Here is a 53,376-nt window from a genome sequence, read left to right as displayed (position 1 = left end):
AAGCTCTCGGTAAGATTCATTCCTGGTGCTGCTTTTTTATCCAATGAAAATTAAGGTAGACTTGTGGGTTTCGTTGTAACTAGAAAATAAATACGCCGCTTCAGTCGTTTGTTATGTCATGTATATGGAAGGGGGGTGCGGATCACATCGCGTGACAAGAAGAGTCCAAAATTTGACACTAAGCAATTTAATTTTAGAAGCACTATAGATGGAAGGCACTCGTGACACAAATAGGGAAGCAAATATTCTTATTCCTTGCCTTTAGTGTCCTCACAGTTGCCATTTTGGTACGAATGCCATTAAATTAGCAGGATAAAATATGACAAAGCTCGGTAAGATTGCTTTCTACTTGGGTCATGTACGTAGAGTGTGGCCTTTGAGCTAGCTCTGGAGTCGGATAGGGGAACGAGCGAGGGACCCAAGCATACATGGCTATGAGAGTGCTTTGGAAGTATTAATTCTAGCTAGTTTTGCTATGGGACCATGTTCTCAGAACGATAGCTGGGAATTTGGATAAAGGTTAGGAAGCACGGGGATTTGGCAGTCTTCTCCATCATTAATGCCTTTTGTAATGGATACCAAGCTCTTCCTGCCAAGTAAGGAAGCAACGCTCGCTCATATCCTTGCGATTATCTTTAATTAGGGGCATCTGCCTAATAAATTCCCTGCGCTTTAATGCTTACCATAATATTTGAATAGGGCACATCGTTTGTCTTAGCTTGCATTTTGAAGGAAGGAATATATAGAAGCTATATATATACCATTGCATTTCTCATTGTCTGAAATTTTTCATGTTGCATGTCTTTTTTGGTTGGGCATCTGGTGATTAATGTAATTTAGCTCACTGTCAAGCAAGTTGCTTAGTCGCACTCAATGTTTCCTCGCATTGGCACTATTAGGCGCCTAAACAGAACCCTAATTTTCAGGCTGGGTTTTCCTTAAGACTTGCACAATAGTACTTTGAATATGAAGAGTTGATATCATGGAGTTGAATTAATTCATAATCTCGAGTATATTAAAGCTCAGATGTTAGTTTATGAGTTGCACAAGTTAATTTTCTATTAGTCGAATAGTACGTAGTCTGTCCCTGTCCATTTGGTTGCTTCTGACAGCCAATTAAGCATGTGTTACTGGTTGCTTTTTCTAAGGGCTGGATAATTGAGCATGATGTGGAGGTGACTAGTTAAGAGGGGCACGGAGAGGGGAAGAAAAGTTGAGTAATCCTTAAGATAAATCACAAAATTTCAGTAATCATTTGATCCCGTAGTGGGTACAGCAGGTTAATTTCTTTTTTCTTCCCAGGGATTATAAAAATCTATCTGTAGCCTAGGAACCATGCTGTAGTCTTTCATTTGGATTTGGATTTTAGTTGTTTTATCGAACCTCATGATGTGTTTCTAGCTAGATTCATAATCTGTCGTCAACCAAATGTGAAATACTTGAGGCCCATCAGGCAACAGTAAAAGACTACAACACAAACAAAAAGGAGAGAAACAACCTAAGCTGGAGCAGCAATTATTGTCTTGTAGAAATAGATCCAACTTGTCTAAATGCGGTGTACAATTGGAAAGGAAGTCCGTAGCAAATTTGGCCTGATTTATTCTTACAGGCAAATTTTTACTGTGCATGTGAGCTAGGTCACAGAAGCAAGGGCCATTTCGATGAGCTAGCTAGCAACCAACCCCTGCTCCCAAGTGCAGATGGTTCGGCATCTCGACACTCTTTTTAACTTTTGAACATGTCTGTCAGAAATGCTCATCTGGCCGTCATTTATAATCTGACAACAATTTTATCTGGGACGCTGGAGTGAGCCTGCAGGCCTGTAAGAATATATCTTATGCTCGGAGTTAGATTCTCATGCATAGTGTTATTGGATTCTCCTTGCATTGCTGAAATATTCGTCAGTCGAGTTTGTTCTCCAGAAAGGCATGAAGAAGAAGGATCCTCGACGATCTGCACAAATGTGACTGCATAGCCTTGGTGGAGTGAGCGAGCTAAGCACCCGTGCATGCAAATGGTGGGTGGGGAATGCAGCTCATGCACACTTTATGGATTTTCAACAAGTTAATTGTGAGACTGTGGTCGCCCTAGCTCCGGCGGCCCCCACGCCATTGGATGGAGTAATAATTGTGCTGGCTGGCTCTCCTCCTCCACCCGGTCGATGCACACATCCTTACCGAACCATTCCACAGTTGTTCATGACCGTGACCCACCCGATTTGGAATCTTGTGCCGGATTGGTTCGTACTGAAACCGGTTTTTTGGCGCAGGATCCACATCTTTTATCCCGACCGATCGAAACTTCATGCGCATATATTCACATGTTGGTCATTACTGTTGAAGAATTTTTACAATGTATATATATATATATATATATATATAGAAAATTAATTGAATGGGTTTAAATATATGATAAATATCGATTATTTTAAACCTATTTTAAAATTTTATTTATTTAGTCAATAGGAAGATGTGTAAACTTTTACTCTTTTTTTAAAAAATATTTATTTATTTAGTCAATGCATCAGGTACAAGTATCTCAAAATATGAGAAAATCACATCTATAGGAAAAAATAAAAATTAAATTTATGGATATATAGTTTGAGGACAAGATAATTAATCATGATCAGTACTAATAGATAATTATGACACTTTAAGTAAACTAATACGAATGATGAATATAAAATGACCATCAACAGTTTAAATAGAGGCGATATGATTGATCATGTTAGTTAATTAGGAATAATTTTGATTAAAAGAATGAGTGTGATGTGATGTGATTACGACAAACATAACGGAGCCATGCATGACGAAGTACCTACTAATTACACAGGTCTATATATAGTGCTGATCATCTTCTTTTTTACTAATTGCAATTAGTAAAAATTAAACACAAAAAGGGTAAGATTTCTTTTATTAATTACATTTGCCAGTAGGCATACGATGATGCCCAGTTCCACTCCATTTCCAGGCAGTATGGAAGCATGCATGCATGCATGCAGCTGAATAGTGTAGACCCCCATGGCAGTATGATCGATCTCTTTCTAGATTCTTATGCATGGTCCCAGATTAAATGTATCTGCATCACTGTATATATGCCTGCGCTGCGCCTGGCATTAACTAATTACTTACTACGAATGTTAAGCAGTGGCAGTGCACACGGCCCCACAAGCTAGCTAATTAGTGTGTAAATCGATCAAAGGATATATATATATATATATATACAGCGATTATTTATCGATCACAAAAACAAACGAAAGCCTATTTCTGTAAAATTTTCGTATAATGTCAATTAATTAATTATATATGCTCTCTTCCACATTTCTGAAAATACAATTTACACTTTGAAACTTTTTTTTTCAAATATTCATGAACGACTTTATAAATCCTTTAATTTGCATTATTTTTACGAAACGTTATCACAGTAGCAGAAATAAAAATATTTATTTTTAAAACGTAGTTATTTTTTCGAAAATGAATATAAAAATAAAGAAGAAGAAGAAGAAGAAAAGGAAAAAAAAAAGAAAAAGAAACAAAAAGGAAGGTTTGATGGGAAACGGATCCGAGACCGTAGGTGGGTGGACCAGAATCCAAACTTGTTGAGTTCGAATCCAACAACTTCTGACATTTTCTTTCAATGCAGGAGCTCCGCCCACGTGTGTTCTTCTCTATCTCCCTTTTTGTGCCCTTTTTTTTTAATTCCATTGCTTTTTTTGCCCCTTTTTTTTTTTTTTTTACTTTTTTAATTTAGCTGTGACATATTCTTTGAGATTCATTTTTGTTTTATCAGAAAATTAGTGGGCGGGCCAGTGATTTGGCAAAAAATATTCAAATCAGAGAGTTGTAACTTAAGAAAAATAATATTTTAATTTATAAATATATCAATTTCATAAATAAATTTAATATATATAAAAACATTTTATAACACATTACGTAATTTTGTAGAAAATGTTTAAATCATAAAAAAATTTTAACTTCCCGCTAGCCAAAATCCATTAATTTTTGAAAGCATATCCAAATTCTGGAATTATTTTATACTTTTGATCAGTGAACACCTTTAACGTACGTATCTTAACAAATATAACTTGTCAAAATTAAAAAGCATATAAATGGATGATAATTGTCATTTTGATCATTCAAAGTCAAGTAAATGAGCTACTATTGACAAATTATTTAAATATTTTAACTAAAATACTTTAATAATATTTAAATTGACAAAAATTAAAAGTAAAAAAAATTGTAATACTAGTTTTATATTGCCTTTGTAATATTTTTTTATAATAATTGAAAGAACATATGAAACTGTTTTAGGTAAAACAATTTGGTAATTTTATATTAATTTTTTTACTTAAAGACAATCAAAACAAATTAAAAAGTAGAATTATCTCATGTTATAATAAAATATAAATATAAGTATTGTTTTATCTATAACTAAAAGAGGATATAAATTTGCATATACAATCTCAAATAATCTGAGTTATAAATATAATTTGACGAGGACAGCACTAGATCTAAAGAATCTGTAACAAAATTTTGAGCTGTTTTTTTTTTTTTAAATTCCTGACAGACAACGAGTAGTGCTGTATCTATCCAACGATTTTCCAAACCGATTAGATTTCTTTGTTTTTCTTTTTACAGGTACGTGGGGCGGAGCAACGGCTAACGATTTGTGCCGACCAACGGAAGTGCACAGGATCTGACATGATCTTATAATATGATGATTCGACATAAAATGATATGTCAAACAGAATATAATTTAAAAAAACCACCTATTTTCATTTTCTCATGCAAGCTTCGGACAAAATTTAGAAAGGTAAATTATATACATATATCACATGGTTGTAGGACGTACAAGGCCTGGCTTGATGTGCCAGATATCATCCAGCCAATGGAGCTTGGGTCCGTCAGAGTTTGGAAGGAAAGGATCAAACAAAGTAACCCCCTTTTCCCCAGACAAAACAACCCGCTTCCTGCCAGATCTCACCAGCATAATTACACGCATCCTGTAAATTTGGACCACCGAAACGCCACGAAGTGAATGAAACTTACGTTTGTGCATCGATCGCACTCAGGTGCCATTAATTGACGCCATCCACCGTGCCGGTATATACGATGTTGGCATGCATATAAGTGGTCACATGGTGGGTCGGTTACTCAATTTGCCTCATCATTCGCGTACGTTGACACTGCATGCAGCAACTCTCCTCTCATGGGACCTTAACATATATCCCTGCTCCCAGTCTATTAAACATTCCCATGATCCGGTTCCAATTCCTATTATATTCCTCGAGTGTTTCTGGGATCATCTGGTTTGGCATGTCCTTTCCTGACCACCGAGGGATTAAGCATGTCTGTCCTGAATTGAATCCATAGTCTTATCAATCTTAATCCTTCTGTTTTCTCAGAAGGAAAACAGGATCATGAGACAAGCCATGAGATGTGGGAGTCGGGAGGGAAGCAGCTGTTTTATGATGGCGACTAAGAAAGACTTCGTCCTCGACCATCCATGCAGCAGTAGTTGCCTCACTTTGGAGGGGCACCCTGCGGCCAAAGCGCACCCATCTCGAGTGGGATATTGGTAGGTAGCTGAGTGCGTTCTATTTGTCCGCTGGAATCCACCGCGCGCGCGCGCACTCACGGAGGAGGCGATGGTGATGTGATTGTGATGTGGGTTGTGTAAGGCCCATGGACAAAGCCTGCTGGGCCGAATGACTCGATGAGCCTGCTATCCTTCAATTAGAGACTTTTGCATTAGCTAGCTCAGTTATTTTGATTTAAATAGATGAAAAATATCAAAAAGTTCGCTCTGATGAATGAAATAAGTAAGATATAAAAAATAGATTAAAATAAAATATGCAAACATTATAGTTTCTAGATGAAGTCTGTAATTTTAGCGGCTATCAATGTTTTGCTAACATATTTATGGCAGAATAATAATATTGTATCGAATATTTTAGTGGTTGATTCATTTCGGATTCGATTGCCTTGGGAATGGTGATTCTTGGAATGTGTGTATTTTATTTAGTTTATTTAATATGTATTGAAAATCAAACAAAAAAACCAGAAACTAAAGAAAATCAGTTTCTAGTTTTTACAGCTTTAAACGGTGGAGAATAAAATGCTATTTTTTAAAAATATTTAAAAATTATGAGTTAAAAAGAAATTTACAAAAAAACAAAAATTGCTGTCTCTGCTTTCTGCCTTTCTTTTCAGCTATTCACTGAAAAGTCCATGGAATCAAGCCTTGTCCTCTCCCTCTCCTTGGGTTTTGCTCCCCTTGAGCAGATCCTACAAATAGCAAAGGAGCTCAGAAGATTCCTTTCTGATGGGAAAAGCACCATGGCCTTCTGCTAGTAGCAGAAAGCCTATAACAAACAAAATTTTCCAATTTATTTTTCTACACATATCTAAAAGTAAACATTGATCAAGCAATTTCCCAGCTTTACCATTCTCTAGCCAAACGTTTAGTACTTGAAGTTGAATGTTAAGGCATTACAACATTCTACAATATTGCAGTTATCTTGAAGTAAAGGAACAAAAAAAAAAACAGAGTTGGCATTAACGTCGAAACTTCCAGTAAATTAATAGCACATCTGTGAACTTGCGGTGGAACTTTGGGCAGAAGTTTGGTTAAAATTGTCATCATCTTTGGTTTATAACCGACAAGGATCAAAAGAGGACTAGCTACTGATGCTTCAATCGTTCAACAGGGCAAACATTGGAAATTGATTGACCGTTACAACCTCAGTAGGCCTAGCAGTTGCCACTCTCCAATTTGCTGTGTTGCTACCGTCCCCGTACTCAAACTTCATCGCAGAGGGGCAGAAGTATGCCGGAGAGTAATCTCGGTAACCGCCGTGGTAGGATACATTGTGGGTAAAGCTTTCTGCCTTGTCATTTGAAGAATTATGGTTATTTCTCACTGAAGGTGAAACCCCAGGTAGAGCATCTGACAGTGAAGGATCAGGAGCATAGTAGGTCTTTGAATTCCACAGCATTTCATTCGGACCCGAGTTTGTAGGCTCGGCGACGGCCATCTGATCAGACGATGTGGGAGTGGTTTCTTTTGGTGGCCGTTTAGTGAGGTCGCCGCCGATTAGGTGGTAACTCGAGCAAATGCGCTTGACATTGTAGTTGCTGATATCGAAGTTCGTCACTGCATTTGGTCCCCTGAACTTGATGGCGGCAATGTCGTAGGCTTCTGCAGCCTCCTCTTGAGTGCCTGCAGAGTAGAGTTCATATAGAGCAGACAACTAATTGTGTGCATCTCTTCATTAGATAAAACTTGAAGAATGATCAAATAGTCAATAGCTAATTTGGTGAAAATGAAGTACTCCACTTGAGAAATAGATGTTAGAATGATGACAAGAGAGTGATCCAAGAGCGACATTTGATAAAATATGAATTTGGAAACAAATACATCACCCAATTCAAATTCGACTAAGAAGTCCAATCCATCACCAATTATCAATACTCGTAGAAGAAAGAGGAATTTCTCATGCATGCAGAACTTGAACACAATCAATTAAGCAAACTGATGGTTGATTAGTTGCATATATGCATTCTTGCATGAAGAAGTTACTCACTGAAAGTGCCAAGGTACAAGTCCTTGTTGCCTGCGACTCTGCCGATTCTAGCTTGCCATCTCCCATGCTGGTGGTGCCTACGATGATGACGAAAGAAAAGGTAAGTAGGAAAGCACAGGAGTTCATGCTATATTTCAAGACAAAAAAGCTACAAGGCAGTAAATAAAAGAGCTATGCTTAAATGCTAACTAAAGTTGGGATTGCCGGGACCTTGTCACTCCTCTATAAACCGATGCCCCTCTCGAGAAGCCGCTGCTCTTCCTAAATATAAGAAGAAGAAAAACAAAGACAAGAAGTTTGTGTGCTCCATTGCAATATGTTTGTTAGCATAAATTTCAGTATGCTTTTTAAAAGGATAAGTGTAGATTAACCTTCGAAGACTAGCAATGAACTCTTGACGGGTCATGTTCTTCATCTCTCCAAGCTCATTCTCATAGGTGCTCAGCTGCGATAAGTAGCCACAAGAGTTCAAAGAGATTATGCTAATTATGAATATGCAATGGAGCAATGAATTCAATTCCACCTACAGGAAAATTTGTGTGAGTTGTTGGTCCCCAGTACTTGAGTGCAGCCAAATCATATGCTCTTGCTGCCTTTTCTTCCTTGTCATACCCTCCTACAATTCAACATACACAAAATCGATACATAACAAGACTAGATCCGAGCCTTAAACCAACTAACTATGCACTGCTTACCAAGATAAACTGCCACCAAAAGAATGGAGAATCAAGAAATCCATTTAAGGATGCCATGAAAAAAGAAACAACACAAAAGGTTAAAAGTCTCCTCTTAATTAGATAATTCATAAACTCATAGCCAATTCGATGGATAATTTGAAATAAGCACTGCAGTACCTTGCCTTCCTTTTCTTGTTTGACCTTCCCTTCTACATGTGTTGTCCCACAGGTGGGCTTCATATCTTCCAGTCCATCTATGCCTAAAACACACACCAAGCTTATTTAAACATCATTAACAAAAGTAAAGCTTATTATTTTCCAAAGGTGCTCACCTTGTCACTCCCCTATACTGTGAGGTTCTTTGCCCGAAAGTCTCAATAGACTTGCGAGGAATCAGTTCATGGGCTGATGATTTCCCATTCGAGCAATTGAGATCGGTGGTCGCCTCCAGCAAAGATTCCTCCGTCGGAACAATTTCATGAGAACAAGTCTGAAAACCAGGGCCCATAGAGAGGCTTAATGATTGGGACTCACTTGCCTTGGTCAGTTTCCTATTATCTGGCACATGTTGTTGTTGCCGTAGCCATGACTTCATGCTAGAAATGGACGATGAGCTTTCCATTCCTAAATTATAGATGGCATTTGTAGTGGAGCTTTGGTTAGCAGTTGCATTGACGAACACCGGCTTGGGGGTGATTCGATCATCAAGAGATTGGCGAGGGTGGTGCTGGTGTTGGTGCTGGTGGAAGGAGTGAATATAACCTTTTTCCGGCACCACCGGTGTTATCTCGGTGGAGGTGATTGAAGGGGGAATGTTAACATTGATTCCATCTATGCCTGCGCTGTGGTGATAATACACGTCCTGGAATTGTGAGATGGGCTGTTGTTGCAGGGATTGGTGCTCACCATTGGGATTCCCTGAGTAGCTACCCAAGAAATCCTCAAACTTTGGCCCTTGTTCATCATGGATAGGGCTGGCAATTACATCATATTTCCATTCTAAAATAATTTCAAGCATCGATTCATAGTGTCAGTGAATCTTATCCATGTTTTACCACGTTAAGGAATTAAACTTCAACATCTTTCATTAAAGGAGCAATAAATTAATGCCTCAATTCAAATCCTTGTCAAAGCGAGAAACTACCAACACCAAGTAGCCTATCTTTGATCCAAACCCAAGTGACTCACTTTTCAGAAATAAAGGACCAACTTTTGAAGAAGAATATTGATTAAAAAATTGATTTTTTCGACATAATAGAAGTACTTAATTCAATCAAACACTAGATGCATCCAACAACTTAGAAGGAACTGTTATTACAGAAGGGTAAGGCACTATCTGTACAAATTCCTTGATGACAAATTCTCCAGGAATCAATGACTTCATGAAAAAGGGTAGGAAAAGATTAGCACACATACCTAAATCACACATACAAAAATGACAAGTGGCCAAAATGGATGAAAAGGATTGCATGGATTCAACTGGAACCAAGATAAACACCTAAATCCATAGACATAAACTTGGACAACAAATCTATTTCTCACACAATGAAAAAAAATGTATAAATAAGAGATAAGAAGAGATTAACAAAGCCTAACATTCTCATCCTACCTGAAGCAGGGGGATGCCTCAAGGGTGGCTCCATGAGGGAAACGGAGGCACCAGAATTCAGAGGCATTAGAACAAGAGGATTAACAGGAGGGACAGCGCCAGCACTAAACCCCACCTCCTCACCATTTCCTCCCTCTCCACTCCCATGCAACTCATCTTCCTCTACTTCTCCCCTGCTGGAAGACAAGGAGAAGCCAAGCCAGTCGTTCACCTCCATCAAGCCCGAGAAAACTATGCTGCAAGCTACAACCCAGAAACCAAGAAAAGAAATGATGGGAAGCTCTATGGGATTCTCTATATCGACTCCTTACGAACCCAAGAACGAGGTGGTGGCAGATTAAAAGCAGAGCAGCGGCAGCATCAGAGGCGACGCTTGGCCCTGCGCGATTTATTACGGGGAAGACTTATTTTTCAGATTATGCAGGATTGTTAACGTTTTTGTCCGGGAGTTTGGATTATAATAAGTAAATTTGTGGATGCAGAAGGAAAGATAAATGGGATACGTAAGGGAGCGAGTTTGTAGTATGTGTTTGTGTGCGTGCCGAGGCAAGCAGCAGAGTCTGCTCTGCGATGCCCACCTCGGGACTCGTTCCATGACCGTCATCGTAGATAAGCTTGTTTGATGGAGGAGCAGAGGCAGCAGTCGCCGCTCGTTAAAACCGTCCATACCTCTGTTTCTGTATCTCAAGGTTAATCCTTCCGCTCGTTTAAAATAAATTTAAATAGCGAAATAAATCACGGATACTCAATCAACCGGCTATACTAAAATATATTTTTTAAAAATAATATTCTTAAAAAATCTCGTAAATTACAAACAAGTTTCTACTAAAGCTACTTTAATTGTTTCAGTTTTGTTTTTGGTTTCAACATGACATTTACTCCATTCGTCCGCTTCTGTTGGTCACCGATTCAACCTCGAGGTTGGTCAGAGTTGAAGCCGGTATTATAAAAATCTCTATTATGCTTTAACAAAAATTGATTCTGTACAAAGCTATGTATTGTTTGTTGGGATTACAATTCTAATTTTACATTAAAAATTTAGAATTTTATTTTATTTTAACTAAAATAAATTAAAATTTAAGTTTAAATTTTAAATTAGATTAATAGATTAATTTAATTAAATCTTAAATATAATAAATTAATTTAATATGAATTAAAATTTTTAAATAAATTCAAATCAAATAACGACCATGATTTTATATCTATTTTTATTTATATATTAGATATACATGAAAATAAAAAAATCTACTTATTAGATGATATAATAATTTTCGAATACAATTTTATGGGATAAAATCATGTCAATTTTGATAGATTTTTCAATTGGATGATAGTTGTGCTCGTGTGTGGATGTCATACGAGCACGAACATATTGATCATGCTCTGATTGATATCATTTTTCAAATTCACAAAGGTTCATACACCGAGAGATAATTTTTTATACAACAATGAGTAATTAAAATTCGCATCGATCCTTGATGGATTTTTTTTTCCACTGTGTTTTTATGTTTATTTCGCAATAAAACCCAACACTATATTATCTTTTCACTCGTTAATAGCAATGCACCACGTTTGTGCTGTAAAATTTGTATAACTAGTTTGTCGATTTATAGCATTCAACAATCTCAAAAATAAGATTGATAGAAGTGAGAAAGGATAGTATTTTCTATAGGGAAAGAAGAGAGATAATTGCTCATTATTCCACTCTTTTGTTGGGTTAATTATATCTCTTGAAGTGAACTCATTCAAGTTAACCTAAAGTTATTTGATCACTTGGACAGTCCATATTGCATTAATCTGGAACAACTAGTTCTGCGACCATACTCATTGCCTATTAAATATGCTTGATCATTTGAATTACAAAATACACCAACAAAGTTTCACGTTGAGCCTTGTTTGCGAGCATTCTTTGATTCAATACACCAACAAGAATGCCTTGAACTACTTGAACAAACTCCACACAGCCTCCAAACTTAAGAATATTTGATGCTGCTTGATGATGGAGAACAGAGAACCGAAAACATAAAGCAATGCGACTGATCCAGAATTGGATCTGACCTTATCAGCATCGTAAACACAAGTTCTAGATTTGCTCCAACTGATCTAGACCCACCCTCATCCACGAACCCTCAACCTTGAGAGGCTTCTCATCAAGGAACCAGTGGAATTGCCTACCGTTCCTGGTTTTCTCTTCCTCCAAATTAGCAATTTGGAAGTCAGCACCGAACTCAAAGCGTTCCTTCTCTTTCTCTTCCTCTGGTAAACAAATTCCAGAGTGAGCATGAACGATTTGCCTGTGACCATACCTCTGTCTTGCCTCCTCGGCAGAGCTCACTTCAAATGTCTCTACCTGTCCACCACCCTTAAAGTCACTGCACAAACTCAGTAATTAGAAACCACTCTCAATGAACAAATGACATTTGAACTTAATCTAAAAGGTAAAGCTAGTGCATTTTCTTTCTTTCTCTCTCTCTTTCTTCTTATTCATTTTTTTTTGAGAAAATGTGTTTCTTCTATATTGATCTATTGACCTTAATGAAAATCACATCTCCAGAGCATACCTGCATTTATGAAGTGGTGAGGAAGAGCAGGGGAGGAGGAAACTATGGGTGTGAAGCGTAGTTGATGAGGACAGTAATTCCAAAGGCTTTCTCGAACGGTTCTTTCCCCTGTGCATGTGCATGTCGCAGTACCTGGAGTTTGGGTGGACTTCCTTCGAACACCTCCGCTTCTTCCCGTCAGTTCTCCGGCACCTCCCTGGCTCTGCGTCCACTGAGGAGGCATGGGGAAGAAATGGCAAGAGGAAGCTTCTCCTGAGTCCTGAGGCCAAGGGTGAGATCAGGAGGCACAGCCGTGCCGGATGCCAAGCACTTGAAGATGAGGGATTGAAGCTCCAGCTCCTGCAATTGGGTGACTGTGAAGAGACGCCACTGCCTTCTCCCATCGTCGTCGTCGTCGTCAGAAGAAGAAGAAGAAGAAGAATGAAGCTGATCGTGGAGCTAATAGTGCAAAGGTGGAGCATTTTGGTTTTAAAATGGAGGGTTGTAAGTTGAGAGTGCCACCTGGTTTATCTGTGGAAGGGAGCGGCTTCAGTCTTCACCGTCTATATATATATATATATATGCTGCGGCCGGCAGTATCTGCTGTTGCAGTGGTGTTTTTTTGTGGGAGATGGGCTCTGAATCCCTGCCATGGCTTCAGAAACGCAAAGACTGCTTTTGCTTTCTATACTCTTGGAGTAAGAACGCCGCAGGCAAGGACAAACACATAATTTACCACTGAAAGGGTCATTCTGGACTCATCGTTCATGGGCAGATTTTGCTAAGATGAATCGTGCACCTCAGTATCTATTAAAAATAAAAGCGTCACTTATACTGTCCTTTCAGAGTGGCTCCATATTTTTTAGAACGGAGTAAATGAATCATAAGAAGCCAGTCGCCCAGTAATAGTAACGTAGAGACATGCAATTAACGGAGTATTCTCCGATCCACTGAGAATCCATCCAAGTCAACGCTCTTACAAAAATTATTTATGTCAATCCATGAAAACTTATATATATATATAAAGAAAATATTATCTTATTCATCTATTTATGGATAATTCATAGACACCTCTTATTAATTTTTTTTAATTTTCAGAATTAAAAAATAAATTGGAATAAAATCTCATCTTTAAATATTAAAATCTTAAATTTTAAATTCTAAATTCTGATTTTTTTTTAAAAAAAAATACCAGATCAATTTATCACATTTCATGGATTACCATATGGATAAAGTATCATGTCTATATACATGGACAACCGGTCCCATTTTTTAATAACGTCGACATGATCGTAATAGAAGCCAATTATCTGCGGCAGAACCTATCAAATAGAAGGTGACCCACCCTGCCTCGGTAATTACTTTTTTTTTCCATTCAAGTATTTTTTTAAAGTGATTGATCTCGTCTCACTAAAATTTATTATCTGGAATAAATCAGAAAACATGAGTACACATCGCTCCACAACCAACATTCTAAAATTATCCTCCCACTCGATAATTACTTAACATACTATGTATTTCGCATGTAATGATTAATGCATCCAAGATCACTTCCAAAATTCAAGCCAATTTATGGGCACTAAGACTATATACTTCTGTAAGTACGTGCTATTTGTTTTGCCAGTAATGACTTACTGATGCATACAAGATGACTTCAAACATCCAAAACAATAGGTGCTGTATTCATCTTCAAAAAAACATATATTAAAAGAGCCAAGCCAACTCTAACATATCAGATCACCAAATCCCATTACCTAACCACATATAACATTCCCGTGGAACAGCCATCCCATATATATAAGTTATCAATACCTTTTGTGAGATGCAGACAATGCTTGCACCATCTACGATTAATAATTCTCATGCAGAGTACCCGTGAATACAGACACAAGCAGTTCGACATTGCAGAAAGAAGGAATTTGCTTCCAAAATTTCCGCATTTGAAACACTTGGTGAATACATGAAACAACAGATGGTCTGTATGGTACACTGTTTGGAATGATTCTTAATAGTCTCTAATAACTTGATTCACAATACTACTGAAATGGCACTGTATATGTTACTATCACTATATATAATCACTCTGCAGAGTCTCACCAGATGGTTTTTTTGTACAACACCACTAAGGACGCCCATTCAACACATGATGTTCTGACAAGTCATAGCATGATCTTGTTTCTAAGCAGCAAGTTAGCAAATGACTATATATCCATATTCAAGTTGGCACAGCTGTATTCCAATTGGAATTTGCATCATCCTTACCAGGCTAACACTACAAAAAAAAATCTATAAATAATGACGGATTTAGAGACCGATTAAATTTCGATCGCTAATTTAGCAACCGATTTTTAACTTCGGTCGCTATTTAACGATAATTTAAATTTCAATCGCTAATTTAGCAACGAAAATTTAATCGGTCATTAATTTAGCGACGGAAATTTAATCGGTCATAAAGTTGCGATCGAAGTTAAAATTCGATCACTATTTAGCGAACGAAATGAAATGTCGGTCGTTAAAATAGCGACCGAAATGAAATGTCGATCGTTAAAATAATGACCGAAATTTAATTGGGTCGTAATTTTATAATTGGACCACACGATTAGAATTTAACGACCGAATTTTGATTCGGGCATTATTATTTAGCGATCGAAGATCGAATCAGTCGCTAAAATAATGACCGAATAGGAGTTCGGTCGCTAATAACGATCGAATAGGAGTTCGGTCGCTAATAACGACCGAACTCTCGTTCGATCGCTATTAACGACCGAACTCTCGTTCGATCGCTATTTAGCGACCAAACTCCTGTTCGGTCATTATTATTTAGCGATTGAAGATCGAATTAGTCGCTAAAATAGCGATCGAACAGGAGTACTTCGCTATCTCCGCTGCCCTTGGCAGCATCAAGGCTGCCCCCTCCCCCTCCATCTCCGACCTCCGTTCTATCCTATCAGATGAAGAAGAGGAGCCCATCCTGGTTGTCGTCCGAGGTCGTGTGCAGCCAACCTCTGCCATAGAGGCCCACGACATCTGAGGACCTTTCAAGAGAGAGGGTGTCCTCACTCCCCACGGCTCCGACGAGAGTGCTGTTGCAATCCTCAGCACCCAGACGGTAAATTTTTTTCCCTTTATCTTCTCGTGGAGATGCCAATAAAATGATATCTCAATTTTAGTATTTTTTTGTTGCTTGATTGAGAACGATCTCTTTATTCCCTTAAGCATTTATCTTTTTTTTTTATAACTTCGATCGCTATTTAACGACCATTTAAATTTCGATCGCTAATTTAGCGACGAAAATTTAATCGGTCGTTAATTTAGCGACCGATATTTAATCAGTCGTAAAGTTACGATCAAAGTTAAAATTCAATCGCTATTTAGCGATCGAAATGAAATGTCGATCGTTAAAATAATAATCGAAATTTAATTGGGTCGCTAATCTTATAATTGGACCACACGGCCATAATTTAGCGACCGAACTCCTGTTCGATCATTATTATTTAGCAATCGAAGATCGAATTAGTCGCTAAAATAGCGATAGAACAGGAGTACTTCGCTACCTCCGCTGCCCTTGGCAGCATCAAGGCTGCCCCCTCCGCCTCCATCTCTGGCCTCCGTTCTATCCTATCAAATGGAGAAGAGGGGCTCATCCTGGTTGTCGTCCGAGGTCGTGTGCAGCCAACCTCCGCCATAGAGGCCCACGGCATCTGGGACCTTTCAAGAGAGAGGGTGTTCTCACTCCCAACGGCTCCGACGAGAGTACTATTGCGATCCTTAGCACCTAGGCGGTAAATTTTTTTCTCTTTATCTTCTCGTGGAGATGCCAATAGAATGATATATCAATTTTAATATTTTTTGTTGCTCGATTGAGAGCGATCTCTTTATTCCGTTAAGCATTTATCTCTTTTTAACTTCGATCGCTATTTAACGACCGTTTAAATTTCGATCGCTAATTTAGCGACGAAAATTTAATCGGTCATAAAGTTATGATCAAAGTTCAAATTCGATCGCTATTTAGCGAACTAAAATGAAATGTCGGTCGTTAAAATAGCGACCAAAATTTAATTGGGTCGGTAATCTTATAATTGGACCACACAGCCAGAATTTAGCGACCGAACTCCCGTTCGGTCATTATTATTTAGCAACCGAATATCGAATCAGTCGCTAAAATAGCGATCGAACAGGAGTACTTCGCTACCTTCGCTGCCCTTGGCAGCATCAAGGTTGCCCCCTCCGCCTCAATCTCCGGCCTCCGTTTTATCCTATCAGATGGAGAAGAGGAGCCCATCCTGGTTGTCGTCCGAGGTCGTGTGCAGCTTGGAATTATGTGACATGCGAAACCAATTCGCTGATATGAAGGCAAACTTCAATGCAGCCACTGACGAGGCTGATCACTTCAAAAGAGAACTCTGCTCCAAAGCGAAGCAACTTGCTGATATGGAAGCAAAATTCATTGTAGCCACTGACCAGTCTAAATCATTTGAAAGAGAACTCTGCTCCAAAACGAAGCAACTTGCTGATATGGAGGCAAAATTCAGTGCAGCCACTGACCAGGTTAATCTATATATATATATAAACAGAGTTGTCGGTCTAAAAATTTCCCGCTTAAAGCATTTATTCCCTTAAGTCTTTAGTATTTTTTTGTTGCTCGTTTGAGAGTGATCTCTTTATTCCCTTAAGCATCTTTTTAACTTCGATCGCTATTTAACGACCGTTTAAATTTCGATCGCTAATTTAGCGACGGAAATTTAATCGGCCGTTAATTTAGCGACAGAAATTTAATCGGTCGTAAAGTTACGATCAAAGTTAAAATTCAATCGCTATTTAGCGACTGAAATGAAATGTCGGTCGTTAAAATAGTGATCAAAATTTAATTGTGTCGGTAATCTTATAATTGGACCACACAGCCAGAATTTAGCGACCGAACTCCTGTTCGGTCATTATTATTTAACGATCGAAGATCGAATCAGTCGCTAAAATAGCGATCGAACAGGAGTACTTCGCTATCTCCGTTGCCCTTGGCAGCATCAAGGCTGCCCCCTCTGCCTCCATCTCCGGCCTCCGTTCTATCCTATCAGATGGAGAAGAGGAGCCCATCCTGGTTGTCGTTCAAGGTCGTGTGCAACCAACCTCCGCCATAGAGGCCCACGGCATCTGGGGACCTTTCAAGAGAGAGGGTGTCCTCACTCCCCACGGCTCCGACGAGAGTGCTATTGCGATCCTCAGCACCCAGACGATAAATTTTTTTCCCTTTATCTTCTCGTGGAGATGCCAATAGAATGATATCTCAATTTTAGTATTTTTTTATTGCTCGATTGAGAGCGATCTCTTTATTCCCTTAAACATTTATCTCTTTTTAACTTCGATCGCTATTTAACGACCGTTTAAATTTCGATCGCTAATTTAGCGATGGAAATTTAATCAGTTGTTAATTTAGCGACAGAAATTTAATCGGTCGTAAAGTTACGATCAAAGTTAAAATTCGATCGCTATTTAGCGACCGAAATGAAATGTCAGTCGTTAAAATAGCGACCGAAATTTAATTGGGTCGGTAATCTTATAATTGGACTACACAGCCAGAATTTAGCGACCGAACTCCTGTTCAGTCATTATTATTTAGCGATCGAAGATCGAATCAGTCGCTAAAATAGCGATCGAACAAGAGTACTTCGCTACCTCCACTGCCCTTGGCAGCATCAAGGCTGCCCCCTCCGCCTCCATCTCCGGCCTCCATTCTATCCTATCAAATGGAGAAGAGGAGCCCGTCCTGGTTGTCGTCCGAGGTCGTGTGCAGCCAACCTCCGCCATAGAGGCCCACGGCATCTGGGGACCTTTCAAGAGAGAGGGTGTCCTCACTCTCCACGGCTCCGACGAGAGTGCTGTTGCAATCCTCAGCACCCAGACGGTAAATTTTTTCCCTATATCTTCTCGTGGAGATGCCAATAGAATGATATATCAATTTTAATATTTTTTGTTGCTCGATTGAGAGCGATCTCTTTATTCCGTTAAGCATTTATCTCTTTTTAACTTCGATCGCTATTTAACGACCGTTTAAATTTCGATCGCTAATTTAGCGATGGAAATTTAATCGGTCGTTAATTTAGCGACAGAAATTTAATCGGTCATAAAGTTACAATCAAAGTTAAAATTCGATCGCTATTTAGCGACTAAAATGAAATGTCGATCATTAAAATAACGATCGAAATTTAATTGGGTCGGTAATCTTATAATTGGACCACACAGCCAGAATTTAGCGACCGAACTCCTGTTCGGTCATTATTATTTAGCGACCGAATATCGAATCAGTCGCTAAAATAGTGATCGAACAGGAGTACTTCGCTACCTCCGTTGCCCTTGGCAGCATCAAGGCTGCCCCCTCCGCCTCCATCTCCGGCTTTCGTTCTATCCTATCAGATGGAGAAGAGGAGCCCATCCTGGTTGTCATCTGAGGTCGTGTGCATCCAACCTCCGCCATAGAGGGCCACGGCATCTGGGGACCTTTCAAGAGAGAGGGTGTCCTCACTCCCCACGACTCCTATGAGAGTGCTGTTGCGATCCTCAGCACCCAGACGGTAAATTTTTTTCCCTTTATCTTCTCGTGGAGATGCCAATAGAATGATATCTCAATTTTAGTATTTTTTTGTTGCTCGATTGAGAGCGATCTCTTTATTCCCTTAAGCATTTATCTCTTTTTAACTTCGATCGCTATTTAACGACCGTTTAAATTTCGATCGCTAATGTAACGACGAAAATTTAATCGATCATTAATTTAGCGACAGAAATTTAATCGATCGTAAAGTTACGATCAAAGTTAAAATTCAATCGCTATTTAGCGATCGAAATGAAATGTCGGTTGTTAAAATAGCGATCGAAATTTAATTGGGTCGGTAATCTTATAATTGGACAACACAGCCAGAATTTAGCTATCGAACTCCTGTTCGATCATTATTATTTAGCGATCGAAGATCGAATTAGTCGCTAAAATAGTGATCGAACAGGAGTACTTGGCTACCTCCGTTGCCCTTGGCAGCATCAAGGCTGCCCCCTCCGCCTCCATCTCCGGCCTCCGTTCTATCCTATCAGATGGAGAAGAGGAGTCCATCCTGGTTGTCGTCCGAGGTCGTGTGCAGCCAACCTCCGCCTCTATGGCCCACGACATTTGGGGACCTTTCAAGAGAGAGGGTGTCCTCACTCCCCACGGCTCCGACGAGAGTGCTGTTGCGATCCTCAGCACCCAGATGGTAAATTTTTTTCCCTTTATCTTCTCGTGGAGATGCCAATAGAATGATATCTCAATTAGTATTTTTTTGTTGCTCGATTGAGAGCGATCTCTTTATTCCCTTAAGCATTTATCTCTTTTTAACTTCGATCGCTATTTAACGACCGTTTAAATTTCGATCGCTAATTTAGCGATGGAAATTTAATCGGTCGTTAATTTAGCGATAAAAATTTAATCGGTCGTAAAGTCGTTTAAAATTTGATCGCTATTTAGCGATCGAAATGAAATGTCGGTCGTTAAAATAGCGACCGAAATTTAATTGAGTCGGTAATCTTATAATTGGACCACACAGCCAGAATTTAGCGACCGAACTCCTGTTCGGTCATTATTATTTAGCGATCGAAGATCGAATCAGTTGCTAAAATAGCGACCGAACCCTCGTTCGATCGCTAATTTTATTTCCTAATGCGACTTCTCTCCTCTGCTCCCTCCTGAACCCTAAACATGCAACTTCTCTCCTCTTCTTTTTTGCCTGTTGTGCGCCTATAGAGATCTCGTCGATTTTTATCCTCCGGCTCGATTTTCCCGGCGGTATCTCCTTCTCCGAATCTCATGTAAATCCTAAATAATCCTAGATGGTTTTTTTGTACAACACCACTAAGGACGCCCATTCAATGCTTGATGTTCTGACAAGTCATAGCATGATCTTGTTTCTAAGCAGCAAGTTAGCAAATGACTATATATCCACATTCAAGTTGGCACAGCTGTAATCCAATTGGAATTTGCATCATCCCTACCAGGCTAACACTAAAAAAAATTCTATAAATAACGACAGATTTAGCGACCGATTAAATTTTGATCGCTATTTTAGCAACTGATTTTTAACTTCGATCGCTATTTAATGACTGTTTAAATTTTGATTGCTAATTTAGCGATGGAAATTTAATCAATCGTTAATTTAGCGACGGAAATTTAATCGGTCGTAAAGTTGCGACCGAAGTTAAAATTCAGTTGCTATTTAGCGACCGAAATGAAATGTCAGCTGTTAAAATAGCGATCAAAATTTAATTGGATCGGTAATCTTATAATTGGACCACACGGCCAGAATTTAGCGATCGAATTTTGATTCGGTCATTATTATTTAGCGACCGAAGATCGAATCAATCGCTAAAATAACGATCGAACGAGGAGTTCGGTAGCTAAATAGCGACCGAACGAGGGTTCGATCGCTATTTTAGCGACCGAATGAAGGTTCGGTTGCTATTTTAGCAACCGAACTCCTGTTTGGTCATTATTATTTAGCGATCGAAGATCTAATCAGTCGCTAAAATAATGACCGAACAGTAAGTTCGGTCGCTAAAATAGCGATCGAACCCTCGTTCGGTCGCTAAATAGCGATCGAACGAGGGTTCGGTCACTAATTTTATTTCCTAACACAACTTCTCTCCTCTGCTCCCTCCCGAACCCTAAACACGCAACTTCTCTTCTCTTCTTTTCCTGTTGTGTGCCGATAGAGATCTCTCTGATTCTTCTCCTCCGGCTCGATTTTCCTGGCGGTATCTCCTTCTCCGGCATCTCAGGTAAATCCTAAATTTTCCCCCTTGATCCCCTTGGGCGCGGCCGCCTGCCGGGTCTGGTGGCAGGGCCGGCCGTCGGGTCTGGTGGCACGGCCGACCGCCCGGTCTGGTGGCATGGCCGGCCGCTAGGCTGATATGCGGAAACCTTGAAGAAGTAGGTCTTCTTCAGGACCTTGGTTTTTTTTTCTTTTCTCACTGCTAGTTGTTTTCTTGCACCGAAGGAATTTTTGTATCATGATGTTACCTTTGCTCCATCCTGTTGGAAAGTTATAGTTGACTTTCTTTGTGTTGTGGTTGAATGAATACTTTGCCAACATGCTGAGAATAGCGTAATTATCAAATGGAATCAAATGACCTGACCTGATGGCCAAGATACCTCATGCACATCAATGGTATTATTTTAATTTCAATGAACATGTGCAAGTAGAGATTGATTGATATCTTGCAATGAGGCATCCTAATCAGTGGGAGAGACATAGATGCATGTGAACAGATTTAAAGAAGAAGTTGACCTTAAAAAAGTAAGATTAGTTAGAAAAAAGTAATGCTGCATCTCAAGTGTTCTTTACTACAAACCCCTTTTTGTGCTTGAAGTTATCCAATATGAATCAGTGAAACCAGGAGATAAGTTTGATGCTATGGGTGAACATGATATTGGCATTCAAATACCTTATTTTGTTGAGAATTGTATGGTCATCATCTGAATAATATCATGAGATGCACAAATATGAAAAGGCAGATTGCATGGAATCCACGGCATTGTCAATGCAAACAACTCTAATGAAAGTATTAAAATAAGAAAACTTCTATTTGCTAATCATTCCTATGTTGTTTTTATCATTGCCCTTTGACCCCACAGATTATTCATGTTTTTTTCCTTTGATTTTTGCTACTTAACATAGCTATCCTACTTCATATTTTAGTGTTAGTTTATTACACTCGGAAAGTTTAACTATTTTGAGTAACACCTTGTGTTTGCAGAAAATGAGTTCTCAGCATTGGTGGGTTTACAGTTCTTGTGGAAACTTGTGCCTCGATCTTCAGATGTTGATACCATTAATCATCTTGTTCATGTCCCTCTGAAGGAAACACCACTAAGCGACTGTGGTGGTTTCTGCGGCGATCTGGATCTGCAAATTGAGCTGGAAGATAGAGTATGTAGATGCTAATGATACATTTAAAATTTCAAACCATTCTGTTCTTTTCCTACAATGCTTTTTATGGTTGATATTTAATTCTAGCATTTGTCTTGTTTTTCTTTTTCTTCCTTTGTGTTTCAGGGTGTAGGCTCCATATATGTGGTCAAGGGTTCTTCAATTGGTCATGAGGTTGTAAGTGCTCAGTTATATGCTCTTGTTGTGAACTGCTCCTATTCTTTAGAGTATTGACATCTCACTTAATTCTATCCTTTTGGCATCATTATCCTCCTTGTTTGAGTTAGGGTGTGGGAATAGCCTTGAAGACTAGAAATGGTTTTCATCTAATGCGGCAGTTGTTTTTGTATTTGCTTTTGGTTCTATTCAAGCAAAAAGGCCTGGTCAAGCCATCATTAGAGTAGTTTCAGTGCTTGATTCTGCAAACTATGATCAGGTGCTTATTTATTTCAGTTAAACTAATCTTCTCCAAAGTCATTGGGTATGTAGATTGTTTAATGTGCTTAAAGCTGATATCATGCTTTGCATTGTTTATAACAGTATTGCATTGAATAACACTTTTGCTTCAATGAATATAACATTGATGCTGTTCAAGTTGATGCTTGCCCAGTAACATCTTCTCCAACTCCAGTAGGTAATGTTTTATAGTTAAATGATTAACAACTAAGACTAGAGAAAGGATTCCATATTTATTTTTGAGAATCAATGGGCTTATCCGAATATAGTGTCTTTATTTCTAAAAGCTTTATACTTCCTATTGAATTCCTTTTATTATGTTTTTCAGGCATGATTTCTGACAGACCACAAAAGGTACGTCTATGTTGTCTTGAATTTTTTAACTCTAAAACGGAATCTGTAAGACAAGTTAATAATTATTTGCTATGGTCTATAATATTGTATATACATGAAGACATGCCTAAGTGAATTAATCTGGTTGAACATTTCATGCACATAGTATTGTTCTTTGCTTATTTCATTGTGCTCAAATTGCTGAATATCACTTTCTTGAGTTGTATACCTTGTCTCTTGTTATTATTATCGCTATTACAGTATTTAACTTTTGAAGATGTAGCACAAGTAATGAAGAACTGAATGTATCTAAAACTGGAAGCAAGGATGTGGTTCAAGTTGTAACTCATGTCCAAGGATGATGCGTTGGCAACTTTTTCTCTGGAATTATGAAGTCTACATGCATGTTGACTTTTCAACTTGTAGTTAAACATGTGCAAAGGTAAGATCTGGAGCGTATCCATGAAGATTATATTTCTTATGGGGAGGAGCTCTTACATTCTAACTTTTGGTTTCTAACGTTGCAAACTGTCTTATACGTAGTATGCTTCATGTACAGTTAGCATTTCCACAATTTTTCGATTCTCACCATCCATTCTGACTAAAATGGTATGTTAATAACTATTGTCATGGTAATTACTTAAGGTAATTTATTAAATTCATCCATTTTTCTGTTTGAGCAGGATGGAAGCCGAGTCAGCGAGCAGGATTTCACAGAGTGGAATTAAGCTTAAACTCTTCTCTATCTTTGCGTCAGCGAGACTATCATAGAGACATACTGCGAGTACGGAATCTGATCAGAGTTGTGTGTGATGCATATCTACCTATAGTTAAAGAAAATAAAATTGTTATTTTTTGTTTGATCTTTCATTTCCAAAATTATTCCTGTACGAACAAGTTTGTCTTTTAATAAAAAATTAATTTTTTATCATTGAAATAAATTTGTGATATGGATTTTAAATGTGGATTGTAAATATAGATTGTATGAGTAAGAATTTTAATAATAATTGTATGTAAATATAATCATGAGATTTTGATAAATTTTTTAAAATATTAATGACGAAATTAACAATCGAATTCAAATTCGATCATTAAATTTAGCGACCGAATTTTTTTACAATTTTTTGAATCGGTCGTTAATTAGATTTAACGATCGATTAACAATCAAAAATTTGATCGCTAATCAATATTATTTTTGTAATGTAAGTCAGCTTTGCATTACCGTAATGACCACCATCCTGCCAAAAACAAATGAAAAAAAATGAAATAATTTCGAAGAGTTGCAACTGATGGGAGGAGAATTATGACTGCGTAATTTATTTGATAAAAATATCTTATCAAGTTTTGTCCGAAACGTTAACAAGCCGAACTCACTTAAACATTCTTGATAATTTAATTTGTTTTAAAAAATGGAACAAATATAAATGAGCCTTTATTGAGCTAAATATCGAACTTCCTTACAAACCAACCTTCAGGTTCCTTTACAGCCATAACAAGGATGATCAATAAATTATATAATTATACAAATAAAATCAATTACAATTGAAGGTATAAGGAGGACAATTACACAAATTCTAGTTAACGCAATTAAAGTTCAAGGTATTTAAATCAAAAGATGTTGGACGTCTGAATTGGCCGCTGTGTGCGCTTTCTGATTTACCTTGATGGCCGGTGGAAAACTTCCGTAGGACCAGGTCGGTCACCCCAGAGATAGTCAATGAGGCTAACTGGGATTATCATTTCATTTTTGAATGAGATCCAATTAATCTAGCTACTTGAACTTTATACCATCTATAATAGAAATGTCTATTTTAACATTATAGCATCTATTTTATGAATGCATTTGCTGTCTGAGACTATAGTTCCACATGTTGCATGTGTCGGGGATAGTGCCCTCAAAACATTGTAATTGGATTATATTTTTTTTTAATAAAAGTGACATTTATCATTGAACATATTTTGTTTTGAATATCATAGCAAAATCCTTAGTTTATTGGAGGTAATTATAATTTAGTATATATAATAGTTATATATACAAGAGGATTAAATTATGGATAATAAACTTAAATTAAGTCTATGGTGAAATTAATTAAAGTATGAGATCTTTAATTAAAACATCACTAATGCGGCCCATGAACATTTTGAATGTGACTGTCTTATCCGGATCGTCGATGTGGAGACATCTAACTGGGGGCATTTATATATAATGAGATTATGTAGGACTTGGACCGATTTAATTAGAAATTTCATAATAAATTCTGTTATACTATGAAATTCAAATTAAATCATAAAGATGATCATATATATGGATAGATCTTAATCCTTAAGTAATTATAAACTCCTATTTATTTCTATGTAATTCTTAATTTGCTTGTTTAAAGTTTGCAATTACGCATTCTCAACACTTGCATTTTAGATTTACATTTGAAATGAATGGCTGGGAATATAAATTTACAGATATGGAATCCATTCCTTCTTGCGGAAAGCAGAAAGATAATTCCCTCATTTGTTAATTCTGGAATTGAGTGTTGGGCCCAATCGATTTATAATGGAATTATAAATTGAACCACTCACTAGTGGATTAATGGTAAATGAGGTTTAAAAATAATTGGAGAGGTAAACGAAAAATTTTCTAGCTCCAATTATGAATTGTCTATGGAGGATTAATCCGTATGTAATGATTATATCAATAAAGAAGAGTGCAATTCCATATTTTTAGTGGAGTAATAATGGAATTAATAAATTGAATAAATTAATTAAAGAGTTTAATTATTTATCCAATTTATTGAAGCTTCTTATTATAGGTCCATGGTCCCCAGTACGCCTTCTTTATCAATGACAAGCTAAAATTGTAATTTAGAAATCAAAGGTGAAGATGGAAATTTATTTCCATAATTCCAAGGGCTTGGAGATAAATTAAATATGAGATTTAATTAAAATTAAAATTATAAGATAATTATAAATTTTGGATTATTATGGTAATATCCAAAAGGATATTAATAATATCTTTAATATATTTGGAATATATTAAATATTATAAAAGGTAAGGGAAGATCTTTTGATTTTAAGAAGAAATTTTTTTGATTTTACCGTGGAAAAAAAAGGAAAAAGATTTTGGAAATCCTTGAAATAAATCGGTAAAACAAAACGAAAAAGGAAGAAGAAAAATCTTTGATTGATCTTTCTTTTAATAAAGGATCTTCCCTTGTTTTCCAATAGTCACTCTCTCCCTATATATGTTTTCGAAACAAGAGGGTGAGAGAAAAATAATTGATTTCTGAGATTTGTATTTTAGAGTGCCCACACACTACCGTCAATAGAAGGATCGCACTGGAAGGCTATGATTTCTACGCATCCAGAATTTATGAAAGAGGAAAATTACAAAGAGATTAGTTTTCTATAAAATATTTTCTTTTTTTAAATTTAAATTCTTCATTGATTTATATTCATGTGTTGATTAATAATTTGTGAAATTATATAATCACTTCCGTTATATTTCAATCGGATCGAGAATTGATAATCTATATCACTGGAATAGTTTCGGAGGCTCACCGCTTTTCCTACAGCATGAGGACCCAATATTGCTATAAATACATAAAAGGGCGAAGCCCAATATATTTTTAGGTAAAAAGAATAAAAGGTCTCAAGAGTTTGTTCACCTCAAGAATCATATATTCTAATGGAGGACCGTACAGTCTGCCGACACACAGGACATTTTGGTGAACGGTCACGGGTTACATGCATTGCACAGTGAGGACAACAAACAAGATGCCCACAAGGAATGAAAGCAGATCTCCTTTGTGTTGTTAAACAAATAACACAAAGTTGCCCATCAGGTACATCCTCCCCTTCAGAGCTGCTTTCCACTATGGGCTCTTCTATGTCTTCAATTTGTCGCCGTAGTCTCCATTCTTTCCACCTCCAGATGTTCCTGCATTATCATTAACAAATTACCAAATTCATTGGGTTATTTATTTCAACAAAGACCTTGAACATATAATCACCAATTGTTAGCAGTGATAGCCACCAAACAAACAAACAACTCCAGATAGCACAGGTAGACCCAAATTGTGTAACTAAATACTGAACTTCACAATATTTGAATCTGAGTTTTTGGGGAAAGCTGGGGCGGTTCATACATTATAGGAACACAGGGACGACTTTAGACATTTGTTTTCTGGAATATTGCATTAACAGTAAACAAAAGTGAATAGAAAACAAGAGTGCCCAATTTGACTGTGTGCATACAATGAGTTGGAGATGCATGCACATTCTGTGGACAATGATCAATTTCTTAGCACAAACTTTAAGAAAATTTTAAATGGATAAAACGCAATTTAATGGATATATAATCAATGGGAAACTGGTTCTTTTGCATTTGCAATGCATCTAAAAAAAAATTCGAAGCTGGTAGAATCTAGTAGAGTGAATCTCAGTCACCTCAGTTGCATTTCTGTAATTAAAGGGAGACACATGAATGACCTTGATTCTTTTACAAGCTTACAAATTTTTCTGAAGTTGCTGATGGTGGCAGAACCATAATGTAAATGCAAGATCTTGTAGCCAACTTATAAAGGTGCTTCTCAAAGCCGTATTAGCAACTGAGCAGATTGACTGACACCTCCAAAAGTTATAGGTCACATGCAAAAAATAGCAAGCTCAGAAGTAGATGTTCTTGCCCATGTGAGGTTTGCATAAAGTGCACTGTGTTAATAGCAACGTGACTGAAAAGAACCTAACTTCTTAGTTTCTCAACAAAGCAATCGTACCATTTCAAATGACTCCTTCAAGTATATACGCTTGACACGTAGCTTAGTTATTAATCAACACAAGGTTTTGGAAAGTCTATATCAAAAATAGCAACTAATACATGTGAAACCAAAATTTTTAACAATGTGATATCTATTATATTTTGTAGGTTAGCCAAGAGTAAATGAGCCACCAATCACCAAGTACTTGGATTAGCATCTATGTTAATATTTTAGATTCATGTTTATGTTCAGGACAAAAAATTGCATACACCCACTAACTAGATGGTGTTTGTCTCCCTCATGAAGAAACATCTCTACATATTTTTCATCTAAATCAGATATAACATGATCCAGAGTAAATGCTAACTTGTATGAATAAAGATGAGCTGGAAAAATTTTGGATATGACTGTTCAAATTAGCTGAATCAGTCTAAGGCCAAAACAGATATTCTGCCACCTGCCAGTACTAAAAGGCTAGCAGCATAAAACAACTCCTACCAGCAAAGTTTGATCAGCGAGCAAAATTAGGAGAGAGAAAAAAGAAAAAGAAAAACACATTGATGATAAATAAAAGTTTTCGAATTGAATGTTAAAAGGGTTTTAATTTGGAGTTATTAATGAAAACTAGCATAAAGGTTCTAGCAGCATTAGCTTGACATGCACCAAGCATTATCCAGTCATAAAATTATGGCTTTGGCTATGAAGAAAAAAGGTTTAACTGGTTGCTATCCATACTCTACCAGTGCCAACAACTGTTGCCCTACCCTTTTCTTGATTAATAGAAGCATAGCTTTTGCTAGAGGATTATAGCCCCTCTTCAAGATGACATGCTTAAACAAAGCTTATATGTACAAATTTATAGGTAAGAGCCTAAGACCTTCAAATAGTTTCAAACAAGATTTTAGAAAAAATATCTAGTCACCATATAGTGCATATGTGGATTCAAATGTGGTCACTATTAAGATATTATGTAACATAAATCGTCTCCATAGGAATATAATGTAGCATGCTTAAGAACTTCATGTCAAGAACAGATGCATAATATGAGTTACTCCTACAAAATAATTAATAGATAAAATTTAAGTTCCATCCAATTCTCTTAACACTGACAATAAACCAAACATTTGGTGCTCATGAAAAAAAATTCATCTGATGCACAAAATTGATAATCTTATCAAGGAGCATATTATTCATCGAGTTACAGACAATGATGACACTCCTGCTCAATCCTGAACTGCATTTGATCCATTAGTTTCTGTTGGTTGAAATAGGTTGGTAGAATTGAAAGTTTTTCCAACTAAATCAACTCTAAATCCAAATAAAATCTCCTTTTGATCAAATGTATCTCTCACATAATAATTCCGTTAGATTCATCATATTTTTCCAATACATGATTTTCTTTCCTCGTCACTTTCTTCATTTTTTATAGTTGGAAGGAAAAAATAAACATAAACATTACTAGTCAGCTCCTTGAAATATATAGTCAGTAGCTTATTCCTAAGGATATTAAGATGGATAAATTAATCAAGCAGATTGGCATAGAAGAGTTGAATTGAGGATTAAAATAGTGTACAAGGAAGCATACATGATGGGATAGAACTTGTTTAAGGAGAGACTAATTAGGTTTCTATCCACTTGAACATATACATCAGATCTTATCCTACACAGAAAAATTAGGTGTATATATAGCATCTGTGTTAAACATGGTGCAACACACCAGAGTTCAAGTGATAATACCTGACAATGGCATAGCATAATATACCAACAGACAGTGTTCCTAGCAGAACACCACCCCAGAATAAGATCCTTGTATTGAAATTAAGTTCAGTTACGATTTCATCCTTTGTCATGTCAGCCCTGCGACCAACACAATGAAAACAAAATATGAGCTAAAAAATTCCATATAATAATAAGTTAGTGTGCATATTATATGGATGGTTTTTCTAGATAAGGTAAGAATTCTAGTAGTTGCACAAGAATTTAAACAAGTCAACAAGTTATCATTGACTGGCTTTGACTGAACAGCTCTTCCAAAACTAGCACAGTAAATAAGGAAACAGTAGCATATCATTAAAAAAACTAAGAAATTACAAGCAACAAGGAAAAAAGAAAAGTTACAGTGATACATACAAGAAACAAGGAAAAGAAATGTAGAAGTTATAGTTATGCATACAAGAAACAAGGAAAAGAAACATAGAAGTTATAGTGATGCATACAAGAAACAAGGAAGATCCTTGCACGACTTTATCTCTATGGCGCCATCTCTAATGCTGCATATGCCAATTGCAGTGACCTCCTTTCCAACTGGAAGGATTTTTTCTTCATTCAACAGTGCCACCTTTTAAGAACATAATCTTGATTACAAATCTAGAAAGATGAATATGACTAGGACTCAAGGGGGGAAAATATTTCCAAGATACAAAAGTAGAGAACAAGAACCTACAGGATATCCAGAGCCAAGCATGACCTGGAAGAATGTTAAAGGAGTAGCTGGAATAGGGTGCAGCTCATGATAAACTGTTGTCAGAGGTAGTGGTTGGGTTGAACCATCCAAATTAACATGAACATAGCCTGAATTAGGCCATGCAGAATCTTCAACAAGAATAAATGGAACCTACAAGTTTCAAAACCACATCAGAACTTTTTGCATTGTGATCAATGACAATGTATTCAATCGGCAATTAAATTCATGAGATTGGCTAGTATTTACCAATTTCAATGAGCTTGACTTTTGCTCCTTGGTTGTTCTGAAAAGAATAGACTGGAGGTCAAGACTCCATGAGAGCATTCCCTTCCATTCATTGTAAAGGCACTTCACCATGAAAACAAGAGTATGTCATAGTAGGTACCCTTTTATTCCATATTATATTACATTCAGCTAATTTGATTTATATCATCAATCTGTTCAACATAGTTCCAATTTGGAAGGAAAATAAAATAATGAAGATATTATTAATAACCCAAGAAATTGATATGCTGAGCTCAACAAGGAGCACTGCACAATGCATTGTGGCATCAAAGTTACCTATATACTACCAGAATTATAGCCTACATGATTTAAGACTTGTATCAGATGCCATTCTGCACCACATTAAACAACTTGACAATATACCAACACATATCACAAAATATCAATGGGCAGTAGACAACCTCATCAAATCCACAAATATCATACACTATTCTAAACTCCTTACAAGATATTCACCGGTTAAAGCACTGACATTGATATTTGATTGAATCAATACACTGGACTGACTAAATGAATATATTTAACCCTAAGCCAATTAATATAATGGGTCAAATGAGGATTGCAACAAAAGAATAATGCATTAAAGAGTTAAGATACAAAATCATCCAAGAGTGATCCCTCTTAAGAAGGATAGTAGGTAGCAAAAACTGTTATCAGATTCTTGTGTTAGAACAAGTGAAGTATGCCCTTTAACAAAAAGTACCAAAGTCAAGATAGGCATTTCATTACCCCAAATTATCATAGGTCAATCAGGAGATTTCCCCCATGTGTATGTGGCAGAAGTATATGCTCACAACATGCTGCTGGGCAAGGTTGAGGAGGTGGAAGACACAGTTGTGAGTCAAACATACTTCAAACTCACAATAAATTCACTATGATTGCACCAAGTTATTGGATCTCTATTGGAAAAAGGTTGGATGACACCTACCACATATGCTACTACCATATATACGAATTTGATAAAGGGTGATGAAATAGTTACAGTGTGTCACTAATGCACAATGCACCCAAGCTTTAACTATGAATTCTAAAACATCATACAATAATTCTACTCCGATGAATGGAGTATGCTGGACTACTTCAAGGCCAGGCAAAAAAGTCAACCAACCTATTTTGTCTCTAGCTTATTGTGGTACCCTGTAAAGGCCAAGTCTATCTGCATACCCTACTGGTGTGTGCATACTTGATTGAAGTACACATCATATGTCCAATATATGATCTTTGTTTTCTTATTTGTCAATTTTGTCATGTACTTATTCATGCCATTCTAGCAAATGACTACTACTGCTTGTGCAGATAGTGGTGACGGTGAAATGGATATTTTGGGGTAGCTGTGGCTATCTAACCCATTTAAATGGGTTTGGATGCCTGTTAAATGGATTTTGGTAAAATAATAAATACCCAAGATGAGTATGGGTAGGGATCAGGTTTAAAGACTCAGGTATTGACTACCTGGATAAACTTAATTATTTTTAGAATAGATATATCTACACATTATTAATATCCCTCAATCAGTCATTTTTTTAATTGCATGGTAGGGTCAGGTTGAATTTTAGCAGTCCCCTGTGGATGCCCTACCCACTAAATCTTTCGTGTGTACCCATATGGACATTACTCCCAAAAAGTATCGGGTATTGAAAAGGCAATAGATAGCCATGATGAATATGGAAGAAGTAAAAGTATTGTGTCTTAGACAAGTATGGATATATGTAGTAAAAATTTGACATGTATCTTACCAGTTATCATCCCTATGTAAGGAAGGTACAGGAAATTCTAAACCATCTCTATAGATATCTATGCCATATGTTATTATTGCTGAAGTCTATTAGAACACCAATTAAACAAAAAGCTTAGTTATTACGAAAGGAATCACTCTATACATTCATATAATTTATTACTCCATCTCATGTGTGGGTAGCCTGACTAGATGGAAATAACCCCACCCTCCAAAATTCACCACATGGAATGGCAACATAACTAGGGATGTATTACTAATATTGAAATATTTAAACCGAGAACCTCCCCTTTTGCTACAATGTTAAAGTTGACTAGTTTACCAAAGATGACCTATTATCAATCTTCATGTTATTCCACAACTTGAACAGTTTCTTGATGTAGATTAAATTATATCACCAACTTGGTCATAACCCTTTCTGCTTTGAAGAATATATATCATCTGAAAACCTGAAGTGTCTTGTCCAGACAGGCCAACAATAGAGCAAAACAGCATTTAATAGTTAATTTATTTAGATATAGAGAAACTTGTCAAGTTTCATCAAAATTACTATTCAAACATTTTTTTACATTCATGATTAGTCTTCCCCACACAAGTTGTGTCTATTTACTGAAATGTCATTGTGAAAGATTCTCTGTATCTTGTTCTTTGTACTAAAACTAAAATAATGGATTAACGTTCTCTCATTTATTTTGCCATTTGAAACTAGAATGACAAAAAAAAAGTGTAAAAAAGTCATTGTGAGATTATTACATAATAGCACAATCTTGACCGGAAATATCATTTCCTAAAAATTCTTAAAAGGTAGAATACATAAATTGGAGAGATATTTCAATTTTCAAGGATGATTAAGCAGTTAATGAAAATGGTAGAAGTTACAAATCGATTGATATCTGATCCAACATAAACTAAATAGCCTGTGTTAAAATCTTTGAATCTAAATTGTACCTTTTCCGGGCACATGTGTGAAGAATACTACGATGACCCAAAAAAATTCAAAATATGTAGATGTGAAGATGAAGAAGGTCTGATCCTAAGCAGCAAACAGGCCTTCCAGTATATTTTGCTGACAGTATAGTTGGATTGAGTATGAAAATTTGTTTTAAGTCAGAAACAACTAATTTTAGATTTCATAGTGAAGTAAGAAAGTTCATTATTTGTGATAAGGGAAAGAGTTTCCATGAGAAGGATAGTCGAAGTAAATGAGTTAAGAAATCAAAACTTGCTCAATTTTTGTAGGTTACGAGATAAATGCTTAAGGGAATAAAGAGATCCTTCTCAATCGAGCAACAAAAAAAATACTAAAATTGAGATATCATTCTATTGGCAGCTCCACGAGAAGATAAAGGGAAACAAAATTTACCGTCTGGGTGCTGAGGATCGCAACAGCACTCTCGTCGGAGCCGCGGGGAGTGAGGACACCCTCTCTCTTGAAAGGTCCCCAGATGCCGTGGGCCTCTATGGCGGAGGTTGGCTGCACACAACCTCGGACGACAATCAGGATGGACTTCTCGTCTCCTTCTGATAGGATAGAACGGAGGCCGGAGATTGAGGCGGAGGGGGCAACCTTGATGCGGCCAAGGGCAGCGGAGGTAGCGAAGTATTTGACCCAGGAGGCCGTGGCGACGGCCGCAAGGGCGAGACCTAGTATAGCGCCGTCGCAGGACGCGGCGAGGCGCCCGATGGCTGCCGCCAGTTCACGATTACGCGACGACATCTCCGGCGACGACGGCGAGGTAGGCGGTGAGAGTTCCTGATCCGTGCGCGTGCTGTTGTTTTTTTTTGGATTGGGGGTGTAGAAACTAGTCGAACCGAGCCGAGTTCATATGTTTAGAGTTATAAGTTTTTTTTTCCTCTCGGGACATGGACATGATTAAATTGATTATACAAAATATACTTTTTGAAATAGATAAAAATTCTGATCAGCTATAATTTTTTACTTTATCTGATTCGAAGATGATAAATTTATTTTTGTCTATGAGCTTCTTCAAAAATATTTATTAAGAATCGAGCTTAATTTTTTTATATGAAACTCAACTAATACCATCGTTTGTACTTATAAATTAAATTGAATATTTAATTTTTTTAATCTGTCAAAATAATAAATTAGTCCATTATGTCCATCCTATCCTACTCATATGATAAATTTTAATAGATTAATCTATTTTATATGAATTAATCCATTTGACAGTATTATATATCGTTGGGCTCGTATATTCCAATTCATCTAACTTTTTAAATATCTATTTGTTTAGAATGAAATAGGATACTCTGGTACTATGAAAGGAACCGTCAAGAAGAACCTCGAAACAATTCCACTATAACCAGTGGGTAAAAACACACTTTTATTGTTAATGCAACGCAGCATCATGAACAGTGCTTGATGCAAGCTGGCACAGTGAAACATTGCCGCAGCAGTAGACCCGAAAGGACGTAACCCTTTCTGCACAGTTCGCTGGCACAGTACAGCTGTTAAGAGGGCGGATTCCATATTTTCTAAATGAATCTCGTTTAGGAGCGTATCAAAGTGCAAAAGACACTTGAGATATGTGCTCTTTCGGTGATATCTTTGGATCTTCTAAAGGATGCTGCTGATTAACCGATGAGTCATAACGTATGCTACTAAAGATTCTGCAGCACGAATGAGGATATCTAACCGTGTAATGTTCAATTTGTTAGAACAGAAGAAAGAAAGAAAGATAATAGGAAATAATTATCTTGAATGATCTTGTTCTACCCGAAGTGTTTAGATATTATCACAATATATTTCATATTTTAAGAGTAACACTGGGAGAAAGAAAAAGAGATTTGTTATGCGAGGAGGAAAAAGACAATTAAGAAGGGAAGAAACCATGCGCGTGGAAAAATGAGTAGAAATAAAGAAGGTCGGCTCTTCAATAAGTTTTTCATTGCAACTTGAAATTTTCCCTTATTGTTATTGTTCCTCTTTTTGGCCACCGTATAGTTTCGACTCTTTCGCCGACGTTATCTTTCTCAGCCAAGCAGCTCCGGGTAGACAAACGTTCCTGGTCCGGACCAATTTGGACCGGGGCCCATGGACCGGGGCCCAAGGCCACCACCGGTCCGGGGGTTGGTATACAACCAATTCAATCATGCAGAAAAAAAAAATTATAACCCTAAACATATCAACTCAGCTCGGCTCAGTTCGTCGCGTAATCGTGAACTACTGGCGGCGGCCATCGGGCGCCTCGCCGCGTCCTGCGACGCGGTCTCGCTTTGCGGCCGTCGCCACGGCCTCTTAGGTCAAGTACTTCGCTACCTCCGCTGTCCTTGGCCGCATCAAGGCTGCCCCTTCTGCCTCCATCTCCGGCCTCCGTTCTATCCTATGAGAAGCCAATCTTAGCCAATCTTAGAAGTCCACGTCGTCCGAGAGAGTGCCCTCGTGTCCAACACCCATACTTCACTTGTTCCACAAGAATCTGATAACAGTTTTTGCTACCTACTATCATCTCGAGGGATCGCTCTTGGATGATTTTGTATCTTAACTCTTTAATGCATTATTCTTTTGTTGCAATCCTCATTTGACCCACTATATTAATTGGCTTAGGGTTAAATATATTCATTTAGTCAGTCCAGTGTATTGATTCAATCAAATATCAATGTCAGTGCTTTAACCAATATCTTGTACTTGTTCTAACACAAGAATCTGATAACAGTTTTTGCTACCTACTATCCTTCTTAAGAGGGATCGCTCTTGGATGATTTTGTATCTTAACTCTTTAATGCATTATTCTTTTGTTGCAATCCTCATTTGACCCACTATATTAATTGGCTTAGGGTTAAATATATTCATTTAGTCAGTCCAGTGTATTGATTCAATCAAATATCAATGTCAGTGCTTTAACCGGTGAATATCTTGTAAGGAGTTTAGAATAGTGTATGGTATTTGTGGATTTGATGAGGTTGTCTACTGCCCATTGATATTTTGTGATATGTGTTGGTATATTGTCAAGTTGTTTAATGTGGTGCAGAATGGCATCTGATACAAGTCTTAAATCATGTAGGCTATAATTCTGGTAGTATATAGGTAACTTTGATGCCACAATGCATTGTGCAGTGCTCCTTGTTGAGCTCAGCATATCAATTTCTTGGGTTATTAATAATATCTTCATTATTTTATTTTCCTTCCAAATTGGAACTATGTTGAACAGATTGATGATATAAATAAAATTAGCTGAATGTAATATAATATGGAATAAAAGGGTACCTACTATGACATACTCTTGTTTTCATGGTGAAGTGCCTTTACAATGAATGGAAGGGAATGCTCTCATGGAGTCTTGACCTCCAGTCTATTCTTTTCAGAACAACCAAGGAGCAAAAGTCAAGCTCATTGAAATTGGTAAATACTAGCCAATCTCATGAATTTAATTGCTGATTGAATACATTGTCATTGATCACAATGCAAAAAGTTCTGATGTGGTTTTGAAACTTGTAGGTTCCATTTATTCTTGTTGAAGATTCTGCATGGCCTAATTCAGGCTATGTTCATGTTAATTTGGATGGTTCAACCCAACCACTACCTCTGACAACAGTTTATAATGAGCTGCACCCTCTTCCAGCTAGGGCTGATTCGGTACGGTATACCAAATTTTGTATACGATACCGTATACCGTATCGAAAATTTCGGCATAAAAAAATCTATACCGTTACCATACCGAAAATTCGGTATATCGGAATTTCGGTATTTTCGGTATACCGAAATACCGAAATACCGAATTTTCAGTATATTACACCGAAAATATTGAAAATTTTGGTATACTGATAATTTTGGTACGGTATTATACCGAAAATGTTGCTATACCGAAATACCGAACAATAATAATTGCGTACCGTTAGTTTTCGGTACGGTATAATACCGTACCGAGCCGAAATTTTTGATATGGACGGTACCGGTATACCGAAAATTCTTTTTTCCCACCCCTACTTCCAGCTACTCCTTTAACATTCTTCCAGGTCATGCTTGGCTCTGGATATCCTGTAGGTTCTTGTTCTCTACTTTTGTATTTTGGAAATATTTTCCCCCCTTGGGTCCTAGTCATATTCATCTTTCTAGATTTGTAATCAAGATTATGTTCTTAAAAGGTGGCACTGTTGAATGAAGAAAAAATCCTTCCAGTTGGAAAGGAGGTCACTGCAATTGGCATATGTAGCATTAGAGATGGCGCCTTAGAGATAAAGTCGTGCAAGGATCTTCCTTGTTTCTTGTATGCATCACTATAACTTCTATGTTTCTTTTCCTTGTTTCTTGTATGCATCACTATAACTTCTATGTTTCTTTTCCTTGTTTCTTATATGCATCCACTGTAACTTTTTTTTTCCTTGTTGCTTGTATGCATCGCATCAGCACTCTCGTCGGAGCCGTGGGGAGTGAGGACACCCTCTCTCTTGAAAGGTCCCTAGATGTCGTGGGCCTCTATGGCGGAGGTTGGCTGCACACGACCTCGAACGACAACCAGGATGGGCTCCTCTTCTCCATCTGATAGGATAGAACGGAGGCCGGAGATGGAGACGGAGGGGGTAGCCTTGATGCGGCCAAGGGCAACGGAGGTAGCAAAGTACTTGACCCAGGAGGCCGTGGCGACGGCCGCAAGGGCGAGACCTAGTATAGCGCTGTCGCAGGACGCGGCGAGGCGCCCGATGGCTGCCGCCCGTTCACGATTACGCGACGATATTTCCGGCGACAACGGCAAGGTAGGCAGTGGGAGTTCTTGATTAGGGCTGGTTCGGTACGGTATACCGAATTTTGTATACGATACCGTATACCGTACCGAAAATTTCGGCATAAAAAAATCTATACCGTTACCATACCGAAAATTCGGTATACCGGAATTTCGGTATTTTCGGTATACCGAAATACCGAAATACCGAATTTTCAGTATATTACACCGAAAATATTGAAAATTTTGGTATACTGATAATTTCGATACGGTATTATACCGAAAATGTTGCTATACCGAAATACCGAACAATAATAATTGCGTACCGTTACCGATACCGAAAATTTCGGTACGGTATAATACCGTACCGAATTTTTCGGTATACCGAAATTTTCGATATGGACGGTAAATATCGGTATGGTATGTGCGGTATACCGAAAATTCGGTATTTTTTTCCACCCCTATTCTTGATCCCTGCGTGTGCTGTTGTTTTTTCATGGCCGAGTTGAGTTCATATGTTTAGGGTTATATTTTTTTTTCCTAGAATATACTTATTGAAACAGGCAAAGATTTTCTAATTTATCTGATTCGAAGATGATAAATTTACTTTTGTCTATGAGCTTCTTCAAAAATATTTATTAAGAATCGAGCTTAATTTTTTTTTTTTTTGTATGAAACTCAACTAATGCCATCGTTTGTATTTATAAATTAAATTGAATATTTAATTTTTTAATCCGTCAAAATAATGAATTAGTCCGTTCTGTTCATCCCGTTCTACTTTGTTATACGATGGAATTTTAATAGATTAATCTGTTTTATATGAATTAATCCATTTGACAGTGCGGTATATTCCAATTCATCTAACTTTTTAAATATCTATTTGTTTAGAATGAAATAGGATACTCTGGTATTATGAAAGGAACCGTCAATAGGATACTCTGGTATTATGAAAGGAACCGTCAAGAAGAACCTCGAAACAATTCCACTATAACCAGTCATAAAATTTCACGGGTAAAAACACACTTTTATTGTTAATGCAACGCAGCATCGTGAACAGTGGTTGCTCAAGCTGGCACAGTGAAACATAGCCGCAGCAGTAGACCCGAAGGGACGTAACCCTTTCTACACAGCTCACTGGTCGTTGATGTCCTTTCTGCTTCTCCAGATCACAATGCCCTTTAATTTGTTCCTAATGCCAGACGAAAACTAGTAATGAGAGCTTCTCCATCAAGTTGAGTCTCGTTTAGGAGCGTATTTTGACGAAGTCAGGGTGCCTATTGTTTCTACTTAGTGACTGATTGACAAAGTGCAAAAGACACTTGAGATATGTGCTCTTTCGGTGATATCTTTGGATCTTCTAAAGGATGCTGCTGATTAACCGATGAGTCATAAAGTATGCTATTAAAGATTCTGCAGCACGAATGAGGATATGCAACCGTGTAATGTTCGATTTGTTAGAACAGAAGAAGAAAGAAAGATAATAGGAAATAATTATCTTGAATGATTTTCTTGTTGTACCCGAAGTGTTTAGATATTATCACATCATATTTCCTATTTTAAGAGTAACACTGGCAGAAAGAAAAAAAAAAAAAAGAGATTTGTTATGGTAGGAGGAAAAAGAAAATCAAGAAGGGAAGAAACTATGTGCGTGGAAAAACAGAGTAGAAATAAAGAAGGTCGGCTCGAGGGATTTTATTATTTGTACACAAATAATTTATTTATACAAGTTATTTAAATAATAAATAAAAAGATTAAATATAATATACCATCTTAATAATTATAATTAAATAGATGATAAATTTAAAAATATTATCCATCGGGATTATTATACATTATTATTTTATTTACCGTTATTACAAATTACAATTGCTGCGTGGAACGATGGAATAATAATTAAAAGGCATAATTTGAGCTCCACAGAGACTTTTTTTAATCTTTTCCTTTTTAGATTATGAAGAATTGGCACGAAGCTTTGTCAATAAGTTTTTCATTGCAACTTGAAAATTTCCCTTATTGTTATTGTTCCTCTTTTTGGCCCATATGGTTTCGACTCTTTCGCCGACGTCATCTTTCTCAGCCAAGCAGCTCCGGGTAGACGTTCCCGGTCCGGACCAAGTTGGACCGGGGCCCAAGGCCACCACCGGTCCGAGGGCTGCTCGGCGTCGACCGCACAGCCCGCGGCGCCTCGAGACTCCGCCGGAGGAGCTTCTTGACGGCCGCGATCAGCTGCTCCGCCGGGTCGACCGCTGTCGCCTCGGCCGACCTGAAGCCCCGGCAGAAGGTGGCGTGCCGGCCCATGGCCTCTTCTGTCGAAGTCAGGAGCCCCGAGCGGCCGATCTCGTCCTGCACGGCCTCCGCGCAGAGCCCGCAGATCCACCTCCCGCCGTGCCGCTCCCGCACAACCGCGACGTACCCCGGCGTGCATTCCTCCGTCAGCCCGCAGCAATCGCACGCCACGAACTCCAACTCCAATACGGCCGCGCCCGCCGCCACCACGGAGGCTTCTCCTCCGCTACTAATCAACGTAGTCGACATGACGAAGAAAACGATTCCAGTGGCAGGCGCTGAATCTAGAAATAAATATAAAAAAAATAAACTCTGAAAAAATCCCGATCTAAATTTTCTCCCTCGACAAGAAAAAGTACAAACAGGTACCGATTTGGTGGAGCAGCGACGATGCACGAGCAGGAGAGGGGACGCTACCTTCTCTGCTCGGAGGATTCCATTTCTTCGCCGTCTCCTCTCGGTGCGATCGGCAGTGGTGGCATGGCCGCTGCTTCGTGCTCTGGAGAAGCTTCCATTTCTCGATCAAAAATCCAAAAGGAGCAATTGCTTGCTGCCTTCTTCCCTATCGATCTCCCTAACAAATTCCTCTTCTCGTTGTTTCCTCTTTCACTACCGCACGGCGGGGTGGGCGGGTTGCGGGGATGCGGATGAACCGACGCGTCTTACTTTTATTGGTTCTGCAGAGGGCCCCATGGCAATGATTGAGGAGGTAATGAATAAATGGGTGAAGGCTCCGAGTCAGCAAAGATGGGTTCGGTTGCCGTTGGACGATTTAGAATCGGATGCCCTTCGTTCGTCCCCGTTCACTGTCCCTATTGCTACCTAGACTTTTGACCAGTAATATAGCAGGGTATGGCTTGGGGGAAACAATTTGTGGAGAAAAAAAAAGAATGCCAACCGTCTGGCAACTCATCGGCTCCAGGTCTTCGCCTACTTGTAACCGCCTGGTGACTTCGCCGTCTGTGGAGGCAAGGCAGACAGCGGCGGATCAACGCCATCTCATCCTCCACGTCATTCTTTTTTCCCATCGAATCGATAGAAAATCCAATGAGATCGAATTGTTTCTAAAAATCCTAAATTAATTTACAATCCTCAGATTAATTCTATTTAATTTACATCGATTAATTCTACGAAAGATATGATCTCACATTCCATCTATCAAATAAATTTAGAAAGTGAAATGATTTATAACATTTTAATATTACTAGTCAAATATAACTTTATATAGACTAGAGCAAGTGGAATAGTAGAAGCTAACAAATAATAATGAAAGGAAGCAAATGAAGGTGAAATGATCAACTTGCGCACTAGGACGAAAAGGAAATTATTGTTATATATAGACTCAAGTGAGAATGCGGAGCGACCAAGGGAGCGATGTCACTAGGTAAGAGACCTCGAGATACACTAAATCATTAGAAAGTAGTGTTTATGATACAAGACATCATCACTAGAAAACTTGTCACAAAAGGAGATTAAAACCACAAGACAATGTGCAAACAGAGTCCATGAAAAATGCTATTGTCTATCATATAGTGAAAAAATTTATCTATAACTATCTCTGTTACTTATCCAAACTACACAATTCTCTTTGTGTGAACAAATGTTTATTATTAACAACGTCTAACTAGGGAGATAGATATGTTTGATTTATTATAATATGTCTATAGCAAAATAATTATGAGATGATATGTATCCTATGATAAAACAACATTTGAATAATACTAGCGCTTAGTGAAAAAGATATTTGAATAATACTAACACCTAATGAATCAATCAAATTTATTTACCTCAACAATTGTGAATCTTTAAGGGAAATCAAACTAACAATGACCTGTGATATGTCTAATTTTCTTGCTTAAATGATTAGAATTCACTCCCACCCTTAACTTGAACTAAATAATAAATAAATAAATGAAACACAATTTTTAAATTCAAAGGATGGCTTCGAAAACCTTTTCAATATATTCGAACACACTAGCTCACATTATATTATAGGTTTATATAGTCATTTACTTAAGTATATGTCTTATGCATACATGTACTATAATTTTATACTCATTGTAATTTTGAATTTACAAATCATTAATTAGTTCTAAACAGTGATATTCTATATATGGTTTCTAGAATATAAAACTATTAGTATATGCGAAACTACACATTGATATATAAGATAATAATATATACACATACTGCAATTTTATTTATCAAATATATTATAATTTTTAAATTCAGTGCAGTAAAAGCTTTGGAATATATAATAGTATAGTCTTAGAATTAGTGTTTGTGCAATGCCGTGTGACATAAAGATCACATATTCCAATCCTTCTTTTAAATTTCACATTGACGAAGACTGATGAATATTGTGGAAAGCAAACAAACAAAAAAGAAGCACGATAATGTGACAAATTGTTGTAGGGAAACAAAAAGAGCACGATTACGATTCTTTGATGCAATTAGCATTCACTGGAACCTGCAATGGCTTCTGAGTAGGCAATTGCTCTCCGTGGGACGAAGAAACCAGGACAATCTGATGCTTCTCAATGTGGCAAAAGGTTATGCATTGATCTCAAGCACTCCACACGACTGGCTCCAAAATCATCTGTAAAGAAGTACATCAAAAAACTAAAATTGATCTCCATTTGGGAAAATAATCCCTTGCTCCAAAATCATCTGTAAAGAAATAAATCAAAAAAATTAAAATTGATCTCCATTTGGGAGAATAATTCCTCAACTTCATTAAGAATCGACCCTTAACGTGGTAAACCTACCTACATGATTACCAACTCAACCCTACCCTAAGGGCAATCTGAAGCTTTAAGAGTACATGTGTAATCATGAATCAGCCATTCTTATTAGTTCCAACTTGGCCCTAGCTTATTTTGCATTGGCCCAAATGCATATCTTCCTATTTATCCAGTTGTTTACTCTACAAGATCACTCTCTACAACAATAACCTCCATAATAAGGTAGCAATAGATTCGCTGATACATCACTGCACACACATATCAAAGTTCTATTCACAATCACGTAAGATAAACAACCTCATTTTGTTTCAAAAAAATTGTAAGTAACATTGCAAATGACACTAGTAAAAAAAACTCCAAATAAAACTAAACCAACTTTGATCAAACTATATGCCCACGTATCTGTTAAACAAATAACCTGGAAAATCTCAAGACAGTCAAAAAGAAAAGGTTAAAGAAACTAGCAAATTGACAATCTGTTTGAAAACTGAAATTAAAAAATAAAAAATCCATCTTACCCTTCTTTCGGTCTTGCAATATGACTTCTGTAAAAAATATGATAAGTTAAATAAATCATGATGTTAGAGTGGAATGGGTAACAAAAGACATCATCAAACTCTGCAATGGATTACATCTGCTCCACAAAGATGCAAACAAATACAAGGACGCTGTCAAAGCATACCTCACAAGGGAAGAATTTGAATTTAAGATCTCAGAATGTGTTCAATATATTACAGCTAGGCAACAATCCTAGGAACTTACAGGCAACTAATTTGACCATACATGTATCAAACCTTGCTTGTTGCCTGTGTAAATTTCATTCCTATCCTCGTCAAAAAATAGTGCTGTCACATCTTCAAGTGCTTCTCTGACAGTGCTTCTGATCAAAGATCTACCTGTGTCACCTCTTTTGCGAGGACTGATCTGAACTGCAGGATCAGAAGCAGATATTTTGGCTATGCACTTGCCAGTCAGGATGTTGCTCATGTTGATGGAACCAACGGTCGAGACTAAAAAACACATAACAGGTTTACTAACATCGAATTTCCTATAGCAACAATGTTAATGAAGAAAATTGAAGATACCTTCTCCATCATTGCCATGCCCCTCTTCAGCCTTACAATATGAAATTATCAGATCTTGATCACTAGTTATGTAAATATTATTTGTGTTGCAATCTGGATGCCACAGCAAATGATCTTCAAAAGAGGTGACTAGCTGACCACGGAAATTCCAAACAGCAATTGTCCTATTTCGGAATGTTAGGAAAAGATGATTCTCATACAGAAAGATAAAAGCTGATGGTGTCATAAACTCTGTCCTGCTAACCTCTGTAATCTCTGAATTTCTCACCTGCTCAATGGAATGAAGATTTTAGCTTGTTAGAGGTCAGCACTATTCTAGGGTTAAAAGCAGAATAGAGAAACTCACATCAAAAATCTGTAGATTCTCATTTTCCTGCTTAACGAGAAGCTTCTCATTGAATTGCTCAATAAAATCAACCTTCTTGCTCCGGTGTAACAAGTGTTTAAACGATTTCAACACAGTTCCATCCTCAATTGAGAGTATCTTTAATGGAACGCAATGAGGTTCTCTATTGAATATTAACAGCATTATTCCTGGGCTGAATCAATTTACAACATAATAAGATTTTAAGCCTGAATTGCCATAATCCTTAAATGAACACTAATAGTCAAAAATAACGGGAAATAGAACCTGATCTTGATCTCCTGGACATTCTTATCTGAAATTGCATAAAGAAATGAGTAGTTCTTGAGATCAAAAACCTTGTAGATGCTACAAATATAGTGTCAGTTATCAGAATAATTATTAGAATTTTGTATCACAGATAGAACACGCATCAAACACACTGCTTACCCATCTTGTGCTGAGTAAGTTAGGATCTTGCCATTTACATCATCAAATTCGACAAAGCCTGGCCATTTAAGAGATTCACTTTCAAAAAGTGGGAATCCAGCATCTAATTGGTTCCTTTTAATGTATCTGTCAATAAATAAGTTAAAGCATCAACTGTAACACTCAATTTTTAAAACATGATCAGTATAAGATGCTGCTAAGCACTAAATAGCATTCTACCAATAGCAGAACAAATAAGAATGAAAAAGTACTCTGTAGGAAACATTTGAAAATGAGAAAAACCATAACTTGACAGCATGCAGGAAGAGAAAGAGAGGGAAATCAATAGGTTTGTCACAGTTGGCAGTGATTGCACAATAAAGGTGCATGCCTAAATCATCTACTTCAAACAGAATAAAAAGAATTCTATTTAATTATCAAACTGTAACGTATTGAATAATAACTCTTAACATGCTTGCCAATTATGTTTAGAACATGAAATGTTACAGTGAGTTATAAATTGTAGATCACGAAGGATTTGCTTGAAAATTACAAAAGTAAAATAAAAAGATTGCTACCATGCTTAGCGTAGTTTTCTACATGGAGAATATAAGAAACAATGCAATAACCTTTTAACGATATAATACAAGTACTAAAGTACATTGATATCAATTCATAAAGGAATATATATATATATATATATATATATATATATTTTTTTAACTGACTCAAGAATAAAGACTATTACTATTTTATAGTGGAGGAAAGATTCACAGCAAACACGTTCTCAAAGCAAACTGATTGAATGAATCATGACCCCTACCCAATTGGAGTTGTCCTGCACTTCAACGAACTGAAATTATCTGATGCATATACTGAGACTGTAATAAGGGAGTCATTGTTCTTGTTATAAAAAAGGCTCCTAATCACTTCATCTGGGCTTATATTCAAGCAGCAAATCCTTTTGTTAGTTGCTGACAAAGGAAACAAAGTCATTATCATTATCATGAAGAAGAAACGAAAGTAAGATCCTTGTGCAAATCAAGGCTTACTTCGGCTAAAAGCAGCACACAGTCCAGATTGTGCAAGGGCAAATATAATATCTTTTGCTGAAACAATCTCAATAATTTTTGATCTCTTTTTAAGAAATTGCAATTTTACAAACCAGTTAACATTGTTATCATAAGTATCAAACTCCTCCTGCACCGCAAAAAACTGATTTCAGTACCAAAATAAAAAAATCTGCTAAAATAATATAATATTATATAACAAGTTGACATAATTATCATCACATAATCAGCATGGCAAATTTTATCTCTCCATTTAAGTCTGCAAGACTATGTCATTAATAAATGATAGCATCCAAATTAACTAAATCCTTTTTTATTGCAAAGCTAGAGTTTTTACAATCTACCTTTTCTCCTTCCACTTTCAACTTTAATCAGTCCAACCTATCTAAGTTTAGAAATATTTGATGTGGTTGCACATGTCCATATCAACTCAACTTATTATTCCATCACCAATTGCAACTACACCTAATAGCACTCGGTCAGTGACCTTTTTTATTTTATTTTTTCTGATAATCTCACACATTGATCAAAGCATTCTTATACCTGCAATATTAATTTTTATATGTATTATTTACTATTGTCCAACACTATGATTCATAACTATGACTAGCCATATGATAATATTAAAAGAACTTTCTTTTACCTTAAGGGTCACACAAAGCTCTAAAAGCCTTTTTTTCTATTTCCACCACCCACACTATATCCTATTAACAATATACTCATCAATATCTTTCTTGGTGAAATATCTATAAAAAATTCATATCCATCCATCTTAAGTCCTTAACTGTTGTCTTGACACTTCATATATTTTGTTTTAGTTATATTTAAAACTTCATGATTCTAAAGACTTGTTTGGTTCATGAAATATTTTTTAATTATCAGTTTGCAATTTTTAGAAAATAAGAAAAATTCATTTCAAATTAGAAACAAAAAATAAATAATTCATCAGATCATTCATCTCTAATAAATTTAAATAAATGTGTAAGAAAAAACAATTTTTAATATATGCATTTTATTTCTCTTTTCAACTTTCAAATTTTATTTTCTAAGAAACAGAAAAATTTTACAAAATTTCCTCAACCAAAGTTCACCAAAACGATCATGAAATGTAACTCAATTTGACAAATGGTATGTGTAACTCAAATTTGACAAATGGTATGTGACTATTTATAGTAAATGATAGATATCAAGCTCATCCAACTATTAATTTGGCAGTTTGTCTATTTCTTTCGAGAAACACAGTTAAGACAAATTTATACATGAGACACATGTTGATTTAAGCAAAAAAAATTACATTAACTATAGAATATTGCTAAATACATGTTGATGTATCTCATGGACTAAATGAATACAACATATAAGATTATGTCCTTATATACTCCTCCAAGACACTTTGCATTTACTCCATTTATTAATCTCATACAGTGAAAAAATGATAATAATCATTCTAATGATCATTTTCTCTTCATTAAACAACAATGCAATTTTCATATAGAGGGATTTGTTATCTCATGGGAGACATTAACACTTCCATCTTTATATATTGTTTTTCTCAGAAAATACTCCTTCGGAGTTGATCCAACACTCAAACCCACACATTCACAAATTCTCACATCAAGGGTATATCGTAAAGACAATGTTTCCTTATTCATTGGAAAGGACACCCAGAGAAAACAAATGACAGTGAGGCAAATTCTTCAGCTCCTTGAATACAAGTCTATTCACCAATATTATTGACAAAAAGCAATTTTAATTGAATCTTATACAAAATCAACATTTGTAACTTTCATTATTTTACTATCACGGATTGTGTCCAATTAAAAAATTGGCTGAAACCAAAGACACACTAAGATGGTAAAACAAAGCTACCTGACCCAATAACCTAGAAATCTGTGAAACTGACTCAAACATTGTGACTGAAAATTCTCAAAGCCATCTAAACTAAAATACATTATTTCCTCTTTCCACAATGTGAATCTAATCAAACATCACAATATCAACCATTAAAACAGACACTCTTTGTTCAAGACCAACACAATCCTTAATCATCCAAGTAATATGTGTTGTTATAAGTTGTAGCGGTCTCACCCTTCATTATGCATCTTTCACCATCCACTGAAAATCTTCTGCTGTTATAAGGTCCCTCACCACATTTGCACAATTATTATGGTTCACTAACAATGCTACTTCCCAACACGATAAGCAACTTCTGAATAAACTGAATGCTTAAAGCAAAGCAGGAAAAAACTGCTAGAGTCAACAATATAAGCATCATCATGGGTAATTAATGTATCGCTTATTTGTCCACATTGTTTTATCTAGTGATTACTTGCAAAAATTTCATTAAAGCCAAACCAGTATCACTCTCCTGTGTTGGGACTAACATCCAAGAAAATATTTCTCTTACCACCCTACAAAGAGAGAAAAACCTAGGCCATGTTTTCACCCTGCTAGTACCAGAAATTTTTACAAAGATCGAAAAGACAAACCTAAGTGACAAGCTTTATATGCAAGAAAAATATTTATAAATAACCCTATTACTCGATGTTCACAGAAAAAAGATCAGGGTCATGTGATCACTAGAGAATATATTTTGCAGGCTAACCAAAATTCTTCACAGAAAAATAATATCCAGAAAGGCCTACGCATCTTATCTAAATGCAACCATTAGGCATTAACAGTCACATTGAAGTTTATCAATCTATAAGTTGAATCTCAATATCCCATCGACAGATTTCGCCCTCGATGTTAAGGTGGAGTATAAAAGAAAAAATAATAACCCTCATGAGGCAAGAAACTATTACGGATCACCGGACTCCAAGGCTCAAGATTAAACATTTAGTCAACAATGTCAGAGCAATAAAACAAAAAAATCGAACCCAAAGCCACAAATGGAAATGAGGAAGGCTGGACTAGCCTGGAGCTGGAAGTTGCGGAACTTCTCGGCGGCATCGGAGGAGGAGCAGCGGGCCATGCGGGGGTGGCCGCCGATCTCGCGGCACAGCAGCTTCCGGACGGAGTTGGTGCAGTCCAACTGCCTCCGGCGCTTCCGGGCGTCGGAAGAGCCGGAGCCGCCGGCTTCAATGCCATGCTTTTTGGCTCTCACGCGGAAGCGCACCCGAACGGGCGTCTTCTTGTGATTCTCCATCCCCCGCCCTCCGTGGAATCCTACTCGATGTAACGAGAGGAGACGAAGAAGAGGGAGACGGTAGGGGTGGAGTGGATCGCTAGGGTTAGGGTTCGGGGAGAACCATGGACAAGAAAGGGAGGCGAAAAAGTGCTGCCCTCTCTCACCCTTTTTGGACGGAGGCCACTCGAATAATATATATTATTGATCAGATCTGGCTTCAGGTTTCAAATTTTGAATCGGAGTGTCAATTTAAGTCTTAAGCAATACTTTTGCAGTCAAAAACAGTATATTTTATAATCAAAGAAATAAATATTTAAGTCATTAAATATAATTAATTTAATATTTCTAAATTAACGATTAAAACTTTTGAATTGATTTTTTTTCATTTTTTAAATATTTAAAATTAAAACGACACCTTTATATTATTTTTATAAAAAAAATATGTTAAAAAAGCAATAGATCTTTATTTATTTTTAAAATACTCTTATTTCAATATTATTACAACAATTTTAGTTAAATAATTTTAATCAAAATTACTTCACTATTTATTAAAATTATTTTAATATTAATTAAAACATTTTAATTCAAATAAGAGTATTTTAATTTGATTAAAATTATCTAATATTCTTATACATTTTTTTAATTAAAATTACCATCATGCAAGTAATTTTATCAAAATTGATATAAGTAGGTGAACAATTGATTAATAATTGAATCAGCCGAACCAATTAAATTAAAATTAAATAAATTTAAAAAAAAATTGGATCGATTTTTTTAAATTAAATATATTTAATCGATTAATTCGATCAATAACTAAAATAATCTATTTTTTTTAGAATGAAGTTATCGGAGAGAGGTAGAATCACGAAATCATGATTTTAAAGTCACAATTTAGAGTCATGATTGATAAAACATAGATTAAATCAGTCAAAATTTAAAATAATCGATTTAACCGAAAATTTAATTATTTTGATTTTTAATCGATTTAATTGATATTTTATCAATTCAATTTTTCAATTTTTATATAAAAATTCCATCAATTCGGTGAGGTAAAAAAAATAATTTACTCAATTTCGATTTAAACCGTTCGATTATTACAATCTCTTCTTCAAATTTAGAAAACATAAATAAATTATTTTTTTAGTAACTCTAGCATATTTTCCTCTGAATTTTATTGTTTTGAATTCCAAAATTAAGACTCACTTAACTCTATTTATATCAATTTGAACCACAACTAAGGACTATGTTTTGAGAAAAAAGATATTAAATAGGCGTATATTTCTGTAACTCCATGACATAATTGATGGAATTAAAATAGTAGAATAAAAAAATTCCCCATTTATTTATTTTTGTTGATCCACATTCAAATTTTAATTATAGTATTTTAGTAAAAATTATTCCACGTTATAATAAATAAAAATAAAATTTTAAATAACATAGCATTTTACGGTTTTTCATTATATTAGAATACTTTTGATTATAGTAAAATAAAGATTATTTTTTATTTTTACCTTATTTTCTAATTTATTTTTTGTTGCATGATAAAAATAAAAAAATAAGTATATAAAAAATTAAATTTTTGTTTAATAAGTTTTTATTTTTTTATAATCATGTATAAAAAAAGTTTATATCAAATTCTATTAAATTAATCTATCATATTTCATGTCTTTGTAAATATGTATGCAAAAATTTTCTCATTCTATATACAAATTATATGGCGTTCTAATAGGATGCAAATGCTTGATTCCCTCGTCGTTATTGATTGTGACAATGCATGATCATTATGTAGGTGTTATAAAAAGGATATATTTTTTTTATCAATTGTGAACACGGTGTTTTATGTTGATTTTTTTATCCAAAAAAATCCCTTTTATAATTACCTAACTATCATTCATTATATTATTTTCATTATTATTTCTTTTTTATATTTTCCATCTAAATTTTGAATCGAAGACATATTATAACAATTACAAAATCATAGTTACTACACAGTTGTAACAACTACGATTTCATAACTGTTACAACTGTGAATAATTATATAAGCTTTGAGATACTATAACTTTTATCTCGGATTGAATCACAGGATGTACAATATATCAAATCGAAGTTTGTTGAGAGATCTATATTATGAGGTATAACCTATAATGACTCATAATTTCATAGCTGCTATAATTGTTGTAGTTGTAGCAGTTATGAAATTGTATTGCTACATGTGACAACTCAATAATTGTAATTATGAAATCATACCAGTTATAACGCATCTAATTAATTAAGAATTTACATGAAAAATATAAATAAGATAATAATGAGAAAAATAATAAAGAATAATTATATTATTTTATATGAGATGAGATATCTTTTGCATAAAAAATAAAAAAGACATCTTCATTTTTACCCTTACCCTTTATAAATTAACAGCAACTCGATACAGATAAATTGGTGCCCAGGAAAAGGTGTTTATCGAATGCGAGATGATAAATGTTTAAGTATTCTCGGTGCAAATCTTTTGGTATTCAAAGTCTTCAACTGCAATTGGTCGAACAAGTTGTCTCTATACTCCAAAGCTAAGATTCTAACATCCGATTCAAAGCGAATCTTTTGTGTATGGTGAGGAATGACTCTTCATCGTATTCAAAGGTTGAATGCTAACACAATTGATCGCTATTGATTGGAAGATGACTCTTTTCTCATCTACATTTGATCTCCTTTACAAGTCCACATTCAATCAATCATACCTCATTCTATTTTGGACTCTGTCAGAATTTTGCTTTACGATTCAAGTTTCTCATTTTACTTTTCTGGTTCGTTTAGTCGTCTTATTTGACCGCTCTAATTAGTTGAAAATGGGGTTCACGTAAATTAACACAGGGCTACAATCACACTCCAGTCGACTATAAGAGCCACAAGGAGACGATGTAAGACTACCCTTTGCAAGAGCCGTGCCTCAATAGTGGACTGATGCCGTGAACTACTCTCAAATTCCCTTCTTTTTTTTTTTTTTTTTGAAGCATTCAAAAGTGGAATGGTAAAAAAACCAAAACCAAAGGAGATTTTAATTAAGTCCATAAGATTAAAGAGAAGAAGAAGAAGATCAATAATAATGTGTTTACAGTCTTTGATGACTTGGTCCCCGTTGGAAGTAACTTCAACTAAAAGACATATTTAACAATAGTGTAATGGCACATCTTTTGTAGTGTGTATTTGCAACTTGCTATTTTTCTGAAGCAAGTGGAGCTGGGCGTGGCTCAGAGCATCTCCTATGGAGCCATTTTAAATAAAAAAACTTAAGTCTCCGTTTCATCGTCACATCTTATAGTTGCCTAAGTATATCAGATGACAAGAGAGAAGGTTACTTAGGTCAGGTAAACTCTATATATAATAGTAATTCTTCTCCTTATTCCTGCATGCTACCTTTGCATCTAACAATGATCATGAGAGGCCAATCTATTTGGTTTTGCATTAATTCCAACCTTGAGGAGAAAACAATGAGTAATAAAAAAGCACAAAGCAATCTGATTGAAAAACATTTCTCAAACAAGAACTTATATGAAGGACAGTTTGGAAGGCAGCAATAAATTGCTACTCCTGAATATTATTTTGCATACAGAAACTTTGACAACACACGAACAATTCTGGCAGTCGGTAACCCGACGTTAACAATATAGTTCCTGAAGAAATGAATAAGTGAAAAGAGAATCAGTTTAACCACCCAAATATGTTATATATAGCAGGAAAGGGAATAAAAAAAATTATAAGAAATCTTACTTCTCTCTTAAAAACTTAACACCAATAGCCAGGATGAGGTCATTCAGTAGACACTGTCTTCCAGAGGCAGGTCATCGAAGCTCCATAGGTTCACAGCATTCAAATCATCTTGTGCCAATTCACCACCAAATAGACAGTCAATCGGCAAGTCATCACTTCCTTCAATGTAAGGAAATTGCAAGAATTTCAGATATGGGTCATAAGGCACCCAGTCTTCAGGGAGTTTAAATTCGGAGGCTGCCTCTGTGGACACTTCCAATCCATAATTGTTATTGAAATCTTTCAGAGGGTTATCATCAACCAGTAATTCAGTTTCATTGCCTTTGTTCGCTGAGGGAGCATGAACAGATATGATCTCTGAGGTTTTCGTCTCATTATCCCATACCCACTCTGGATGACCAAATGAGTTGCTATCTTCCTCAGAAAGGAATTTCAGAGTTTCGCATGATTCAGAAGGTTGTTTC

The 53,376-nt window shown here is 36.4% G+C and overlaps 6 protein-coding genes and 1 pseudogene across 7 annotated transcripts in view; 1 reads left to right on the top strand and 6 right to left on the bottom strand.

Annotated features, from left to right (window-relative positions):
- Positions 1-6,694: 6,694 nt before the first annotated feature.
- LOC141845450 (AP2-like ethylene-responsive transcription factor AIL1) lies at positions 6,695-10,088 on the bottom strand. The gene is made up of 9 exons (XM_074733505.1): positions 9,872-10,088; positions 8,595-9,261; positions 8,440-8,522; positions 8,281-8,289; positions 8,113-8,201; positions 7,957-8,030; positions 7,796-7,846; positions 7,586-7,662; positions 6,695-7,221 (listed from the first exon to the last, which is right to left on the bottom strand). Exons 1-9 carry the CDS (start codon positions 10,086-10,088, stop codon positions 6,695-6,697), a joined length of 1,794 nt encoding a protein of 597 aa, XP_074589606.1.
- A 1,866-nt stretch (positions 10,089-11,954) lies between these two features.
- LOC141824089 (growth-regulating factor 6-like) lies at positions 11,955-16,112 on the bottom strand (annotated as a pseudogene).
- A 562-nt stretch (positions 16,113-16,674) lies between these two features.
- On the top strand, positions 16,675-38,099 carry LOC141824080 (E3 ubiquitin-protein ligase SPL2-like). Its single transcript, XM_074711315.1, has 7 exons — positions 16,675-16,959; positions 18,026-18,310; positions 36,641-36,742; positions 36,839-36,954; positions 37,326-37,380; positions 37,486-37,607; positions 37,748-38,099. The coding sequence occupies exons 1-7, from the start codon at positions 16,675-16,677 to the stop codon at positions 37,881-37,883; spliced, it is 1,101 nt and encodes a 366-aa protein (XP_074567416.1). The 3' UTR covers positions 37,884-38,099.
- Positions 26,657-34,152, bottom strand: LOC141837612 (E3 ubiquitin-protein ligase SPL2). The gene is made up of 6 exons (XM_074724992.1): positions 33,743-34,152; positions 30,606-30,707; positions 30,339-30,509; positions 30,112-30,233; positions 29,633-29,752; positions 26,657-27,075 (listed from the first exon to the last, which is right to left on the bottom strand). The coding sequence occupies exons 1-6, from the start codon at positions 34,094-34,096 to the stop codon at positions 26,805-26,807; spliced, it is 1,140 nt and encodes a 379-aa protein (XP_074581093.1). The 5' UTR covers positions 34,097-34,152; the 3' UTR covers positions 26,657-26,804.
- A 1,815-nt stretch (positions 38,100-39,914) lies between the features above and the next one.
- On the bottom strand, positions 39,915-40,900 carry LOC141845304 (uncharacterized). 2 transcript variants are annotated; one of them, XM_074733382.1, is made up of 2 exons: positions 40,716-40,900; positions 39,915-40,630 (listed from the first exon to the last, which is right to left on the bottom strand). In XM_074733382.1, exon 2 carries the CDS (start codon positions 40,593-40,595, stop codon positions 40,134-40,136), a length of 462 nt encoding a protein of 153 aa, XP_074589483.1. In that variant the 5' UTR covers positions 40,596-40,630; positions 40,716-40,900; the 3' UTR covers positions 39,915-40,133. The 2 variants fall into 2 exon arrangements, with proteins under 2 accessions (XP_074589483.1, XP_074589474.1); XM_074733373.1 differs by having other exon boundaries at positions 40,764-40,845.
- Positions 40,901-43,698: 2,798 nt separating this feature from the next.
- On the bottom strand, positions 43,699-49,287 carry LOC141832067 (uncharacterized). Its single transcript, XM_074719545.1, has 8 exons — positions 48,935-49,287; positions 46,000-46,147; positions 45,771-45,921; positions 44,969-45,094; positions 44,807-44,887; positions 44,522-44,714; positions 44,176-44,443; positions 43,699-44,100 (listed from the first exon to the last, which is right to left on the bottom strand). The coding sequence occupies exons 1-8, from the start codon at positions 49,163-49,165 to the stop codon at positions 43,859-43,861; spliced, it is 1,440 nt and encodes a 479-aa protein (XP_074575646.1). The 5' UTR covers positions 49,166-49,287; the 3' UTR covers positions 43,699-43,858.
- A 3,350-nt stretch (positions 49,288-52,637) lies between these two features.
- Positions 52,638-53,376, bottom strand: part of LOC141842191 (ethylene-responsive transcription factor 1-like) — a 2,283-nt gene continuing 1,544 nt past the window's right edge. The window contains exons 2-3 of the mRNA XM_074730419.1: positions 52,913-53,376; positions 52,638-52,815 (exon numbers count right to left, since the gene is read on the bottom strand). The exon at positions 52,913-53,376 is cut by the window's right edge and continues 442 nt beyond it. Coding sequence (XP_074586520.1) covers positions 52,956-53,376 — 421 coding nt within the window. The 3' untranslated portion in view covers positions 52,638-52,815; positions 52,913-52,955. The remainder of the gene's footprint in view (positions 52,816-52,912) is intronic.

This window comes from Curcuma longa, chromosome 1 (genome assembly GCF_044706935.1).
Source record: "Curcuma longa cultivar G26 ecotype Majalengka, Jawa Barat chromosome 1, ITB_CL_G26_1.1, whole genome shotgun sequence".
Taxonomy (NCBI): domain Eukaryota; kingdom Viridiplantae; phylum Streptophyta; class Magnoliopsida; order Zingiberales; family Zingiberaceae; genus Curcuma; species Curcuma longa.
This window is presented reverse-complemented; position numbering and strand designations above follow the sequence as displayed.

Bases quoted from the DNA above. Each gene is read 5' to 3' on its own strand.
- LOC141837612 (XM_074724992.1), bottom strand. From the start codon at position 34,096: ATGTCGTCGCGTAATCGTGAACTGGCGGCAGCCATCGGGCGCCTCGCC. The intron at 30,708-33,742 runs GTAAATTTTGTT...TTCATGGTGAAG, and splicing joins CGATCCTCAGCACCCAGACG to TGCCTTTACAATGAATGGAA. The intron at 30,510-30,605 runs GTAAATACTAGC...TGAAACTTGTAG, and splicing joins AGTCAAGCTCATTGAAATTG to GTTCCATTTATTCTTGTTGA.
- LOC141824080 (XM_074711315.1), top strand. From the start codon at position 16,675: ATGGAGAAGAGGAGCCCATCCTGGTTGTCGTCCGAGGTCGTGTGCAGC. The intron at 16,960-18,025 runs GTTAATCTATAT...ATTATTATTTAG, and splicing joins TCAGTGCAGCCACTGACCAG to CGATCGAAGATCGAATCAGT. The intron at 37,381-37,485 runs GTAGGTTCTTGT...TGTTCTTAAAAG, and splicing joins TGCTTGGCTCTGGATATCCT to GTGGCACTGTTGAATGAAGA.
- LOC141845304 (XM_074733382.1), bottom strand. From the start codon at position 40,595: ATGTCGACTACGTTGATTAGTAGCGGAGGAGAAGCCTCCGTGGTGGCG.
- LOC141832067 (XM_074719545.1), bottom strand. From the start codon at position 49,165: ATGGAGAATCACAAGAAGACGCCCGTTCGGGTGCGCTTCCGCGTGAGA. The intron at 46,148-48,934 runs GCTAGTCCAGCC...TTTGCGGTGCAG, and splicing joins TCCGCAACTTCCAGCTCCAG to GAGGAGTTTGATACTTATGA. The intron at 44,101-44,175 runs GTATCTTCAATT...TGTGTTTTTTAG, and splicing joins GCATGGCAATGATGGAGAAG to TCTCGACCGTTGGTTCCATC.
- LOC141845450 (XM_074733505.1), bottom strand. From the start codon at position 10,088: ATGGAGGTGAACGACTGGCTTGGCTTCTCCTTGTCTTCCAGCAGGGGA. The intron at 8,523-8,594 runs GTGAGCACCTTT...TGTGTGTTTTAG, and splicing joins CAGTATAGGGGAGTGACAAG to GCATAGATGGACTGGAAGAT. The intron at 7,222-7,585 runs GTGAGTAACTTC...TCTACTCTGCAG, and splicing joins CTTGTACCTTGGCACTTTCA to GCACTCAAGAGGAGGCTGCA.